Here is a 72,089-nt window from a genome sequence, read left to right as displayed (position 1 = left end):
AAAGTGGCTAATTTGAATTGAGATGCGAGAAGTGCTGTTAAATGTAAAATGCACACCAAATTTCAAAGATTTGGGCAAAAAAGATTCAATCATTTTTATATTTTCTACATGTTGACATGATAATATCTTGCATGTACTATCTTAAAAACAGGTATTATGATTAATTTCACCTGTGTCTTTTTACTTCTGAAAGTGGCTCCTGGAAAATTTTAAGTGACACAGGTACCTCACAATAGTGGCTCAGAATAAACGTTTTGGACAGTGCTGCACTAAGGAATGTCCCCACTCTACAGAGTGAAGGCTCCTTACTGCAAACACCTGTACTTTCTACCCAGGGGGCTCCTATCAGGCTGTGGGAACTCACTGAGCCTGTTTTGCAGGACAAGGTGGTCCTGTCAAATCCTTAAGGACCCTGGAAGCAGCACGGAGCCAGTGGCAGAAAGTGAGCTGAATAAATTCACCAGGTTTCTTGACTTTCCTTTGGGACAGTTCAGAGGCGCATTCTATAATGTTTCACGGAGTTCCCCAGCAGGACTGAGCCACCACTACCCACAAGGCCAGCTCCCTCAGTAACATTCCTCATTGAATTCTTTCCCTTCTCCGTCTCACCTCCCCTCACCCAGTTGTTTCCTGAAATTATTTCCCCAAGAAATTATACTCGCATTAGAATCTTTTCTCAAGGTCTGCATCAGGGAGAACCCAAATGAAGACAACAGAGAAGACAAAATAAAACAGAGAAAAACCTACCAGACACATTCCATACCTGTAAAGGCAGTTTATGAAGAGTTGAAATAAAACTAACAACCCCTTAAAGCTAAAGTAACAGCTTTCGTGACCATCACACCTATTGTTCTTGCTTTATCAAAGACAGAATAAAAATAAAACATGTGAATATAGAAAGAAAACATATGTTCAATTCCACCAAATCTAAATGTAGGGTTTTTTTTTCCTCCTAGATCTTTTATTGGATTGCACTCAACTTAGTCTTTAGGAAAATTTTTATAGCTCTGTTCTCTTCTCTGGTTCTGTCTGGCAAATTTGACTTTTTAAAGGAAACCCTGGAGTTCAGAGATTCTGATATTGAATGGAGGGTTTTGTCATCCTTCAACATGGATTTGAATCCTTAGGCCAGATGCCCCATCATTTTCTCCTGTGTAAAATGGCCTGATTTCAAGAACAGTGCAAACTTACTAAAAATAAACCTTCAACATTCTATGTCTTCCAAAAGCATCTTCATGCTGGTCTGTTTTTAAACTTTTATTTGAATTCCTTTCCTCTTCTCTCCAAATACCTTGGTAGTAATAAATAAGTTAGTTCCCCAGATAAAATACACCCCCTCTTTATTACCTTAGAGTACATAACCCATCATCACAGCATTTTAGGCTCTAAGCCCTATGGCGATAAGAATAATCAAACATTGAACTCAGGTACCAACAAAAGTAAATATGGACATTGGCTGTACTTGGTCTATAAATAACAGGATTCTTTGAGGAGGAGGAGTTTGCTTCAGAAGCTCTGTCCCGGGAGCTTCTTCATAGTCTTACTTGGTTGCAGCCTCTTTTATACTTTTCTATGAGAGCAAATGCATGCCAACAGCTTTCTGGGACAAGGAAGTGTGTCCATGCATGCCTTTTCCTCTGGGGGCAGCCTTAGGTGGGAAAAAGGGTGTTGTTGAGTCATTTATCCAACAGCCTGAGATGTGATGTCCTTCCTAGCCTCTTGCTTTGTAGTGAACTCATCATGCTATTAACAGAAACATAGAATCCAGCATCTTATAGCTTCCTAACACTGGGGCCAACTTAGCATGGAAAGGCAGAGGCTCGAACACATGAATATTTTCTCATCTACTGAAGATCACTAGATCTGTCTTGCTCCCCACACACCAAGCCTGGGCATCCGTGATTCCTCCTTGCTATCCAGGTCCACCAAGGGCAAGCTCAATTCCTATCCTCTGCAGTCTCATGAGAGTGCTGGGAAGGGAGCCTTTGAGCGGGGGTGTGCTGAGGCCAGCTGGTACAGGACAGTGACAGCCTGTGGTCCCAGCTCCACTCCAGTGACATCGCCCTGACAGTTGGAAATTGGCCCCGTGGTGGGAGTATTTACATCACAAACATCAACCTAAGTTATAATTCAGGGCCTCCTGGCCTGGAGAGTACCTTGCTAAACATTTACCAGCACACCCCTGAATTGGGGGGAACTAAAATGAACAAAGCTTATCAAAATCAAATGTGTCCTATCCACGCAGGATAAAATCACGCCCTAATAAGGACAAGACATGCCCCGGTCAGGTCCACAGGCTCCCTTCTCTATGAAGTGTTTTGTCTTTTGCCTGGAGGCCACGTCTAAGGAAAAGAAAGGCAGCAAAGCTTTTCCCAACCAAGAAATAGGTCCCAGCACTCACTGAGTTTGGGTCTAGGTCTGCTTTCCAAAAGGGACCAAACCCTTTGTGACTCCCTCCAGTCACAATACAGTCCCTTGAGGACCTACACACTAATGTCATCTTTGCTTAGAGCCTAAGAACTTTTAATGAGAAAGCAGGCGAGCATCCATTATAGGAAAAAATTCAAATGAGGAAGATTTCACTTAATACTGTGTCTTATAACAGGGAAACCTAGGGGGTGGAGGGGGGAATCTAAAGAGTATGGGAGTTACAAAAGCAGACTCTAGCTTTGCCTCTTTATTTTACTGTCTTTTCACTGCTAAACATCTGATAACACTGTGCTTTAAGGAAATTACTCTGTAGCACATTTAGGTTTGTAAGAATCTATTTCTAATCACAGTTTATAGATAAGTATTCATCCATTTGCATTTCAGGAAACAACTTCTATTCGGCAGGGTAAACAGATTATCATGATTACCTTGGAGAAGCAGTCAGCTGTAAGGCTGATTGTGGCCTCACACCTATTGGAAATCTAAGGTTGTTAGACTTCACAGAATTACCTGGAGAGCTTGTTAAAACACACATTTCTGAGCCCCACCCCCAGGGATTCTGAGTCAGTAAGTGGGACCCATGAATTAGCATCTCTAACAAGCTCCCAGGTGAAAGCGATGCTACTGGTCACAGACATCACTCTGAGTAGCCCAGCTCTACACAACACTACACCTTGAATAAGGATAGATGATGTCCGTGGTACAAGGTCCAGAAAAGAGGCACTCCTGGTCCCATACAGGGGTCTTCTGTTAAACCCATAAGTAGTGCTGTTACAATGTTTACCCAAACACAGCTGGGAGTGACTCCCTGGAGACAAGAAGATTAGTTCCCTGGTGACGGAATGTTGGGTCACAGGAGATCATCTTATAGGACACCAGGAGACTCTTTTAAGTTCTACACCCAAGGTTACATTCAGGTCATAATATATACCAACCATTTCATTCTCTATTCAATATCCACCTATGAACCATTTAGTCAAATAAAACTTTTAGGTAAGTACACAGCTTCATATCGTAATAAGTTGCTCCCCTACTGGGAAGTGTCCCTCTGCCCCCATTTTTTTCCCAGGGCTTGTATTGAAAGGTATTTAAATATTTGTAATTAAATCAAACAGTGTAGTTGCCCTTTCCATGTGGTTTTATGGACTATCTGTGGCAGCCAGAGTGTTCCAGCCATGTGAGGCATATGCACTGCAAATAATGATGGCTTTTCTTGTGTTTCAAAATGTAGAACACCCTCCAATTCAAAAAAAAAAAGAAAGAAAGAAAGAAAAGAAACAGGAAAAAAAAAGAGAGAGAGAAGCTTCAATAGCTCATTCCAGACATTTAGGGCAATGACAAAATAATAAAAATGTCTTAAAACATTATCATTTATTTATCCATGCTATACACCAGAAGTCCCAGTATTGAGGGTTGAATGATAAGTTTGATCAACAGTCCATTCTGGGAACAACCAAAAAAATGGCTTTTGTTTTCAATTCTGAGCAAAACTATCCCACACAGATCTGCTGTCCTCCCATTCGAACTTGGACTCATAAAAGCCACGTGAATAGTCAATACTGCTTCAACAATCCATCAACTGACTCTGACAGAATGGCCAGAAAGTGTCCCAGAATTTCAATTTTTTGATGGTTTAGAGAAAATGCATATTTATCAGAGTTCAGCTTCTTTTTGAAGTTCATCATCCGTATCAACTCATTTGACATTGATACTCTTCCCTCGAAATTACAGGGCCTGTTCTAAAAAGACAGCTCATTCCTTTAGCACTGCAGATTATGTTAAGTAGTTTTCCTTACAGCATGAGCATATGAAGTATCACTAGTGTCACTAAAGAATTAGACAAAGATTTCTCCCCCCAATTGTGGGTAATAATATAGGCTGATATGAACTGACAGAAATGATAAAGGGGGAAGTTATCTTCAGCTTTACTCTTCCTAATGTCACTGTTTATCGTAGGAAAACCAACATCATCTTCCAGGCATGATGCCTTATTAATCCAAATACACACAAGGTCTTCTCCGCTTCTGTGCGGCTCTTTCCCTTGATCCAGGCATCTCTTCAAGGCAGGGTGGTGATTGCTAAGAATCCCTCTTCTTAAAGTTAAATTCCTACCTGATTACTAGGCAAATATAGATTAAACAATACAGTGAAGTTGATCCCAAGAAGACTGACATTTTGCCAAAATTTTACAGAATAGAGGCATGAAACTACAGAAGAAATGGAATGCATGGTATTTTCTCACCTTTTTAATTTCAAAACATTTCAGAACCATAGAAAACTTGCCAGAGTAGAAGATTCATACCCATATAACCTTCACTTGCCTTCAAAGGTTAACATTTCGCCACATTTGCTTTCTCTGCCTCTTTCTGTATGTGTACTCTATATGTATACATAATTACACACATACTTACATGCATGCACACATACAAACATATGCATATACGTTTGGGGGAATAATTTGAAAGTTACTTGCCAAAATGACACTTCACTCACAAGTATTTAGCAGATCTCTCATAAGGCTAAAGCCGGTCTCCCACATGACCACAGTATACTGACTGCATCTGAGAAATTTAACATTGATACAATATTATCTAATATACAGTCTATAGTCAAAGTCTCCAAATTCTCCCAATAATGTTCTTTATAGCTTCATTTTCCCAGTATCCAATCCACTACCACACACTACATTTAGACATAAGGAGTCGAAACTCCTTTAATCTGGGATAGTGTGTTGGCATTCGTGACAGTGACATTTTAAGCATACTCTAAATAGACATTTCTCCAAAGAAGATATAAATATGACCAAAAAGCACATGAAAAGCAGCTCAACATCACTAATTATCGGAGAAATGCAAATCAAAACTACAGTGAGGTATCACCTCACACCAGTCAAAATGGCCACCATCAAAAAGTCTATAAAGAATAAATGCTGGAGAGGGTGTGGAGAAAAGGCAACCCTCCTACACTGTTGTTGGGAATGTAAATTGGTGCGGCCATTATGGAGAACAGTATGGAGGTTCCTTAAGAAACTAAAAATAGAGCTATCATATGATCCAGCAATCCCACTCCTGGCCATATAGCTGGAGAAAACCATAGTTTGAAAAGATACACGCACCCCATGTTCACTGCAGCACTGTTTACAATAGCCAATACATGAAGCAACCTAAATGTCCATCGACAGAGGAATGGATAAAGAAGTTGTGGTACACATATATAATGGAATATTACTCAGCCATAAAAAAGAATGAAACAATGTCATTTGCAGCAACATAGACAGACCTAGAGATTATCATACTAAGTGAAATAAGGTCAGACAGAGAAAGACAAATATCATATGATATCATTTATATGTGGAATCTAAAAAGATGATACAAATGAACTTATTTACAAAACAAACAGAGGCTCACAGACTTTGAAGACTTCTGGTTACCAAAGGGGAAAGGTGGAAAGGAGGGATAAATTAGGAGTTTGTATTAACATATACACACTACTATATATAAAATAGATAATCAACAAGGACCTACTGTATAGCACAGGGAGCTCTACTCAATATTCTCTAATAACCTATATGGGAAAAGAATCTGAAAAAGAATGGATATATGTATACGTATAACTGAATCACTTTGCTGTACACCTGAAACTAACACAACACTGTAAATCAACTATACCCCAATATAAAATAAAAATTAAATTAAAAAATAGTACTGTACAGCCAGGATTTTTCAAGAATGGTCCTCAGTTTAGTTTTCCTGATTTTTTTCCCTCATGATTGCATTCAGATTTAACAGTTTTGGCAAAACTACTGCCTAGCTGACATTACATCTTTTCCTAATGCATCTTAAGGAGCACGTGGTTTCAGGTTGCCCCGTTACTGGCAATTTTAAATTTGATCAGTTGGAAAAGGCAGTGTCTGCTAAATCTCTCCATTTTAATGGTATCTTTTCCCCTTTTTAAGTAATAGACAATCTGTGGGTGACACTTTGAAGACTATGTGAATATTCTCTTGCTCAACAACCTTTAAGCTGGTGGTTAGCATCCATTGCTGACTCTTGCCTAGATCAATTATTGCTATGGTGTTTGCAAAATAAGCATTATATATTATGGAGATAGAGTCCAATGCAAAAGCCCATTAACTCATATATAGAAAACAGTTTTCATCAGGATTGATCCTGTTACGGTTTAATAGTTTCCTCTTCAGTTTCTGAGAAAATGCAACACTATTGGATAATTCTTCGAGTACAGCTGTCAGTTATTTTTCTAGGATAATTCAGATCTATGCAAGGATGGAAATGCACAGATATGAATTGAAATAAGTCCTTTAAAAATAACAAATGGACTTCCCTGGTGATGCAGTGGTTAAGAATCCGCCTGCCAATGCAGGGGACATGGGTTCAAGCCCTGGCCCGGAAAGATCCCACATGCTGCGGAGCAACTAAGCCTGTGTGCCACAACTACTGAGCCTGCACTCTAGAGCTCATGAGCCACAACTGCTGAAGCCCGTGCACCTAGAGCCCGTGCTCCTCAACAAGAGAAGCCGCCGCAATGAGAAGCCCACGCTCCACAACAAAGAGTAGCCCCCACTCACTGCAACTAAAGAAAGCCCGAGCTCAGCAACAAAGACCCAATGCAGCCAAAAATAAAATATATAAATAAATTAATTAATTAAAAAATATAAAAATAACAAATGGCATGAATGGTCTCTGTGGCAGTGACATTTACAGTGCATCAAATATCCACATACTTTCCCACATTTACCAGTTGCCCTTGCAGTGGGGAGGGACCAAGTAACTAGTTCTGACCGATGAGCTGTGAGTAGAAGTGACAAGTCACTTCTGAGCTGAAGTTCCTACAAATTCATAACCCTCATCTCTTTCCTTTGCTTCAGCAGTGACCATGGAGATTGAGTGTCGAAATGAGGAGTCAGAACAACAGAAGCAGCCCAGGTTGCTAAATCATTGCATTGGAAACCGTTGCCCTGAAGAGTTGCCTGACCTACAGCAGACTTGGCATGAGTGGGAAATAAACCCCTATGTGCTGAGCTGCTGTGATCTGGGGTTGTTTATTACCACAGCATAGTCTAGTCTATCCTAATATCTCTAAAAGCCAATTTTTGTCAATAGTCAGAATTTTACAGAACCACCTTAGTATTAGAATGGTGGTTTATTAATTTATCCACGGTAATAACGCAATTGATGCAAAAACACTAGTTATCTACAGAACAACCTTCCCTACCCTTCCCCCTCTCCCCTTTTCCTCTGACAGCCAAACTTCAGTATAACAGATGACAATGAGAGCTAGTGGTATCCTGGAGCTGTTTTAGGAGAGCTGCTTTGCAAGCTGGTTGATGTAACATTGTTACCTTGAAATTGGCCATGAAGAGAGTATTACACCCAAAAAAATGGCAAAATGGTACACATTGGCCCCATTTCCCTCACCCTCATGCAGAGAGCTGGTTGTTGAACATTTAAACAGCACATAACTGACTATTTTCTTTTCCAGGTTCTTCTACAAATAGGAGATGGGCCTATGACCCAATATTCAACAATAAGACTTGAGGGAAAATTGGATATGGAACTTCAAGAAAGACTTCTCTCCCTATAAAAAATGAAACTGTATATATATCCAAAAGAAATGCATGTACATGATCACTAAAAGATATGTAATAGCATGTTCATTATAACACTCTTCACTGTAACCCAAAACTAGTTACCATTCAAATGCTCATCAACAGAACAGACAATGAAATACTATAAGGCAATGATAATAACTTGCAACTACACACAAAAAATGGCTGGGAATGTCACAAACATAATTAGTAAAAGAAGCCAACACAAGACATATTAGATGAGATTCCATTTAGATGAAAGTTCAAAACAGGAAAAATTAATCTGTGGTGTTAGAAATTTAAAATTATACAACTAGTTGCACTTGGAGAAGGTAGTTATGGAAAAGAAACCTATGAGAGACTTCTTGGGTCTATTTATATTGTGTTTCTTGATCTGGGTGATGGTTCCCAGATGCATTCAGTTTGTGAGAATATATCAAACGTATGTATACTTAAAATATGTACATTTTTCTGTATGTATAATATACTTCTATAAAATGTTTTTTTTTTAATAAAGAAAGATAAGAGAAAGAAGAGACGAAAGAAAAGAGAAGAGGCTGACTTTGCTTCTCCTTCCTACATTAAGACATGTCTATGTGAGACCTGGATGCCTAGACCCACGGCAGCCATCTCAGCCAACACAGAGGGGAGCAGAGCTGGATCCCTGAGGACAAAGTTGAACCACTGCACCAGTCTTGTAAGTCCTCTGGATCTCTTGTTTTGGAAATAATAAATATCATTTTTGTTTGGCCTACAGTAGTCATGTCATCAAAATTATTCATTCTGATTTTGGATGGAGGCAGCCTTTGGTATTAAATGAAGAAAAAAATCTGAATGTAAGGCTTGCAAAGCAGAATGATTAACCTATTCAATAGTTTTCAATACTGCATCAGATAATCAACAAGGTTGTCTTACTCCATCGGAACTGCTATAACAGAATACCACAGACTGGGTGGCTTATCAACAACAGGGATTTGTTGCTCACAGTTCTGGAGGCTGGGAAGCCCAAGAATAAGGTGCCGTCACGGGTGCCTTTTTTGTGAGAACCCTCTTCCCGTTCATAAGCCAGCACCTTCTTGCAGTGTCCTCACATGGAGAAGGGGCTAGGGATCTCTATGGAGGCTCTCTTATAAAGGCAGTAATTCCGTTCAGGAGGGCTCCACCCTCATGATTAAAACACCTTCCAAAGGCCCCACCTAGGATTTCAACATATGAAGTTTGGGGGGATACAAACATTCAGATTGTAGCAAAGGTTACCTTGGTCATTCTATTTATCAAATCAGGGCCCCCAAGGACTCACCTATCTGCTCAAATGTCACCTCCTCAATAACAAAACTATTTACCTTTACTACTTATATATAAATATTATTTATATTTATTCTGTAATAACAGCATTTCTTCACTCCTGTCACCTAGTTCTTCCTCTTGCCCTACTTTATTGTCATGAGCACACCTATATCTCTGGAATTATATTCTCTGACTATGTTTCTCTTCTAGGACATGAGCTGTACATCAAAACGAACAGTAGAGAGACATTTTCCACCTCATTCAACGTGGACTCTGTAGTGTCTAAAATTGCGTCTGGCAGAGTGTGGACAATCAATAAATGCTTTTTAAATAAATTAATAAAGAAGGAACGCAGATCTCCAGGCAATATTTAAGCTTTCCACCAAGTACCTATTGGCTCGGTTTGGGTTTCCTTGTTCTCCTTTGTGTCCTACAGTCATGCCATGGTTTCCCTCTTTCTTCCTGCTGGATATGGGTGCCAGGCAGGTCTGGTGGCACTGGGGGAGTTTCCTGTCCTACTGGCACTGGGATTCACCTATGTCACCTAGTTTTATTCTAAACATATTCCGTGGGTTTTCAGTCTTGCTACCTCATTGTCTTCTTTTTGTAAGAGGATTTTAAAAAGATGATAAACGATGCCTCCCTAAACTGCTGACACCTTCCCAGAAATCCCTCTGTAATTTATCAACATTTTCAAAAATAACCCAATGACAAGCCTCCCTTTTAACACAGTAAGAAAACAGAGCTACAACTTATTAGGACTGAACTTCTGACTAAGCAGAAGCACAGCAGAGCCAATCTAGCATGATTAACATTTCTTAGAGAAGTGACAATACAGGCACCCAGCAGAAACGAACAGGCGTTGAAGCAGGACACACTTCCAAGGATGTGGGGATGAGGCTTTCCTCTCTCATAATCGGAAGAGTGAATATTATCTGCAAAGTCTGTCCATGGAATAAAACATGCCATCAAAATACAAGGCAGAGTTTATGCTAGTCCCGCGACATCCCTGCCAGGCTGCATAAGCCTACAGGTGTCCCTGTGACAGGCGCTACCCCTCAGCCATCAGTACTAAAAATATTTCTTTGCTGCCACTGCGGCAGGGTAAAGACTTTGACATAGTTTACCAGATTTGGCTAAAGCTTTTCCCCTTCTTTTTTTTACTTTCAATGAGGCTCTGAACTCTTCCCCTCAAAACTGAACCTGACAATTGCAAACCAAAGAGATTTAAAAGAACAAATGGGCTCCAAGCTTTCCTTCAAGGCTGTTAAACAGACTTCATGTGCCTTGAGTTCAGCTGTGGGCCAGAGAGAGCACATCCAAGGTTCAGAGCAAATGGAAACATTTCCACAAAGGTAATGGAATGGAACAGCTTCACCTTTTCTCTAAATATTTGGCTGTGTTTCCTCTTCTTTTCATCTGTTTTAAACTCCCAAGCAGCCACTCCCCATGTGATGTGACCTCTGGTATTGAGATGAAATATTTCGAGAGGAAACAGCTTTTTTAAAAACTAAATATGGTATAAGGAAACCAGAAGTAGATGTGATCTGCAGAAATGTGTGAATCATTCTATTGAGATTTGCTCTAAAGGGGAGGAGAAAATGGGGTGATAGGTGGAGGGGCCGAAAAGTCAAGAGCATTTATTTTTTAGATGGAGAAAAATTAAGAGCATATGGATGTGATGCAGAAAGGCAACACTGATTCAGGGCAGAGGGAGGATTTGCCAGAGCAGGCAAGAAAGGATGGCGCTCCACTTCGGAAGAGGAGGGCTTGAAAGTTCCTTCTGAGCAAAAGGAATGAAGGCAGAGACCATGGGTGAAGATGCCAGGTTGGTAATGTGATGGGGAAGGCGTGAGGGTGTTCTATTCCGATGGCTTCTTTTTTCTTCATGAAACAAGAAGCAAGAATAACAACTACAAGTGGGAACGAGGGATAAGAGAGGAGAAGGTTTGAAATGGTTGCCTAAGAGAACAGGAGAGCGAATGGTCTTGGGAAAATCATCAGACTCGCCAGCAGCTCAAAGGACTCATGAGTACTTCCTGGTCTAGAATGTCAAGGGAAACCAGCTACCATGATGGGTTTTCTCCAGCTGTGTTTAGCTGGGTGAGTGCAGGCAATGAGTAAGCAAAGAGTTGAATATAATCAGGGTTAGATTTTTGACAAGTGAATACAAAGAAAAGAGAAAGGGGCAATGTGTGCAAAGTATAGGCAAGAGAGGAATTATAATTATGGCAACTAGAATCCAAGCTGGCACAGGGCAGGGGAGGGTGGAAAATGAGGACAGGAAGGGGACAAGGGCTGGTGAAGAGGTGAGAGGAGTGATGGATTTCAGGTCACAGTGGGGCTGAAGGATTGTTGAGTTGAGGTACTACTGGGCACAAGGGCCCTCGAGAAGTTATCCTCACTGCCACAGGGGGCTCCAGTAGTAGGATAAATGGAGGAGCAAGTTGTCAAGGATAGATAAACAGCAGAGACAGTCCCCCTATTGTTTAAGGCTGCTATGGGAACAGACAACTCAGACTAGAGCTGTCTTACGGAAAGATAAAACTGTCTAGTAAGGAAGAGATTAAAAAGGATTAGGAGAGGATGGAGGAGAGCTCCTAGGTATAAACATAGACCTGGGAACATCCCTTTCCTTTATGAGATTTTAGATGTAAGAAAGCAAGATATCCGCGAGAAGGGAAAACATCCTTGAACAAATTTCTGGTGGCAGCCCCAGCAATGACCCACATCCAGGAGCCTGCCTGCCTCCTTTAAGATTCATAAAATCAAAGACTGTTATTGTTGGATTTCTAGCCGAACCCATTTTACAGATGAGTAACTAAGAATCAAAGAGGTGGGAGGATTTCCCAAAAGCCACACAGCTACAATGCTGACATTCTGACTCACTTTTTAAAAGGGAAGATTACTGTCTTCATGTCAGCTGAACCATATGAAATTGACATTTTATAGGTCAAAAGTGGTTGCAGGGCTTCCCTGGTGGCGCAGTGGTTGAGAGTCCGCTTGCCGATGCAGGCGACACGGGTTAAAAAAAAAAAAAAAAAAAAAAAAAAAAAAAAAAAGTGGTTGCATATTGCCACTTTCATGTTGTCAGCTTAATGCACGCTGGCATTCTTTCCATTATAGCAGAGTGTCAAGAATGGTTTTCCTTTTTTAAAATAAAGTAGTGCTCACTTGGTTCCTTACTAACTCTCCAAATTTTATCAAGAAAATGTTTGCACAAAGCTCTGTGGAGTTAACAGTAAAGAATCTCCTAAAACTGAAGTTAAATTTAACCTCTAGTAAGAAAATGATAAAGAATCCAAAAGTAATGGGTAAGAGCAGCCATCCGGAGCTGTGACTAAGAGATTACTGTTGACCCTCAAATCTAAAGGTGACCTGGGAAAGGTATAATTGGATTATGTTTATAAATATAATGCTTATGGCTAAGGAATTACATTGTGTATTAGGAAAAGGAGAATGGTCAGCAAGGTGTCTATAAAAGGAAAAACAGAGTCAAATCCAAGAAAGAGTGTTTTGCAGGAGTCTCCACCCATCCCCATTAGAGGGATATGCCACCTCGGGGATGGATGCCATTGGTCTACAAAGCTCAATGACACCAGCCAAGAAACTCATGTCATCACCTCTGAAAGCCACAATCTCTTTGTGAAGACAACCTGGGCTTCCCCCGGGATATGACCACAAAGAGAGGCTGCCCGTGTCAGATCACACAGAGGTTGGAATTTCTGGTGGTTATGTTTCTCATCAAATATTCATAAATCAGCTTTATTACTTTTCACACATCAGTCTCTGTTCTTGCAGAATGTGGTTAATGTACATTGGTGTTTGAGACATAATGAATCAGATGCACATCCCTGGGCCCATCAGCAGACTTTCCTCACCTGCCAAAGTATTCCTGCTCCTCTTGGCCTGAGGGTGGATCATGGGGAGGTTCTCAGCCTGTGTGCAAGGCAGACTAGACAGGCCAGGGAGTTAACACCTTCATCCAAGAGCGACTCTCAACCAAGCAAACGTTGGTGGATAAATATCCTAACTTCCTCACTCCTCAGTGGGAAAACTGAGGCATACCCTGTACTGTCTCCCCAAGGGTCTTCAGGGAAAACTAAAACTGAGATAGATAAGTCAGCATGCTAAGAAATCACATTCCTCGCCCTTCAAAACCAAATGAGGGCTATAGTGAATTCAACAAGGTATTTGGAAGGTCACCCATGAGGATCTGTCTGGAAGATGATCTGGCTTTGCCCAAAGAACTACAACCTGCCCCAAAACTCATGCAAGACCACCGAACTGCACTTGAACGATAATAGAGATGCGGCTTTTCCTCACATTTTTCTCTCTAAACTCTACACGATAAGCATTAGACAGTACATGGGAGTCTGGTAAATGATTTCTTACTGTCTTCTCCCATGTGACACGTTTATAACTGGTTTCCTAGGAAAAGAGAAGCCCAAAGCCTGAATTACACATTGACTTGAAGTGGTTAGAAGTATATGAAAAGGAACATAGAAAGACAAGAACAAAGATAAAAGCAGGTAGTAAGCAAGGGCAAAGAGTGGTAAACAGCCAAGTTATCAATAGTAGACACCGGAAGTGACGAGAGACAGTGTTCTAGCAGCCACCATGGTAATAACAGACAGCAGAGTTGAGCCCTGAGCTGTCGGTGGCTAAGTGCTTTGCATACTTTAGTCTCACTATAACACTTTTTATTATTTTATTCTCACAATAACACTACTAAGTAGTTATTGTTGTTGTTCCATTTTGCAGGTGATGAAAACAAGGCTTGAGGTTAAGTCCAAGCTAAACCACTGGTAAGCAGTAGAGTTAGGATGTGTGCTGAGGCAGTCAGTCCTCAGCCCACACTCTGCAGCTACTCTGTTCTGTTGCTCTTTTCTCTGTGCTGGACAAAGCCAGGAAGAGTTATGTCTCAGAAGGTTATATTTTGAAGGAGTGAGCATAAGGAGGGAATAGGAGATCCACAAAGCAATGCAGGACATAGGGTCAGGCCTGCTTATTCTGGAAAATGCTGAGGCCACTGCAGTACAAAGAAAGTATGAGTCTGGAAGTACCCAGCAACTGGAGACCTGCCCTGGGGTGGAACCCATCACTCAGTGCAACACCTCATCCTCCCATGGGAACACTCCCCACTAGAAGAGCTTGGTGGGGAAGAGGCAACAGAGACAGTTCAACATTTCTCTTGAGAAACTAAGGCAAAAGCTGTGACTGGAGAAAATGGGAGCACGCGCATAAATGGGATACCACATCACACCTACTGAAAGTGAAATGACAATCAACATCAACTGTTAGGGAGGATGTGGAGCAACTGGACATCTCCTACATTGCTAGTGGGAGTATAAAATGGTACAACCGCTTTCAAAAATGGCCTGGCCTTTCCTTATAAGATTAAACACCAACCTTACTACCCAGCAATTACACTGCTCAGTGTTTACCCTGAAGAAACAAAAGATGCCTCAAACTGTTCACAGATGTCTTATTCACAATAGCCAAAAATCAGAAATAACCTAAATGTTCAACCGACGAATGGATAAACAAATTGTGGTATGTCCACACACTGGATACAACTCAAAGAAAAAAGGAAGGAATTACTGATAATATACAACAGTGGACCTCAGAGGCATAGTAATAGGCATGACAGTACATACTTTCCAGAACAGACTAAACTAATGATGACAGAAATCACATCAGTGGTGTGACTGGAGGGCTGGTGAATGACTAGAAAGGGACACAAAGAATATTTTCAGGTGATACAAATGTTCTATCTTGACTGGGGTGTGGGTTATATATACCTGTACATTTGTGAAAACTCATAGAACTGTAAAACTTAGATATCTGCTTTTCCTTAATGGAAATTACACCTAAAAAATTCTTTTTTGAGAGAAAAAAAAATAACTGCATCAGTACACTCATATGTTATTAAGTTTAAGGACAGCTGGAGGAAGTCTTTGTTGCAGTTTGTGATTCAAGTAACTGTTATTTCCCACAGGAATAAATGTCATAACTACAGAGGAATCCTTCGGTTTTCCTTCAAGTACAAAGTATTATCACATTCATTTCTTTTAGACAAAATACTGGGTCTAAATTGCAGTGGGTCTCCCTACACTAACAAATTGTGTTTCCATCTGACACATTTGTTAATTTTCCCCTCTATGCACATATTATAATTCTCTTGGGAGGACCTAATAGGTAGAGATTATGCATCAATGCCAAAGTTCCTCCAATCTGATATAAACTGATTTCTCTTTAAAAATTGAACAAGTAATTCATCATAAGAAGAGTTAAATTTTTGACATCACAGAGGAAAGAAATGATTATCATTGAAGGTGTTGGGAAAAGTAGAAAGAAGGGGAAAAAATCAGGTACGCTAAAATTCAAATGCTTACTTTGTGATGAACACTGGAGAAAGTGCTTTGCATATGCAATCTCATTAATCCTCAGAGCACCCCTGCCAAGCAGGTGTTACTATAACATAGGTGACATGAGGAAACTGAGCCTCCTAGAAATTAATGTGCCTGAAGTTCAGAGCTAGTATGCTATACTCTAGGTCTACATTACTCCACGGCCTACATTTTTGTTGCCTAAGAGGATATCCATCCACTTATACATTCAACAGATGTTTATCAAAGTGCCCAGTGTTCCAGGTATTAAGAACATAACTGTCAGTAGCAACCCATTCCCTGCACTGTTGGAGCTTGTATTCTCTTTGGGAATGTGGTGGTTTTAAATTATGTCTCCAGATTCTTTGAAGCTCTTTTCAATAACTGGTGCTTAATTTCCCTTCCCCTGCATGTCGACTAGACTTAGTGACTTATTAGTAACAAATAGAATAAGTTAGAAGTGGTGTGTCACTCCTGTAAGTAGGTCTTAACAGACTATGGCTGTCTCTTTTGGATCACTGGCTCTGGGGAAAGTCAGTGGCCTGTGGTGAGAACACTCAATCAGCCGTGTGGAGAGGCCCATGTTGTGAGGAACTGAGGCCTCCTGCCAACAGCCATGGGAGTGAGCTTGAAAGTAGACCCCCTAACCTCAGTCATACCCTCCAGAAGAGACTGTAGCCCTGATCAATACCCTGACTACAACCTGATGAGAGAACCTGAGCTAGAGGCATCCAGTTAAGTTTCTCCTGAATTCCTGATCCATAGAAACTGTGAGTTAAACATTTATTGTTTTTAGCCAGTAAACATAGAGGTAATTGGTCACACAGCAATATAACGTATAAAGATGTGCTGGGAAGAATCAAAGAATTAAAAGAAATAGAAAAGTGCTAGTGTTGTTTTAGGTAGGGTGGACACAGAAAGCATCTCTGTGGGTTTACTGTTTCACGTGAGACACAAAGATGGAGAAAAGAGAAGTGTTCGCTGGATTGGGGAGCATGAAGTTAGCTGGCTCCCTTGACAAGATCAGTTACAGTAAATGGTGGAAACCAAGACCCAGTTAGTATAACCCAGAGAGTAAATGGATAGAAAGAGGTAGAGGCATTATTTTTATGTGTCTTCCTAAAATCCTAGCTAGAGGAACAGAAATGCAAGGGAAGCTAGCATGGGATATGACAGGGTCATTGATGGTGATGGTGTTTTGTCATTGTTGCCCATTTGAGATGGGAGGTATTCGTATGAGCATGTATGAGAAAAATCCAGTGAAAGGAAATGACCAAGCTGAGGATGGGCAATCTGGGCATAAATACAGGGATCAGATAGGAATGATATTTCCTGCATCGGGGTAAGAAAGGCTCGGGTAGGCAGAGATGTTTATGTGAAGCTCTGTGGATATGAAGATGAGCAAGTTTCTGGCTAGATTTATTGAGGTAAAATTCCTTTTAAGATGTACGTTAATTTTTAATTATACAATTATTACCTAAAATACTAACCACAAGAACCCTAAATGTGTTAGTTTTCATTTTTAATATACTGCTTTGGGGTTTTGTATCTTAATACCTCAGGTTCATAATCATGATAAGTTAAACACAAGTTCTCCAATGTTATCTTTTCATACCTTTATATTTTTGTTGTTTTGAATTTTTCACATTTAGTTCTTTAACCTGACCAACTTATTTTAGTATACATAATGAAGCACAGATAGTCTTCTACATGGATATTCAGTTTTCCCACTTACTGGATTGTTCACTGTCTCTACATTAATTGGAAATGATACCTCTACTAAATTCTCATATAAACATGAGTCTACTTTTAGACTGACAATTCCTTCCACTGATATATTGGTCTATTTCTGTGTCTAGACCATACTCTTTTTCTATTATGAAATATAAAATACACACAAAAAGGGCATTCATTACACACATACGATTTAATGAATAGTTATAAAGTAAATTCTCAGGTAACCATTCAAGTTCAGATACGCAACATTAGGGGTCCCTGTAAGCCCTCCAAATGTCCCTTCCTATTTAAAACTTTTCTCTCCTCTACATGTAACCATTATCCTGAATACACACACACACGCACAAGTACACACGTATACACACATATATGTGTGTATGTATATATGTATACACACATACACATTCATAGATATATATCCATAAACAATACAGTTTAATTTTCTTATACCTCCCTTTTAAAATTATTATAGTAAATTTTGATATCTGCCTGTGTTAATTCTCTTCACTACTACTTTTTATCCCACATTTTTTCCCATTGTTTGGGGAATGTTCTTTTCCAGATATGTTCTGGAATCAGATTTGATAGTTCACAGAATTACATTAGCATTTCGGTTGGTATTACATTAAATTAATAAATTATAATTCTTACCATCAGTTCTAAGAACTTGACATTAGTGAAGGGAGACATTGGAAAGTCCCTACTTTATATATATTCACACCTTATAATGTTTTCTTTATATATGTGTATATATTTCATTTTTATATATTTTCTTTTAATTATATTTACACCAGATTTAATATTGCAGGTGAAATTAATAGTAGCCCCTTAAAGCCATGTCATTATTACAACTAAAAACACATAAGATTATCTACTAAAGACCTTTGTTTCCAATTAGCAGCAAAGGGCAAATGTATTCATGCATCCTTACCAAAAATAATTATTATAATAATCATATGCTCTTTACTAATAGCCTAAAGCACAGAAAAAGCACGAATTCTGAATACATAAAATAACTTGTACTCGATATCCATTCCAATACGTATATTCTACAGTAAAATGCATGTTTCCACATACTAAACTAGACTTCCAACTCTCAATAGCAACATTTGTAAGAGAATCTCTCATAGGACTACTGACATAACCAGGTACCTTTTCTGCATGGTCTGGAGATCAAGCCACTGAAATACTAACAATGACTTTTCTGGGTTTGTGGGGAAAATGTAGCTCCTAGTGAGTTTCTATTAGCATGGGGCAAAATCAGATGAAAAAATACACATTAAATAACTCTTCTAGAACCCTCTTCACCTCTGGTTCACTTTCTCCAAGCACTAAATCAGATTAGGAAAATTATATCAGAAAGAAATAGAACATATAAAGTGCAATTTAGAAAGGCCAATATTTACTCTAGAAAATAGCTCACTTGATGCTTCTTCAGCTCTGATATTCAAAGTAAAGTTAATTCATTCTGCCTCTAACTTTACTTCCAGTTTGAATCTAAAATAATATTTTCTCAATCAAAAGCAAAATGTTATCTAGGTCCTGAGGGATGCTGAGATGTTTATGCTATACACGTCATGAAATAAAATTGGGCATATGCCATCAACACATCTACATTCATTTAGAAATGCATATTTGTATTAGTGCTAATCTGTATTTTTAATATTAGAAAAACTAATTTCTGTATTTAGGTAAAAATATATGTACAACTACACATCTTGGTTATTTTCTTCCCACACCCATTATATTATTTAGTTTACACATACCTCTTTGGAGACTGATAGTCTAAGCCATACAATCACTGAATATTAGCTTTCTCTGAACAAGCCTTTTCACACGCTATTACCATTTGAACATTAAGATAGAGACTGAACTTCCTTTGAGTGTATCCCATCCATAAATCATGTACTTTAAAGGTTATAATCACACAGTATGTCATAACTTAGTCTTCTCATACATCATCAAAACCCTAACATGCTTGTTCCTTTACTTATCTGGCTATTATGATGATGATGATTTTTCTTTTATTGACAGAGGTCTCAGACTTTGTGTCTTTTTTCATGAAATGACCATGCCTAACAGTGCATCCTCAGGAATAAAGGTAAGAATTGAAATGGACAATGCAAAGTCCTCTTTTAAATTGGCAGCCATCACTGATACTTACAAATATAGCTGTATAGCACTGGGCAAATGAAATGCCTTCTGTCCAGATTATTAAATCTTAATGGACTACATTTCTAAACAGAGTACATCACTGTCTCAATTTTGGATTTTAGGGACAGAATTGGGTAAGCCTGGGAGAAAGGTGCACATCATCCTTCATGAATTTACCAGTGATAGAAAGGACAACTGTCTAAAATAAGGTATAAAAAAATGAAGGGAGAAATTTCAGAAAAGCTTGTCTGGGTCAAGTGTAAATAAGACAGCTCCCCCAAAGAAGACTCTCTTGAGAGTGGGAATTAAGAGGATGCTGTCTTTCTTGTTATGAAGACTGGAGGAGCAAGTAATTTAAAACAGGTATCACAGATACCATGTACTACATTTCCTTAAATCAGGATGCTGGAGTTAAGTAGTATCAAGGTTAGACCTCTTTCCCAACACCAAGAATCTCATGCCCAACGGCCTCCTCGGAATCATTTGGATCACTTGCCATCAGCTAACAGACAACGCAAAGTCAACATGTCTGAACCTGGACTCCTGATCTTCTCTCCCAAACTAGTTCTATCCATAGCTGTCCTCACTGAGGTGGGGGCAACTCCTTCCTTTCAGTTTCTTGTGTCAAGAACCTTGGCACTATCCTTGACCCTTTCCTTCTCTCACACCAACATCTAGTCGCTCGAGGAAGATAGAGTCCCTTGGCCCTAGCTTCAGTAGGCATCCAGATTCCAACTACTTCTCACTTCCTCCGTGTGTTCTAAGCCACCATCCTCTGCCCCCCAGATCAATGTAAAATCTCGGAACAGGTCTCTTAGTCTCTCCCTTTGTCCCTATGTAGTCTGTTATCAGTCATCAGTCAGAATAAATTGAAAACAAGAAAAAAATGCCAATCAAGTCATGCAAATTTCTGCTCAGAACCCTGCATGGGCCCCATATGTCACTCAGTGAAAGTCTAAGTCTTTACAATGACCTTCAGAACCTTCCATGACTTACTGCCCACTCCACTCCACCCCTCCCCCAATTCTCTCTCTGAGACCATCTCCTATTACTCTCCCCCCTGCTCAGCCACTGTTCCTTCCTGATGGTCTCCATAGATGTCAGATGCACTCATGCCTTTGTAATGTCTATTCCCTCTTCCTGGAAAATTCTTCCTCCAGATATTCCCTCCCTCACCTCTTTCTAGTTTTTCTCTGACCTCATCTTCTCAATGATGCCCACCCTTACCATCTTATTTAACACTGCATCTCTCCCTTCCCCCACCCTACTCCACCCCAGCTCATCTAACGCCTCTTATCCTGTTCTCATTTGCAAAGCTCTTACCACCTTCTAATACACTTCACTGAATTTCAGACACCATCAGTTGTGAATCATACCATCATCCTGATATGACACATAAAACTATGACATGCCATTGATTATAAGATACATCTTGATTTCAGGGATGTTAAAATGTGATTCTTCCCTGGGAACTCTGCGCCAGGCATTGTGGATTCAGTAATAAAAGAAATAGCATCTGCTCTCAAGTGGAACTTCCAGTCCAGTTGGAAGCGTGACTATAAATCAGAAATTGAATTACAGCGTGCTAACTGCTATGATGACTACAGAGTCTCAAAGGAGGCCCCCGGTCATCAAACACAAAGCTAAAGAGAGGGTACGCATGGTTGTCTACTTTTTTTGGCCAACCTGTGGAAATGAGACAAATAATAAATAGTACTGACATGAGAGGCACCAAGTAATATATCCAACAAAATATCATTTTATATATGTATGTGTGTGTGTGTATATATATATATGTCATACATATATGACAACCTAAATCAAGCCTAAATTTATTAACCCTGGGACTCAATTTTTAATTTACAATACAATGTTATAACTCTCTGTAAAAAAGAAAAGCTAGAAGCATTCTGTCAGCTGGGTCTCATTTAATATGATGCTCTCAAAGATCCTGAAGGCCAAAACAGCTTTCATCTCCTTGTTTAATAGGTTTAATCATGCTAAGAATCTTCCATCTGTAAAATTCTTCTAACTATGCCAACTGCCGTTCAATGCATGAATCAAACTATGATGTAAGACTTTGGCAAGTATAGGGTATATCAATCAACAACAATTCTACAATGAAATCATAATTTAAGTCCCACTAAAAGGTAAAAAATAAAATTAAATAGCAGATGCCAGTGTCCTCTATAATGACACAACCAACCACAGGAATCACAGACAAGGCCAAAAATATAGATAGTGCAGGTTTTTACTGGTTTAAACTTTAATGAAAAGGACTATTCCTGATATTCCTGTTGTATTTCTACATTATGACACAGAAGCTTGTTTAATTTTTTGCTTTGGGGCTGCCACTGCTGAGATACAGGATTGGGGATTGAAGAGTAGCTTCCAAGATGAGAGGTGGGTGGAAAATAAATCCAGTTTGGGATATATTTTTAAGCTATCACCTAGTTGGAGACATCCAGCACAAGTTGGAAATATGGCTTTGATGCTCAGGGGAGAGGTTGGAGCTGGAGACACAGATTTGGTGATCAACACTGTAGAGAGCACTGTGAGAGCCATCAGGCTGTATACAATTATAGAGGGAGAGAGTAACCTATCTCAAAAAGAGTGAAGAAAACCACAAAGTGATGGTGAGGGGAAAGAGAGTTAAGAAGGAAGGCAGTGATGGAGAACCTTGAGTGGTCAGGTAGATTGAGGATTAAAATGATTTTGTTGGATTTTTAGGTTATTTTTTCACATTTGCTAAGAACTCTGACATTGGGCTTGCAGATGGAGTTCTGGAAGGAAGAATGAGAAAAAAAGCCTTGTCCTAGGCTGGAGAGAGAATGTGAGAAAACAGGATCATATTAAGATATTTGGAAGAAAAGGGGTAGAGAGGGCAGTTGCTGGAGGAGAAAGGCAAGTAGTACTTGATAGAGTTTGTGGGTTGAGGACAAGAAGGTAAGAAAGAGAAACACTGAATACACCAGCAAAATATAGGGCTCATCTGGAGCTGCCAAATCCTAGATCAGGTGAAGTATATCACATCAAAGGCTCATGGTTTGCAGGAGGTTGATGTTATTAATAGATGAGCCTCAGGGAGCAGAGAAGTCAATCACAGATGGGCTGCCTTCTCTGTGAAGTAGAGGGCAGGACCACATGGAAGAAGCAAGAAGGAACCTAACAGACATGCAGTCACCACTGATTAGAGTTTCCCAGTCCTCCTTACCTAAACTCTCTTACACTTACAAATGAATAAAGGAATAGATTGATCAAATGCATGTTAAATTGAACTAAATGTAGTTCAGCTTCAAATGAACATTTTCTTTAATTTCAGTAAGTCTTCATATTATGCTAGATTCACTTTAACTTTCATTGTATCTTCTGGCTTTCACATAAACTTATACCTTTAACTAAATATAATAATCCCTAGATATTTCTGCAGTCTGTTTCCTATGATCATTATGAGCATTCCTGACATTAATAAAGTGTTCTAGGAAAGGATGTAAAAAATTCTTCCATAATTAAACAGATTGAATCCATTTTTCTCCTCCAAGTTGGCAAATTAACATATAACCATATTTATATTATTTAAATTATCACTGTGCCTTAGGATACTCACATACCATTTCTATGAATACAACAATAAATGCAAACCAACAGAAGTTTGGTGATGAGTGACAGTGAGCAAAGAATTTCAATGTTACAGCTTCAAAGTGGCTGTGATAAAATGTGCTTGTTCAGCTGAATCACAGCATCTGTTTTGTCAACTTCTCAAGTTTATCAAATCCTTTTCTAGCCTCTCCATTTCCCTCTGAGTATATCTCCTTGGAAAAGTATCAAGTCTCCGAGTAAAAAAGACTGTTCTCTCCAGATATGGAAATGCTGAAAATGTTTCATTTTATAAAGAATTGCTCCAAGACTAAGATGACATAAAATTAATATCTTAACAGGAAAAAAAAGAAGTCCAAGGAGTAGCAGAGGAAAGTGTTTGAATCAGCAAAAACTTTCTGATAGTAACTTTGAAAAAGCTGGCCATCAAGAAAACTCTGGTTAATACGGTCACGTGTTGCTGCTTGCAAGCGTTATGTCCAGTAGGGCAACACAACACCAAAATAATTACTGGAGAAAGTAGCACAGCTGTAGATCATGGCAAAATGTCCAAAGGGCAACTCATGGGGCAGTCTACAGGTCAGAAAGAATGGTGTCCTGAAATGGACTGACCCACCCAGCCTGCCTCTCAGTCACAGCGGTCCAGAGAACTTCGCCCCGCCCATCTGTCCATCCTCCATTCTTAGCGCACAGGCCTTTGTCATGATGCTTGTCATGTCATGATTGAAAGATCGCTGACCATGGGACCATGGCCCCATTCCAGCAGGATGAAGAAAAGAGACAGCAAAAGACAGAAAGACTAGGGGGTAAGCCCAGTGAGTCTACCCATTTATAAAAGGCTTTTCCAGAAATCCATTCAACATACAGATGACTGTGCCTCACTGGATGGGAAGCTGAAAAGTTGGATCTTTCCAACTTTGATGGAAAAGGAAGGCAAGGGAGAAGTATCAATAGATTGTGACTGACTTAGAGTACCTAGCCCACAGTACCTTCCAGATGGGACACAGTAAGTGCTCGATGAATGTTTACTATTGTGCAATAATCCATACCCTCCATATGACACAAACATGCCATGTCCGTCCTAACTCTAGCCTCATCTCATTTTGCGTCTTGCTTCCATGGTCCAGTGGAGCAAACTTTCCCCTCTGTTGAAACCCTACTCCTTTTTTAAGAAAAAATCTTAAAATTGCAATGTCACACACACATAGAGAAGGACACAAAATGTTAAGTGTACAACCTGTTTAATTTTGATAAACTAGGCACAATCCTGTAAGAAGAAACAGAACATTGCCAAAGCCACAGAAGCTCATTACTTTTATATTATACCGTTAACTATACTCCAAGATATGCCTATATAATCAAAATGTGGATAAGAGGACTTAGTAATCTATTTTATGAATAAGAAATGCCTGGTAGAAATCAGAGAGACCTGGATTTTCAAAATACAGAATATGCTTCTTTTTCTTTTCTTTTTTTTTTTTTTTGTCTTATAGGATCCATACTGGCCATTTGGAAAGTGCCACAAAAGAGTGTCCTGTTGGGAGTCCACCATACTGCCAGTAAGACAGCTAAAGACAGGTTCTAGCAATCCCAAATGAATTTAAGCTGCACTGCTCTGTGGATTTTACACAGGTTTAAATATGGGTGTACTTAAGTGCTTCCAAATAACACATGGTACAGCTGCTAAAAATAGCAAGAATAAATTATTCTTCCCTAAATTTATATTTAAGTCAAAAGAAGAGCACTGATGGAGCCACAGTGTTGGCTTAGCTTTATTAACAATGACTTACATAACACATCAAATTCACACACATCACCATCCTTTATTCTCACCTTAAGCATGACGTGACCCATTCTACAGATAGGAAAAAAAAGGCAGAGAGAAGAAAGGTACTTGCCTGGTTTCATAAACAGCAAGCATGATCCCACCTCCAGGCCCTTGCACTGGCTGTACCCTCTGCCTGGAATGCTGGTCCCCTAGATTTCCACAGGGTGCTCCCTTGCCCTTCAAATCTCTGCTCTTTACTTCTAATCCAAAGTACAGCTTCCATTTTCCCTAATCATTCCCTAGGCTTACTGATTTTCAATTTTGGAGAGGTAGGAGAATTGAAGGATGAGAATGGTCCCTTGGGCAAGTTACTTAATCTCTCTAAGTCTCAATTTCTTATTTATGAAATAGAAGAACTGATACCTACTCTGCATGGTTATGAAAAGGATCTGGATATATATGAAAGAGAAAGATTATGTTTGTGTGTGTACATTTAAAGTGGTGTGCTGGTAAATGTTTAACAACTGGCTCTCAAAAAAAAGTTCCTGATGTTGCTACACGCAGATTTGGGAATGGATGGGCAGAAAACACACCATTATATAGTATTTCCCCCATACATACAATAGAGGTAACTAACCACAAGAGCATAGATAATAGTAAAATGTAGTAAGTAATGAGTAAGCGGTGGGTTTTGAGTGTTTATTACTTTTTCAAATAAAATGTGTTTAATTGTACATTTACATAATGTAATTTTTAATAATGGCTGAAAGTGAGTTCACTCTAAAACACTGCTCTGCGTGGGGGGTGGGAGTGGAGTGGGAGGAATAATACACAAACCAAAGCCAGTGCTATTTACAGGAAAGAAAAACTAAAATATTTGTTTTCTCTAAGCAGACATAAATTAAAGGAAGCACTGACTTCATCAAATGTGATCTTATATCACTGATGCCTCACAGCAGGTTTAATCATGGGGAAGTGGCAGCTACTTCCGTGCTAATGCACAGCAACTCTGAGACATATTAAACTGAGAATTACAGGGAAACTCAACCAAGGAACCGCAGAAAATGTGTCCCCAACCAAAAGGCAGCGATCTATCCCTGATGAGCATTTTGTCACAATAGATGCCGGTTTCTAGACTGAAACAGATTTCCATAAAGTTTGTCAGGGCACATCCTCAAGTCATTACAGACCCAGACAAGCTTTAAATCGGGCTCAGGGTGAATTCCCTCTAGCACCACCACCCAAATTCTAAATGTCAACCAACTTCAGCTGTGGTAAAATCCCCGTTCCGTTGGGGGATGTGATCAAAGCAGGGGAGAGAAACACCGTAGAGTTGGCCTCAACATGAGATTTAAAAGAAGAAGTTTCCATCCACTATTAAAGGTACTGCTGCACAGGTGCAGCACAGAAATAAACCTGGTTCCCACTTTGCAAAAAACATAAAAGGCATCACAGGAAGTGCCCTGCCCGTTCCTGTGCTCTGCTCCTATCCAATCCACTGTCATGCTTTCACCCATGCTGAAATTAGATACAGTCAGCCTTCCACATGTGCGGTTCTGTATCTGCAAATTCAACCAACCATGGATCAAAACTATTCAGAAAAAAATTCCAGAAAGTTCCAAAAAGCAAATCTTGTATTTGCCACATGTTGGCAACTATTTACACATTATTTACATTGTGTTAGGTATTCTAACTATCTAGTGATGATTTAAAGTAAGCAGGAAGATGTGTGTAGGTTATAGGAAAATACTACACTGTTCTATATGCGACTTGAGCATCCTCGATTTTGGTATCTGCAGGAGGTCCTGGAACCAATCCCCCATGGATACTGAAGGATGACTATATTGGGGCCAATTTATGCCTAACCCCATCCATCACTGAAAGTCCTTCCTGATATGTTACATATTAAAGAGGTTCCAAGATCCGGCTTAATCCCAGCATTATCCTATCATCACAAGGCAGAGAGAAGACAGTTAAACCCAAGGGGTAAAACTTACCTTGAGCCAGGTAGCAAGGGAACACACACAGCCATGCAGGTAAACCCCAGGTCTTAGAGCTTTCAACAACCAATCACAAAGTAAGGATGCAGAAGGATATACAGGTGAACAAAGATCCAGGCCCCGTCTTCAGATCTCTCGGTCTACTCACTGAGATGCCCCTAATACAATGTGGCCTCTGGAATTGAACCTACTACAATAAGGCCCCTGGAAGGCCTTGAGAGCATTAGTAGTTGAGCTGCAGTAGAGTTCACAGTATGCAGTTTGGGCTGAATGAATCAATTATTTGTAGAAGTATGTTCCAGTTTGCCTGCAGTCGCACCCTGGGTACTTCTGAACATCTCTATACGATGTCTTCTGCTGTCTTTCTTCTTTATGGAACACTCTATGTGACGGCAGTTCTGCCTTATGCACAACCCTTAGTCCAAGCAGGTGTCATTTTTGCTTCATCTTGCTGCCAGGCTTCATTTCTCGGGGAACAGATGGCTATCAAACTGCTCTTGCCTTCAGAATACACACCAGATGCCCTCACAGATCAAAAAGAAAAACTAGGCTCTTCAAGGTGTGAGCACTTAAACTCTAAGCTTAAAACTCACTTAACTTTCAAGTCTTCCAATAGGAAGAAAAAAGTTTCCATTAAGCCATTCCATTGTTTTTCCTAAAGCCTGGCTCATATAAAGATTTTACTTTTGCCATCATTAGGAAGTAGTATTAAAGGTGACTTCAAAAACACCACAAGCTAGACCCTGCACAGACTATGAAGGGTTCACTGCATTCAGTAGATGCTGCTGGCACTGTGCCTGAATCCTCTTTTCCTGGTGCCATATACAGTGGTACGGCAAATACAGGGAAGGCCAGGATTTCTTGGGGAGAGCCAAGCAACTGTCTTCTGAATTTCTTACTGAGGCTCCAGGAGAGGCTGAAATAAAGCAACACCTCTCCCTTAATCTCCAGAGACTGTTACAAAGTCACTCTGGAGGACTTTAGGGGCTAGCATCAGCCCAAAATTGTCCCAGGAAAAATACCAGCAAGACTGAATGGCTCGTTTCCCCATAACCCTAACCACATGAATTCGCAAAAAGATACTGGTGCAAATGGGTGGGGGGAGGTCTCTCCATACCTAAGATACAAGCAAATGAATACACATCAGCTTGAATAAGTTTAGGAAGGAGCTGTCAGAGAATTTAAATTAAGGAACTTCCTCCTCAGCATAGCTCTCTACTGGAGCTTCCAGATGGCTTGCCCATGACAGCTAAAAGAGCCTGCCTCATGCTAAAGCAAAGTAAACTGTACCCCGAAACTTCCTCTACCGCTTATGTTGTGGGGTTTGAAATTCCTGCAACCAACTGCTTTGGCTCAAGGCTTTGGGGACCAAGGTGAAGATACAAACCATGCCACACCATTAAGCTGTGGCATCTTATACAGAACCAATGTGTTTGCCTATCACAGAGCAAATAGTGCAAAAGGGGCCCCAGGAAACAGAGGCTTTTATTATTTATTTTATTTATTTATTTATTTATTTTGTGGTACGTGGGCGTCTCACTGCTGTGGTCTCTCCCGTTGCAGAGCACAGGCTCCAGACGCGTAGGCTCAGCGGCCATGGCTCACGGGCCCAGCCACTCCGTGGCATGTGGGATCCTCCCGGGCCAGGGCATGAACCTGTGTCCCCTGCATCGGCAGGTGGACTCTCAACCACTGCACCACCAGGAAAGCCCCGAGGCTTTTATTTTGAGATGAAGCGTGGGCAGAGGAAGAAAGGGGAGAGACAAACCATTTCCAAGACACGAGGGAGTAGGAGGCAGAAGGCTCGGGTTGGAGTGTTACCTAAGGGAGAATGGTCACTACAATAAGCCACTGATGAAGACTTCTAGTATCGTATAGTCTGATCTTGGAACAAGGACGAGGAAAGGGGGAGAGAGTACCTCTCCGAATTTAGAGCTGGTCTCAAGTCCAATCAAGGCTAAGAGAAAAGTGGAAAACATTAATGTGTGAATGCTTAACAGAATAGAGTTAAGAATAGAGTCACTATCTATGACTACCGCTGAGCGGCAGCTTCTGATTGGACGCACATTGCTGCAGAGGTAAAGTGATGAGCCAGAGGCACTAACATGGTCCATTTCTTTTTTGTTTGTTTTGTTTTGTTTGTTTTTGCGATACGCGGGCCTCTCACTGCTGTGGCCTCTCCCGCTGCGGAGCACAGGCTCCGGACGCGCGGGCCCAGCCGCTCTGCAGCACGTAGGATCCTCCCGGACGGGGGCACAAACCCACACCCCCCACATCGGCAGGCGGACTCCCAACCACTGTGCCACCAGGGAAGCCTGGTCCATTTCTTTTTATCAACTGAGTTCTTGGTTCTCTCCAAAATCCCATCTGGTCATCACTCCACTTATCCTCCCCCTTATCATCAAGCTCCATGGGAGCACAGCTTTCTCTGGGGATAACTCATTCTATATCATCCACTCCCACTGCCCTTTGATACTTCTCGTCCAGTAGGGGCGATTTTGATTCCCTATTTACCACAAGCAGTGGGATCTGGTCTTCATCTTTCCTGGCCTCTCAGCAGCACTGGGAACCGCGGGATGCATTTGCTGTCTCCCACACCCTACCTTCTCCAGAGTTTTTCTCCTCCCTCATAGACATCAATTTTCAGGCATGTTACAAGACGGTGGAGTCCAATATTCAGCATCATTCTCTCTACTTTTTCTCACTGTATTGTGTCTACCCGCCGCTGTTAGCCACAACTCCTTTGAAGATGACTTTAAAACCTTAACTGTTAGGCCAGACCTCACCAAGCCCTAGACAGATACCACAAATTCCCTGCTTGCATGTCGACCTGAACCACTGAGAGCAGCAAGGCATTTGGGGGGTGGGCTGAACAGGTGCACACAACCCACCGATCCGTTTTTAAAAAGTATTTTAAGGGCTTCCCTGGTGGCGCAGTGGTTGAGGGTCCACCTGCCGACGCAGGGGACACGGGTTTGTGCCCCGGTCCGGGAAGATCCCACATGCCATGGAGCAGCTGGGCCCGTGAGCCATGGCCGCTGAGCCTGTGCGTCCGGAGCCTGTGCGCCACAACGGGAGAGGCCACGACAGTGAGAGGCCCATGTACAGCAAAAAAAAAAGTATTTTAAAAAGTACAATGTCAAATAAGACACTGGGGCCTAAACCAAAAAGACTTACAATCACTTTGCAGAAACTGGCTTTCTATCTAAAGCCTGTGGGCTGCTGATAAAGCAAACTCCTTTAAAAAGGCATTTGGGGGGTGAGCCACGGGCCTCATAAAAGCAATTTTCCTGGGGACCCCTCCCTCTTGACTCCATGACTTTGCTTAAGCTGCTGGCTCCCCTGGGTCTGGCCCCCTCCCAGGTCGGTCTTTGGAAGGCTTTGTCTTGAAGGACTTGATCCAAGTGAAACCCTCTTTATGAAGCTTCTTCGGCCTGCATACCCCTCACAGTGAAGAGTGTCAGAAACATTCTGGAGGGAGGAGTCTTTTCTACCTCAGAACCTCTATCATACTATTGCCTTTATTTATTCATTGGCCCATCTCCCTTGCTAGACTAGAAGCACCTTGAGGGACAGGACTGGGCTTGATGACCATTTTGGATCCCCCCCCATTGTATACTGTACATATTTTACTTATTTATTAGATGGATAAATAAATGAGTAAATGATTTATGAAAAGAAAATATTTCTGACAGCTTTACATTAGCAGGGAAAATAAATGAGGATGTGTTGAGTATTTAAAGGATCCATTCCAAGTAACAAGAAAGTCACAGAATCCAAGACACCATGTCTAAGGGGGAGAAGTAGCTTGGTAATCATGGCGAACAAAATCCCTGGTCCTGGCCCCCGGATTGCGACAACATATTGTGTCAAGAAGTCACAACTGTTCTACAGCAGAGCCATGGATCAAGTGCTTTTCAGCAGTGCTGTTTGTAGGAATTATACTCCTGAGCCCATGAATAGTTCAGGGAGTCATTTTCACCTGAAGATGTTTCCAAAAATTGCCAGGCATCTTTTAAGTGGGCTGGTAATTTATGGCAGACACGTCTTTGAAAACGTCTCAAATTTAATTTTCAAGAAACATAAGTGGAGGCAATTCTTTTGAGAATACCTAATAACAGATCTCAAAGAAACAAGCCCAAAGAAACATATTTGAATAGAAGGATGGAGAACATATTACCATTTCAGAGATGACTGACAACTCATTTATATTTTACTACATGTTCTATTAGTAATCCCAGCAATGCAGTGTTTTCAGAAAGCAAGACTACGTGAGAGATTCTAGGTTACAGAAGACATCATTAACCTCGGATCAAGTGGAAGTTGGCACCTGAAATCCTTCTAGGAATCAAGCAGGGTATGACTCAATCAATCAAGTATGCTGGCAGAAAGCTAACAGGCAGGTAACTGAGATGTTGCTTGCTTAGAGAAAAAGGACTAAATCAAGCTTGCTCTACTGCATCACCAGAGTGCTTTGAAAACTCAGGAGGGAACACTTTTTAAATAACTGTGACAGTGCCTCATCAATTTCTCAGCACAATAAGGATGTCGTTTTGTCCTACCCAGACAGAAGAGTTTAAGAAATCATATCACAGTAACTAGAGTTACTCCCTCTAGTTCTCCATGCTTTCATTGGGGCTAATTTCATTCATTTACTCAATAATTCAGTATTAATTCTGCAGTACATGGGGCTACCTTCCTGGGGATATGGAATATATTCTTAACCTTGTGAATATCACTCCTTGGTAGCAAAAGCACAAAACAAATGCGTAAACACATAAATGTTTTTAAAAGATATGATTTTAACAGAACATCCACGTGTGCTCGTACAAAATAACATGTGGATCAGGCTATCTACACCAATAGGTTACCTAGAATTACCTACAGGTTAGTCCGTGAAGGTGGTAAGAGAGCTGACTCAGAGTGTTCTAGAATTCTGAGACTAGTTTCAGAGGGAGAAAGAGGCACAAGATTTGATGGAGGTAGCAAGGATGTGGATGTAAATCACTGAATCTCTGCATAAGTAATGAAGACAAATAGGACATGGCTACATAATAAGAAAAATGTGGATGCACAGACTGGTGGCCCTGATGAAGGAGACATAGCAGGTGAATGAGGATAGAAGGTTCGGTCAGAGTGCAGGATGTAGACAACCGGGATGCTGAAGGTGGTAGTGTTTCTCATCAGGGCAGGATCCAAACTGTGACCTTGGGAGAGTGTGGTTAAGGTCAAGTGCACAAAATATTCACTGGCAAAGAGAAGAGCAAGGAACTGGAGAAGAAACGTGGACACCATGTGCTTCCCCATCTTTGGAAAGTTGGTCATAAAGATATTTGCTGTAAGTCAGCACTTCATCTTTCCTTAAAGCAACAGCTCCCAAATCTCTATGGTCCTTTGTATTTCTGTGGTGTCCATTGTAACTTCTTTTTCATTTCTAATTTTATTGATTTGGGCCCTCTCCCTTTTTTTCTGGATGAGTCTTGCTTGCTAAAGCTTTATTAATTTTGTCTATCTTTTCAAAGAACCGGCTTTTAGTTTCATTGATCTTTTCTACTGTTTTCTTAGTCTCTATTTCATTTATTTCTGCTCTGATCTTTATGATTTCTTTCCTTCTACTAACTTTGGGTTTTGTTTGCTCTTCTTTCTCCAGTTGAACAACTCCCAAATCTGACAGATGTCTTTCTTTTCTCTTCCAAGTTTCACACTCTCAATAAAAGAAGAATCACGACTTCAGTAAATGAGATTCCCTGATGGCTTTTCCTCTCACTCCCACTCTTCCAGGTCTTCCCTTTCCTACTGCATATTTTTACCTTCTTTCCCTGTGAGACTATGACATTCCCTCCATTCCCCAGACGCTCAATGGACACACTCCACTAAAAATTCAGCTTCTATCACCTCGAGAGCTTTGCTCTTCTGGATTCAAAATGGTTTCCATAAGTACCCTCAGAGGTGTGTTACAAATATTAACTAATTATCAGGAGACCCTGAATCTCCTCGGGCACTCATTTTCCAGGATGAACGTGTCATTAAGGCCATGTTAAATAAATCAGTCTCTAAGCAAAGAAAAGCAAGATTGAGTTTCGTGTTTCCTACAGAGAATTGTCGCATATTTATAAACTTTCTGAGTTATAAGTACTACACATTTGTATAACCGCCTCTATACCAAAGGTATTTACACAATTAATGATTTTTCCATCAAAGTGAAAAGTGTGCACCTGGCCAAGTAAACCGTTCTACAATGATTAATGAGTATTTTTGCCATAGAAGTATTTAAGTGTCTTTTAAAATAATTACAACATTGATCATGTTTACCATCAAAAGTTTAGAAATAAGAAGGCACAATGAAATCCAACCATAATTCCACCACCCTAGGAGAAAAACCCTCATAATATTTACTTTTTTTTTTTTTTTTTTAGTTACCCAATTATGAGGAAAAGATGGATCCTTCTGTATATGAAGCCTCTAGCAGTGCCTGGTACATAGATGATGAATAAATATTTGTAGGCAATGAATATAGTGTATACACTATTTTGTAATCCACTTCTAAATGTCTTTGTTTTCAAATAGGATGTTATAGAAGGAATATTTGCAAATTATAAAAACTTAAAATTCCAATAGTTCAGAAAGGGATGAGATAAGAAAGGGATGAGATATTGCCATTCCCCGGAAGAAATCCCTGTAGAAATCCTGGAAATTGACATAGGAAGACAGAAAGACAGAGAGACACAGATATAAATATGAAGATGCATTTAAGAAAATTTGGTATTAGTCTATATCATATTTAGCAATGGGATTTTTCCACTTACTATTTCTTAAATATGTTGCCCATATCAGCATATATAAATTTACTTCTCTCTTTACAAAGAGATTGGCTTGTCCTATAACTTAATCGTAAACTGATGGAACTTTACCTTGTGGCCAGCTTTTTTGCTGTTAAAAGCAATGCTCCAATAAACATTATTCAGTCTCCCAACAAATACTTATTGAGCACCCGTGTACCATACAATGAGCTAGATTCTGGGGATTTAGACGTTAACAAAACAGCTAAGATCTCTAGCCTCAGCGTTCATGAAGTACTAGAGGAGATTATAAGCAATAAAGCAAAAATGAACATATCCTTCCAAATTTTAATTTGTATTATGAGGGAGAAGGAGGAGAAGGAAAAGAGAAGGAAGTGACTTACATCAGATGGGCAGGAAGGTCTCTCTGAGGACATAAGCAATCAGTTGGGACCTAAAGGATGACAAGGAGGCAGGTTGCAAAGGTTTAGGGAACATCTAAGTAGAGGGGACAGCTAATGTAAAGGTGCCAGTGAGCGATCTTGTTTTTAGGAAACTGAAGAACAATGAATGTACGGAGAACATAGACCAGGACCTGGCTGCAGGGTAAGAGATGAGTGAATCTTGTAGGATGCTAGATGAAAACTTTAAATTTTATTCCAAATGTAGTAGGAAACTACCGAAAGGTGGTAAGTGAGGGAGTGACATGATCTGATTTGCATTTTTAAAAGATCCCTCTAACTGCTATGGGGGAAATGGACTGGAGAGAGGCAAGCAAGGAGACTTGCTGTGGAGTAAAGTCAAAATCTGGTGATGGGTTAACTATGGCTGATAAGATGGGGAATTGTCAAAGGACTCCTGCTGAACTGTGAGCAACTGGGATTACCTTTTTCTCAAATAGGGGAAAGATGGGAAAGAAACTGGGCTGGGGAAAAAAACCTAGAGTTCTACTTTGAAAATGTCAGTTTTGAGCTTCTTATTAGACAATGAAGTGGAGATGCCAATTAGGTAAGTGTGAATGTGACAGTCCAGATTTCAGCATAAAGGTCTGTGCTACATATAAAATAAAAGCTTCGTCAACTTATGGATGGTTGGATATCATCCAAGGAGAGATGTGTAATGTTGCTGAACTCAGGTTCAGCTGCTCGCCACTGGAAAGCCAATACTCCAGAGACAAGTGCTAGCAGGAATGGACCTGGGGAGAAGACCGAAACCAACTCCAAAGATTCTGCTCTACCGTGAAAGATTTTAAAGGGAGAATCATTTGGAGAGGGGGTCAGAGTCTTCGCTATCTTCCACTGTACGCAGACCTTCTTCTGATTGTTTGGTGGTGAGGTAACAGGGTGGCTCCAGAAATTCTTCTCAGGCTGAAGCTACCATCCTCTACCAGGGTGGGAGCCTTAGTTCCTACAGAAGAACTCACAGGTATTTTGTTCTGTATATTCCTTGAGGGGGAACCAGGACCCTGCCCCAGGGCTGCTCAATTATTTCTTTTTTTGTTTTTTTAATTAATTTATATTTATTGAGGTATAGTTAATTTACAATGTTGTGTTAGTTGCAGGTATACAGCAAAGTGATTCAGTTATACATACACCATATATATAAATTCTTTTTCAGATTATTTTCTTTTATTATACTTTAATACAAGATATTGAGTATAGTTCCCTGTGCTATACAGTAGGTCCTTGTTGTTTATCTATTTTGTATATAGTAATGTATATGTGTTAATCCCAAATTCCTAATTTATCCCCCCCCAAACCTATTTGGTAACTATAAGTTTGTTTCCTATGTCTGTGAGTCTATTTCTGTTTTGTAAATAAGTTCATTTGTATCATTTTTCAGATTCCACATTCTCCTCCTTTTGTTTCTGCATCCCCTCCCTTCCCTGATTAGCAACTGTTTGAATCTGCCCTTTGGAACTCAGGGAAGATCTAGGAGGCTGAATGAAGCCTATTTCCTACAAACAAGAAACGGGACATAGAAAGGATTTGTACCCAGGAGGGCTCCACAGGGTCCTGCTCCGTTTCAGTAAGACTACATAGGAAAAGAAGGTTGAGAGAAGAGAAGAACACAACCTGTAGAGAACACTGAACGAAGGTTGTTCTGGCACAGGGGTCAGTGGGGAGAATAACTGGGTCAAATGTTACAAGAAGAGGATTAAAAACTGAGAGGTCAGGAGAGGACAGGGAAATCCATTTCAGAGGCATTTGGGGGGCAAAACAAGATTGGAATGTTCTAACCAGTTACTGGAAAGTAGGAGGAGATATATCCATACAATTCTTTAGAGAAGTCTCACTTTAAAAGTCTGCAGAAAAAAGTAGGGTAACTGTAGGAGTTGTAGGGTCAAAACAGTTCATGGTTGTTGCTATGAGTATAATTTTAATGGACAATCCTAGTAGACTTTTGCGTATTAATGGGAATAATCCAATAAAGTGAGAGGAGATAACCAAGCAAATAAATGAATCTGGAGAAGGTTAGAAAGTATGGGATTCAAAGTACAGTTTGTCTTTTACTCCCTTCAGGGAACAGGAAAGATGAAGAAGAAACAGAACTCGACACCAGCTGGTTTGTAGATTTGTGATAAGATGTCAGCAATCTTCCCGATGGTGTTTTCTCTCCCCTCAAGAAAGCATGAGGCAAGTTATCAGCCTACGGGGTTTGCACTCATGTGCCTGTGAGAAGAAGAGATAAGTTTGAAGGGGAAAAGCTAGATGTCAAATTCTTTGTAGACAATGGAAAAGGAAGCTTGCTAGAATTGCCTGGTAGTGTTTTACTTGGCATATATCCAGAGAAAACTCTAAAAGATATATGCACCCCAATGTTCATAGCAGCACTGTTTACAATAGCCAAGACATGGAAGCAACCTAATGTCCACTGACAGATGAATGGATAAAGAAGATGTGGGATAGATAAACAATGGAATATTACTCAGCCACAAGAAAGAATGAAATAGTGATATTTGCAGCAACATGGATGGACCTAGAGATTATCATACTAAGAGAAGTCAGTCAGACAGAGAAAGACAAAAATCATGTGATATCACTTATACATGGAATCTAAAAAGGTAGTACAAATAAACTTATTTACAAAACAGGAATAGACTCACAGACATAGAAAACAAACTCATGGTTACCAAAGGGGAAAGGGGGGAGGGAGGGGTAAATTAGGAGTTTGGGATTAACAGATACACACTACTATATACAAAGTAGATAAACACCAAGGACCTACTGTACAGCACAGGTAACTATATTCAATATCTTATAATAACCTATAATGGAAAAGAACCTGAAAAAGAATATATATTACTTTGCTGTTCATCTGAAACTAACACTACATTGTAAATCAACTATAGTTCAATTAAAAAAAAAAAAGTTGGGGCTCATGAATTTGTAAGCGACACCAACCTGCCAGCTGTGATTCTCTCAAGTAACACTCATGAAGAGCTAGGTTCATCCAGGGCAGTGGTCCTCAATGTGTGTTACCCAGACCACCACCATCAACCAGATAACTCATTAAAATGCATATTATTGGGTTCCACCCCAGAATTACTTATCTTGCAATGCCTGGGGTAGGACCCACCAATCTGGTCTTACCTGCCCTCCAGATGATTCTGATACACTGGAAAGTCTGAGAACCACTAAACTAGGGAGACCCTGTTTTGCCTTGTAAATACAAAGGAGCGAGGAAAAAAAAAAAGAAAGCATATCTGCGAGGGTGAATATACTGATGATCCACGGAATAAAAACTGGATAAGCAGCAGAGACATCCTTTATATACACCTTGGCCCCTTTTAGAAAAAATATATTTTAAAAAGTATTGTTCTTAAAGGAAAGGTGTGTATGTTTTAAATTGTGATACATATTACACTATGGCCCTCTAAAAACTTCACCTACCCATTCACAGGTCCACAGAGAAAAGAATGCCCACAGCACTGTATGGTTACCCAACAATTTTCTTCATTGTTGTCCATTTGATGGGTGAAAATGGTATCTCATTTGTTTTTATGTTAGTTTTACGTTGTGCTTGCTTATCTTTTATTGCACTTACGTCCCTAAAACGAACTGTGTAAGAACAGTGTGGGGGCACCTCACAACTGTAGGAGACAAGGGAGTTTTAGGGACATTAGAACATGCAATAAATTCATAGTATGCTGTGGCTCTATTAATAGGAATGTGTGTCCCGTGCTACTGCAGTGATATTCCCATTCAATTCTGTCCTGGGAAGATTCACATGGGTCTTCTCTTCAGTCCTGGATATCACACTTTGAGAAAGAGATTTATAATCTAGAGTACAAATGTAATGATAAAGTGCCTTCCTGAGATCAAACATGAAATATAGTTGAACATTTTGGGAATACCTGGGCTAAAATGGAGACGTCTGTGGAGGGAAGAAGAGATGCTAGGAAAGAGACTAGCATGACACCCATAATGAAATATGTGAATAACTGACAAATGAAAGACAGTGTAGACTTAATCGCTGCAAATCTTTAAAAAAGATTCAAGGGTAGAATTTATAAGGAGATAACATCTCTAAGAATACATCCTAATAAAATAGAACTTTCTTCTCCACTGCTCTAGGATTTCAAAGCCGAGGTTATATGGCATTAGCTAACGGCTAGAACAAGAATCTTTACCTTCTTCTCTAACTTTGAGATTCAGGATGCCCTGAGGGTTCCAAACTCACTTTGTTTCTGTTATTTACATTTCTAACATAGCCTGGTTTCCAACCAAAGGATTAGAACTCATTTAGTGTAGAGTTAAAGGTCGTTTTTGTTCTTTCAACGTTGAGTGTGTTATCCAACCACTATCAAAAAACTTATATTGAAATTCACAACTGTTTTTCGTGTCACTTAACATTAATTTGAACTTTGTGCCTATGGGATGACAAGAAAAATGTACCCAGAGACCTTTTACTTCCCAATATTCTTGAGGTAGAACTAGTTTTGATAGAATGATAAATATGACCAGTAAGTAAGAAATGAATGTGTAATACCAGACCTAGAGTTTTAATTTATATTGATGCAGGTCACTGTGGCTCTTTTGGTAGATTTACTTCAAACATCTTTGTGGCTGATGAAATGACGGATTATGGCCTAACCACCTTTGCTGTCTCCACAATCTACTTTCTAAGAAGTAAATCTGGTACTGGCACAAAATAGATCAATGGAACAGGATAGAAAGCCCAGAGATAAACCCACCCACCTATGGTCACCTAATCCATGACAAAGGAGGCAAGAATACATAATGGAGAAAAGACAGCTTCTTCAATAAGTGGTGCTGGGAAAACTGGACAGCTACATGTAAAAGAATGAAATTAGAACACTCCCTAACACCATACATGAAAATAAACTCAAAATGGATTAAAGAACTAAATGTAAGGCCAGACACTATAAAACTCTTAGAGGAAAACATAGGCAGAACACTCTGACAAAAATTGCTGCAAGATCTTTTATGACCCACCTCCTAGAGTAACGAAAATAAAAACAAAAATAAACAAATAGGACCTAATTAAACCTAAGAGCTTTTGCACAGCAAAGGAAACCATAAACAAGACGAAAAGACAACCCTTAGAATAGGAGAAAACATTTGCAAATGAAGCAACTGACAAGGGATTAATCTCCAAAATATACAAACAGCTCATGCAGCTCAATATCAAAAAAAACAAACAACCCAATCAAAAAATGGGCAGAAGACCTAAATAGACATTTCTCTGAAGAAGACATACAGATGGTCAACAAACGCATGAAAAATGCTCAACATCACTAATTATTGGAGAAATGCAAATCAAAGCTACAATGAGGTATCACCTCATACCAGTTAGAATGGCCATCGTCAAAATATCTACAAACAACAAATGCTGGAGAGTGTGTGGAGAAAAGGGAACCTTCTTACACTGTTGGTGGGAATGTAAATTGGTTCAGCCACTATGGAGAACAGTATGGAGGTTCTTTAAAAGGAACTAAAAATAGAACTACCATATGATCCAGCAATACCACTCCTGGGCATATACTGGGAGGAAACCATAATTCAAAAAGATACATGTACACCAATGTTCATAGCAGCACTATTTACAATAGCCAGGACACAGAAGCAACCTAAATGTCCATCAACAGAGGAATGGATAGAGAAGATGTGGTACATATATACAATGGAATATTACTCAGTCATAAAAAGGAACAAAATCATGCCATTCGCAGAGACGCTGATGGACCTAGAGACTGTCATACAGAGTGAAGTAAGTCAGAAAGAGAAAACCAAGTATCGTATATTAACACATACATGTGGAATCTAGAAAAATGGTATATATTAACTTATTTGCAAAGCAGAAGTAGAGTCATAGAGAACAAACATATGGACATCAAGCAGGGAAGAGAGGGTGGGATGGACTGGGAGACTGGGATTGACATATATACAGTACTATGTATAAAACAGATAACTAATGAGAACCAACTGTATAGCACAGGGGATTCTACTCAATGCTTTGTGGTGACTTAAATGGGAAGGAAATCAAAAAAAGAGGGTGTATATGTATACATATAGCTGATTCACTTTCCTGTACAGTGGAAACTAACACAACATTGTAAAACAACTATACTGCAATTTAAAAAAAAAAAAAAAAGGAAGAAGAAATCTCTCTACTTCTCTCCACAAGCACATACCAAGGAAAGTTAACACAAGCACACAGTGAGAAGGCAAGAAATCTGCAAGCTTGGAAGAGGGTGCTCATCAGAACCCAACCATGCTTGTACTCTGACCTTGACCTTCTAGCTTCCAGAACTGGAAGAAAATAAATTTCTATTAAGTCAAGAAAAAAAAAAAAAAAGAAGTAAATCTAAGTCACAAATGTCAACCTACTGCCAACCTGCTCTTTTCCTAAAAAGATTAAACTAACATCACAAACAGAACTGGGCTCTGTCATCAATACACCTCCCTCCACTAAGGAGTTGGAGATTTTATATCATGCTTCCAACTCTGTAAGGACAGAGCCCACTGGGAGAAGCAAAAGGCACTGCAGATACTAAAGAGTGAAAGAAATGACTATAAAGACAAATTCTGAAAATTCAAAGACTGGAGAAGAGTGTGAAGTCTTCTAACATTAGAACATTTAGATAAGAGGGGGATGTCTAATTATGCAGTTTATACTTATAAACTTATTTTTCCAATAAGGTAGTAAATGGAATGGCATTAGTAAAGAAAAAGGATATGGGTAGAGATTTCAACATTACTATTGACTCTATGGGAAAACAAATCATGAAAACCTTATATATAACCTCTGTCAAGAAGGGTCATGGCTGAGAATAATTTAGTAGGTCACTCTTTCCTTCACTGTCACCCACAAGGAGAAAAGGGCCACTAACTAGAAACACTGATACATTGTGGGGGACAACACAGCACACCCAGCTAATTCTTCCTCTTCTTGTCCACAAAAAGTCTCAAATTTTCAAACTCAGCTAAGCGTATATGCTAATGTCAATTTCAGAAACGTTGAATTTTCATTTGACAAAAATAATGAGCTAGTACATCCTACATACCTCACAACAGTATCCTGCTATGTTCTAAATGAAGGTTTTCCTATTCTGTACTTAAGTAGTAAAATTTTAGACAAAGAATTTAAAAAAAAATTTATTGGAGTATAGTTGATGTACAATGTTGTGTTAGTTTCAGGTGTACGCAAAGTGAATCAGTTATACATATACATACATCTGCTCTTTTTTAGATTCTTTTCCCATATAGGTCATTACAGAGTACTGAGTAGAGTTCCCTGGGTTATACAGGTCCTTGTTGATTATCTATTTTATATATAGTAGTGTGTATATATCAATCCCAATCTCCCAATTTATCCCTCCCCGCCCTTTTCCCCCTGTAACCATAAGTTTGTTTTCTATATCTGATGACTCTATTTCTGATTTGTAAATAAGTTCGTTTGTACCATATTTTTAGATTCCACATATAGGCAATATCATGTGATATTTGTCTTTCTCTGACAAAGATTTTTAAAGAGTTTCTTAATGACTTTAAAAAAATCTCTCTGCTACTCAGCTCCCTAACAGAAGATAGATTTTTTAAAAAGTGTGTGTGTATGTGTGTGTGTGACACATAACTGGGTAAACCTTGTCTGCCAGATAGAAAAATAAAATTTCTTCCCTTCATCCCCATCATAATTTCGGATTCATTTTAATTAAATGTGATGTGGGCAAGCTTTGTAATTCAACATTTGAGAATACTAAAGCCTTATTAATTCAGGCTAGTTGTAGGAAAGGCCAGTATGAATTAAAGTATTTCAATTTTGAATAGCTTAAGGTAAAATTAATTAATTCCACCTATAAAAGTAACTCCAACCGAAGGCCACCAAAATACCCTGGAGGAGGAGGGCCCGAGGCCAAGGTCTATGTGTTGCTGCTTGATCAGGGAGTGCAATCTCAGGAAGCAAGGGTGAACAACATGGGAACTAAAGCAGAAAAGCAACAAGGGCCAATACAAAAACGCTTTACGGTATGGGCCACCACTAAGGGTAAATGATTTCTCCTGATTGTGTGGGACCATCCTCTGAGAAGCCATAATGCTTCTTAGGACAGTCTGTCTGGGGAAGAATTTAACTGGCTCATGTTTCTTAATGGTCAAAGATTAGTCCTTTGGGGCATTAATTTCCCCTATTTCTGGGTATGCATTTCTGTGCAATAAGTAGGATCTCCTGGAGTCCCAATGTTTTGGACACAAACGAAGGAGGCAAAAGGCATATGGCTCCAGCATAACAGATGAAGCCAGGCTGAATTTGTGAGATGGTGGCTGGAGGCCATAAGGAGCTGGTGGCAATGCAGTGACCAGAAGAAGAGACAGGTGAGGCCAAGAGGATCTGCATATAAACAAAGCTCAATGTGGACATCACCAAATACGGGAGAACATGGCGTGTACATGTACCTGTTTTTACATGCATTAAAGCATCTGGAAGGGAATCCCAAAAATTATTGTTGGAGAAGAATAAATTTTTAAGTCAGGTAGGGAGGGAAGGAGTCTCAATGGAAGATATTTTTATGTTTTGATTTTTAAAGTACATGAAGGTTTCCTATTCAAAAATTAGATAATTTTTTAAAAATTTAACTCTGAAAAAGAAATAGGATTTAAGTATTTATTCTAAAATCATCATGAAGAAATATACAAATTTGGGAAGTGGAGAAACTGGGAGTTGGAGCAGGTAGGAAAGTTAGGAGATAATATAATTGCTCGAAATTCCCCATTTTTTCAGATCAGGGATTGAAGAGATTCTGCAACAATCAAGAAACAAAAGTGTCAAAATATCCAAGATATCATTTAAAGCAGTGGTCCCCAACCTTTCTGGCACCAGGGACTGGTTTCGTGGAAGACAATTTTTCCATGGGCCGGGGTGGGGGAGGGGATGGTTTAGGAATGATTCAAGTGCATTACATTTACTGCGCACTTTATTTCTATTATTACATTGTAATCGCTAATGAAATAATTATACAACTCACCATAATGCTGACAGGAGGCAGATCTCAGGCAGTAATGCGAGCAATGGAGAGCAGCTGTAAATACAGATAAAGCTTCACTCACTCCCCCGGTGCTTCCCCCTGCTGTGCGGCCCGGTTCCTAACAGGCCACAGACCTGTAGCGGTCCGTGGCCCGGGGGTTGGGGGCCCCTGATTTAAAGTATAGTGGTGACCAACAGAAGAGATGGGGCTAGAACGTGGGGGTTAATTTTCATTTTATCCCCTCCTGTATCATTTGATATTTTAAACATGTGTGTGCAGCACTTATATTAAAAACACTATTTAGCAAAAATGAAAGAAAATAGAAGTTCCAATCCGTGCCTCATCTACAGGCTAAATACAGAGCTGCTAAGATACTGTATCAAAAAGATTTCAAATCAGAAATCTAACCCTAACCACAAACCCTAAGTCACTATTATTTGAAGAGCACCAAAGCTTCCTGAAACATTTAGAAAGCAATGAAGGACAAACAAACAAAAAATCGAATGCTCCTAACTCAGAACATTGCCACTGTTATGAAAGCAAACACTGCACACGAAGAGCTCATTTTTAAAATGTGGGTTCACTAGAAAATGACATCCAGAATTAACGGTGGCAATTGCCTGAAACTACAAAACCCCTTTACCAGGAAATCCATGGCCACTTACTACACCAAGCCCAGAGAGCATGAAATGATACGCAAGAGCACAGCTGAGCACACATTTGAGAACTGCAAAGTGCAAGCCTCACCAAAGTACTTGAGAAACAGGTTTCCTGCAAAAGGAAAAAGACAAATGCTCCTTATGTGAAAATGGAGACATTCTACATCCAAACAATTAGGATGACTTGCTAAAGGCAAACATAAAAAAAAAAAATTTAGGAAGGTTCTAAGGATAACAGAACAGCTTCAAAACACATCATCTCTAAAATAAAGGCAGATCAAGTGGATGTTGGAAAAGGTGGTATCATCTAGCACCTGTGATTTATCTAAACCCATTTTTCAGGCAAACATGATGCAATTATATCTGCATTAAAGTATCAGCTGTAAGACAAAAACGACCTGCCAACAGACACCTTCTGGGGAAAAGTAGGATTAAAATAAATAGGAACATTATAGTCAGTATGTTGTTCAGAAACCAATAAATCCCTTTCTCAATTAAGCATTCCTAACTCCACATGACTTTTTCTGTAAGCCCAGGAATAAAGTCCTGAAGGCTTTTCAAAAACTACTCCCCGGGCTTCCCTGGTGGCGCAGTGGTCGAGAGTCCGCCTGCCAATGCAGGGGACACGGGTTCGTGCCCCGGTCCGGGAAGATCCCACATGCCGCGGAGCGCCTGGGCCCGTGAGCCATGGCCGCTGAGCCTGCGCGTCCGGAGCCCGTGCTCTGCAATGGGAGAGGCCACGGCAGTGAGAGGCCCGCATACGGAAAAAAAAAAAAAAAAAAACCTACTCCCCAAAATCTGACATGGAAGGCATCACATATCAGCTGGAGAAGTACATTATCTCAGTTGCCTTAAAATAAAGACAAAGACTAATATGGGAAAAAGTCACATATCCAATTAAGCCTAAACATGCTTCAAGAGGCCCACCTGGAAAGCCTGGGTCATGTCTATTGTGCGAGACCTACTAGGCTCCAGCCACTAACAGTGTGGTCTGTGGGCCAGCATCATCCTCACTACCTGGGAACTTGGTAGAAATGCAAATCTCAGACCCCTACTCAGACTTACTGAATCAGAATCTACATTTAATAAGAGCCCTAGGAAGTCATATGTTCATTAAAGTTTGAGAAGCACTATCATGATTTCTTAATCCCCATCCCAGTGTCACCTGATGGTGCTTATATAAAATGCAGATTTCCAAGAACCTTCTCAGACTTTCTGAATGTCCAGGGATCAACCGTGTAGATGTGTGAACAAAGCACTTCCCAGTAATCTTTCAAATCACCAGGGGACAGATATATGCAGTCTGCCCTCCATATCTGCAGATTCCACCAACAGAAGATCACAAATATTTGGGGAAAAAGTTCCAGAAAGTTCTGAAAAGCAAAACTTGAATTTGCCATGTGCTGATAACTATTTACATAGCATTTATGTTGTATTAGGTGTTTTAAGTATTCTAGAGAGGATTTAAAGTACACGGGAAGACATGTATAGGTTATATGCAAATACTATTCCATTTTATATAAGGGACTTGAGTATCCATGGATTTGGGTATCCCTGGGAGGTTCCTGGAACCAATCCCCCACAGACACTGAGGGATGATTGTACATCAGTGGAAAAAAAATGAGTCCAGAAAAATAATACATCTATGGTCAATTCTTTTTTTTTCTTAAAAATTTTATCTTTTGACATGTCTTTAATTTTTTTATTGAGGCATGATTGACATACAAAAAGGCAGTACGTATTTAATGTATACATCTTGATGATTCTGAAGTTAAGTATACACCCATGAAACCACCATCACATACTATGCCATAACCTTAACCATCACCTCAAGTTTCTTTTTCAAAAATAGCATTTAATATAACATGTAGCCTCTTAAATTCTTAAGTATACAATACAGTAGTGTTAAGTAGATCCCTAGGACTCACCTTGCATAGGTGAAACTATGTACTCTTAGACCAAAACCTCCCTGAGCCCCCAGTTTCCCTAGCCCCTGGTAACTACCTACTCTACTCTCTACCTCTGAGTTTGACAATTTTAGATTCCTGATATAAGTGGGATCATGTAGTATTTGTTCATCTGTGTCTGGATTATTTTACTTAGCATAATGTCTTCCAAGTTCATTTATGTTATAACAAAAGACAGAATTTCCTCTTTTTCAAAGTAAAATAAAGCTTCTTTATCCATTCATCTGTTGATGGACATTTAGGTTGTTTCCATGTCTTTGCTATTGTAAATAATGCTAAAATGAACATGGGAATGCAGATATCTCTTTGAGACCCTGATTTCAATTCTTGGGTATATACCCAGAAAAGTGCCAAGACAGTTCAATGGGAGAAAGAATAGTATTCTCAACAAATGGTGATGGGACAACTAGATATCCACACAGAAAAGAATGCATTTGACCATCATCACTTCACAGCATACACAAAATTTAACTAACAATGTACCAAAGACCTAAATGTAAAAAAAAAAAAAAAAGACCTAAAGAGCTACCATAAAACTTTAAAACTCCTCAAAGAAGAAACTACATGGTAAATCTGCACAACCTCAGATTTGGCAACAGTTTCTTAGATATAACACCTAAAACAATCAAAGGAAAAACAGATAAATCTGACCTCATCAAAAACTTTTATGCAAAGGACACTATCAAGAGAGTGAAAAAGAAATCTACAGAATGAAAGAAAATATTTGCAAATCATATATCTGATAATGGTATATTGGTCTAGTATCCAGAGTATAAAAAGAACTCTTACAACTCAAAAAATATTGAGTTGTAAGAGTTCCTAAATAATCCAATTTAAAAATAAATAGACATTTTTCTGAGTACGACATATAAATTGCCAATAACCATGTGAAAAGATGCTCCATAAATCAATAATCATCGGTGAAATTAAAATCAAAAACACAATGAGATCCCACTGTATACCCACTAGGATGGCTAGAATTAAACAGTAAGATCATAAAAAGTGATGAGGATGTGGAGAAATTGGAACTCTGTTGGGAATGTAAAATGGTGCAGCAAGTTGGAAAACAGTTTGGCAATTCTTCAAAAAGTTAAACATAGAGTAACCTTATGACCTGGCAATTCCGCTCCTAGGTATATACCCAAGAGAACTGAAAACATATGTCCACACAAAAATTTGTACTAACATGTTCATAAAAGAAGCATTATTCACTGTAGCCAAAAGTGGAAATAATCCAAATGCCAGTCAAATGATGAATGGATAAACAAAATGTGGTATATCCATACAATGGAATATTTTTCAATCATTTACTAACAGGTAGATGCTATAACATGGATGAACCTTAAAAACATTATGCTAAGTGAAAAAAGCCAATTACAAAGGACCACAGATTGTACATTTCATATAAGTAGGATCAATACAAAACAGGTAAATCCATAGAGAGAGAAAGTAGACTGATGGTTGCCTAGAGCTGAGAGTTTGGTAGGGTGAGAGGAAAAGGAGAATGAATGCTAATGATTTCTAGGTTTCTTTCTGGGGTGATGAGAGTGTTCTAAAACTGATTGTGGTGATGGTTGCACAACTCTGAACATTAAATTGAATAACTCAATTGTATAGAATATTAATTATATCTCAATAAAGCTGCTAATTAAAAAAACAGAGGAGTGATTATCTCTGTGGGGAAAGAAGGAAATGCAATTTGGGGACAACACATAGAAGGACTTCAATTATTTAGTAATATATTATTTCTTATGTTGGGTGGTGGGTATATGGATGTTCATTATATTGTTCTTTCTACCGTGCAAGTGATCCCAGAAGAGAGATCTGTGCCTTGACCAGTGAGAGAAACCTCATCCCCTTCACCTCCAAGCTCTTAACCAACATTAGAATGATATGCACCAGATACATCTATGGTGCTTATATAACACTATAGGTGTCAGAGCCTCACACCAGATCTCTCAAATCAGAGACTTTGGGAAGGTAAACTGACCATGAAAAATAGATAATTTTGCTGAACAATTCAGTCAAAGAAAAACTGATGCTATTTTTCTGCTGAGGCAATCCAAAATTGTGTTATGCTTTCTGGCAGCCTCATAATGATGACTCAGATTCAGGGTTTGGGGGATAATTATGTTTAAAAAAATTAAAAAAAGAGGAAAGAAGAACATAACATGGGGCCACAAATACCTACTTTTAAAAAGTCAAGTAACAGCCAAGGCAACTGAATGGTAGATGACTTCATTTTTTCCTCCCATCAGGGATTTAACTGAATAATCCAATTATATAGTTGGATCCTACCTTTGTCTAATCTAAGTTGGGCTTTAATTTGGTTCCAGTTCACTCTACTTGATGGAAAAGTCAGACGTGGGAATAGTTTTGATTTGAATGGTTTTGATTTCTCCTATTCTCTACGCTCTACCATTTGCCTCTTCAGAAGTAGGCTCATCTGTTCCCTAGTTTTCTTCTCACTGAGCACAGCATTTCTTCGAGTTTTTTCATTGTCTTCTTCGTATTTTTGAAAACAAGTCTTTAGAAAAGCTGTTCTTGAAGTTCCATGGCATGATCTTGTCATTGTTTCCTGGGCCCTTCACATTGGTGAGCACCATTCCTTCAAAACTCTGAGCTCTGGAACTTTTATGCTGTCATCTTATTCTTTTAAGATGCATTGTCTTTACTGGCTCAACGTTTCTCACATTTTTAAATTGATTCATATCCTATCTTCCTTATATTTCTGTCCTAGAGCACCTGTATATTTATTTATTTATAATGTTAGTTAAACCAATTTAAAATTTACTCACTTTTAAATTGCAAGTAGATTCATGAACACAGATTTGATGTGCCTCTTATAGGTTTAGTGCATATTAAATAAATGCATGGTTGTTAACGATTTTGAAAGGTTTGGCTACGGAACTACCTAACATCTTTGTGCATAACTTACACACCAGGTACGAGAACTACCTTTGGAGAATCCTGCTTGAAAGGTCGCAAGGTCAGAATTTTATTCTGAGGAAGCCTCCTCATGCTAAATTGTCAAACTTTAGGAAGCCCCTGGCCACAGAATCCTATTTATCCCCCGACTCTATATTCTGTAAGCAATTTCATGACACTAAACGTCTGTCTTATAATGCTAAAATGACAGCCACTTCCTCCCAAGATTCACTGGTTTCATTTCCCCACCTTACCCTTGCTGGTCAGAGTATATGGTCACAGATGTCCCTCACTGCTTCCCCTACCTTTTGGTCAGTGATTCTTGACCTCCTCTGCACCTGGTGGGCTTTCACAAATCTTTATGTCCTAACCACAACTCAGCTCAGTTCAACCAGAATCACCTGGAATGGGGCGCAGACATCATTTTTTTAAATTTTTTTATTGAGGTATAGTTGATTTATTATATACACACATTTTTTTCAGATTATTTTCCCTTATAGGTTATTACAAAATATTGAGTATCGTTCCCTGTGCTACACAGTAGGTTCTTGCTGGTTATCTATTTTATATACAGTAGTGTGTATATGTTAATCCCAAACTCCTAATTTATCTCTCCCCCTCCACTTTTTCCCTTTGGTAACTGTAAGTTTGTTTCCTGTGTCTGTGACTCTATAAAGCTTCCCTGGTGACTCCAACACGTAGCCAAAGTTGACGGCTACTCCTTTAAAAAGACACAAATATCAGCAAGGCAAACCGAGTCTATGAAAAGACAGTATTTACTAGACTTAATTTTCCAGATATTTTCTTTTTTGACATCTCCAGACACTACAATTTCTCATTCTAAGTCTTGATACCAAATTTGAAATAATACTATTGACTAGTAGCTAGTCAATTTATTTAACTAGTTGCTGTTAAAATTATCTCCTTGTAAAATGTACTCTACCTGCTATTAATATCCCAATGGAAAATCATTTTAACACAGACTAACAAAAATTTGTAAAGTCAGGTTTCTCCATTTCTTGACATAGACAAAAGATCTGCAAAGTTAAGTTACACTGTATATGCACTCACATACATATACACATACACACATATAAAGAGTTGGAGACATTCAGGAAGTAAGTCTTCAAATAACTCTAGTGATATGGAAAACACTACCAAAAGCAGCTCACGAAAGACATCTGGTATCCACATCAGCAATGAAAGCGGTATAACGGTTTATAGAGCTAGCATGATTTGCTGCACATTTTCATACATTCTGTGCTCCCTAACACTACTTGAATATCTTCTTAATGACTGTGGAATATTTAAATTGAGCAAATCAGCACTAGATTGTTTACAAAGTGCTGGCCAATGATCCCCTCCTTACAAATTCATCTGCCCCCAAATCCGATCAAATTTGATTTCTTGAAATGTACTTATTCGGTTTTCTATAAGACTTACCAAAGACCACCCAGTAACCCTTAAAAGCTACTAAAAGTCCTATACACTCCCTCTCTACCATCCCCTCCAAAAGAAATGTGTTCCAAAAATTTAGAGAAAAGCGAAGAGACAGAGACAGACAGAAACTGAGGGACAGAGACTGAGAGACAGAGAAGCTTTTTCTTTGTTTTATTAATAAAGAATGGTATAGTAAAGTGCTGGAACAATGAAAACCATTTGTAATCTTCAGGTCTAACAACATGGAGACAAGAAAGGGGGAGGAGCCACTATGACAAGAGGCTGATTCCCTCCACCCAGGTGTGGGGTACAGACCCTGTGAGGCCGAATGGCCCAGAGAACCAAATGACCATGGCTGCAGTCAACCAAGCTGGCCTCTACAGCTGGAAACTCAGCCATTCCTGTAGCTACATGTCTATCTAGGGCCTTAAATTATGTAGTCAAAACCTAAATACATGTATCTCTTTTAAAATATTATCTTTAAGTACCCTTCGAAAATATAATAGTATCATATGCTTATACAGCCAGTGAAGCAATGTGAAGATGGGTAATGAAAAAAGTTACCATGCTCCCTCTAGCCCTCTGCATCCCCTCCGCACATCCCACCCTCCATGGGCCTGTGGAGTCAGAATGTCTTGTTCAAACACTGGCTGCACCAGTTTCCCTCTTAGTGACTCTGGACAATGTAATTTCATCTCCATCAGCACCAGTTTCTTATTTTTATAATAGGGATATATTATAGCAATTACAGCACCTATCTCAAATATATGTATATATATTTTTAATGAACAAAAAGTGCTTAAACCAGGGCCTGGCACATAGTAACCACTCAAAACATTTTAGCTGTTATTTCTCTTTTACGTCAAAAATTCCTTCAAGTAAATATATGTTACATAATATACTTCATTATATTATACATGCCTATATATAAGATGCACTGATTAAGATGAAAGGTTCTGGGGTTTGTCAAACCTGGTTCAGAATCTAAGATACTTGCTAGGGGTCCACCTCTCATTAAACCTGCTTTTCAACAAAAATCCTGAGCGTGATCTGTGCTAACCATTGCTCTTCCTGGTGACACAGTATTAAAACAAAATATACTGAGAATAAAAAGTAAAACTACAGTCTGGGAGAAAATATTTGTAAGATATACATATCTAAGAAAGGCCTTTTATTTGGAATATATATATATTTTTTTAACATCTTTATTGGAGTATAATTGCTTTACAATGGTGTGTTAGTTTCTGCTTTATAACAAAGTGAATCAGCTAGACATATACATATATCCCCATATCTCCTCCCTCTTGCGTCTCCCTCCCTCCCATCCTCCTTATTCCACCCCTCTAGGTGGTCACAAGCACTGAGCTGATCTCCCTGTGCTATGTGGCTGCTTTGAAGAGGAAACATTTAAGCTAAGATCTGTATGAAAAGAAGAGCTTCCCAGGCAAAGATCAGCATGTAGAGCACATCAAGAAGGTCCATTAGTGTAAGAGGCATAAAAGTGCAAGGAATCCTGAGATTCTGGAGAAACCACAAGAAGCTCTGTGAGGCAGAGATACAGGGTATGTAAAAGAGTGTGGGCTGAGTAGTTTGGAGCAGTACGTAGATACCAGGGTATGTAGAACTTTGGAAACCACAGTCGAACTCTGAGTTTCATGCAAAGAACAAAGAGACACATAGTAGCATATTTACAGATAATAATATGTATATATTTATACAGATTATATCTGTATAACAATTATATCTCAATAAAGCTGAAAAATAAACACAAGCAAGACAAAAATATAAACAGGTCTTTACCTACGTAAGACTATATTTTAACGGAAGTAGAGTTAGAAAAAGTTTAAATAAATGCATACCACATAGTTCATGCCATGTAGTTCTAGCAAAATTAAAATCAGTTCCCATGGCGTAATGTTCATCCCAGCATCGTTTTTAATAGCCCCAAACTGAAAACCAGTCAATGCCCATCGACAACAGACTAGATTAAATAAATTTTGGTATATGCACACAGAACACTATACAGTTCTGAGAATAAGTGAACTAGTTCTACATATAAAAACATGAGAGAATCTCACAAATGAAACAGTGAAGGAAAGAAGCCAGGCCCAAATAAGGACTTGCTCTGTGATTCCAATTGCAGTCACTGCTGATAGAGATCAGGCTGGCAGTTACCCTGAGCACATAGTGGCTACAAGGGAACACCAGGAGGGCTTCTGGGTGCTGGTGACATTCTCCGTCTTGATCTGGGGCTAGAACATAGATGTATTCTCTTTGCAAAAATTCAAGTTATATTCTTTAGATTTGTGTACTTATGTATATATGTTAAGCTTCAATCATTTTTTTTTATTTTATTGAAGTACAGTTGATTTCCAATGTTGTGTTAATTTCTGCTGTACAGCAAAGTGATTCAGTTATACGTATATATTCTTATTCTTATCCATTATGGTGTATCACAGGATATTGACTATAGTTCCCTGGGCTATACAGTAGGACCTTGCTGTTTACCCATCCTATATACACTAGTTCGCATCTGCTAACCCCAAACTCCCAATCCTTCCCTCCTCCACCCCCACAACCACAGGTCTGTTCTCTATGTCTGTGAGTCTGTTTCTATTTGGTACATATGTTCACTTGTGCTGTACTTTAGATTCCACATATAAGTGACACCATAAGGTATTTGCCTTTCTGACTTACTTAGCTTAGTATGATAATCTCTAGGTCCATCCATGTTGCCGCAAACGGCATTATTTCATTCTTAACAAAAAAAACATTTTAAATAAAATTAAAACAAAGCCACACGATGTGATAGGGATTACCTGGCTATTTGAGGCTTGACATCAGAAACACCTTTCTGAGCAGGTAGAACTGACGCTGAGCCCTGAACAATAAGAATGAGCCAGATAAGTCAAGTTCTTGGGTGAGCACGTTCCAGGCGGAGAGAAGAGCAAGTGTAACCACGTGAGCACAGACAGGGGAGCCAGGCAGAGGAAGGCATGGGATGACGGGGAGAAGTAGACAGGGGCCATGTCACAGAAGGGCACCACTGGCTAGGTAGACAGTTTCTATTTTATTCAGATCCATCTCGAAGCCACTGAAAAGTTCTACATAGGAAATGTTATGAAATGATTTGTACATTTGTGAGTTTTCTTACCTGTTTCAGCCATAGTTTCATCATCAGTGAAATGGGAATAAGAAAATAAATGATCTAATGTATATAAAGGATTTAACACAGTGCTTAGCATGTCTTCAAAAATTGTTTGTTGTTAATATCTCATTCCTATTTCATAGAATTTAAGATACCAGGAATTGCAAGGTGCACCATTAGTCTGCAGATCTTTGAGAAAGGAAAAAGTGTTGCCAATTAAACTATCACAACACTATTATTTTATCAATTAGAATTTTTAGTTTACCTTGTCAAAGAATTCCTTTGGGCTTCTTGTTATCTATGTCACTCTTTCAGCTCATATAAAAAGTAAAAATATAGGTTCTTACTAAAATGCCTTCCCAATCAGAACCTCCCTGTTCTGAATCACTTTTGGACTCAATCCCCCAACTCCATGTGTGAGCACCTGTAGACAACAGCAACGACATGATGGTGGTCACCTGGTAGTCCTGTGATACTTTTGCTATCTATACTATTTGCCATATAAATCTGGTTTAACATCTGCATGGAAAACAATATCAATACCTGCCACCATTCCTTGTGAACACAGGGAGTGAAAACTGGAATGCATCTGTGGAGTGTTTGGGGTTTCTTGGGAAGAAAGGCACCGTTAGGGTCCAGGTGATGCTATGGGGCCACTCCATCCTCCCAGAGCAGCTCTCCAAATTCTCACAATGAGGTTTTGACCTTACTCACTGCTCCACCCTCTAAGCCAGACCGCCCCGCCCAAAACGCCTTCAAGGGAAAGGAGTTATTTTCATATGTCAAACCATTGTTCAGGTATAATTTTTTTCAGGTGATGGTCCCACCTCTATTCTAATTCTTTGTGTCCTGAATTATCTGGCCTTCCTGAGGGTCCTAGTGATTCAAAAATAAGTCCTTATGACCATGAAAGGTAGCAATCCTTTTTGTCTCTACTATTTGAAAAGTTTCCTTTCTTCTGCCTACTAAACTGGTAATTAAACTTTTTTAATTTTTATTGATGTATAGTTGATTTACAATGTTGTGTTAGTTTCGGGTATACAGCAAAGTGATTCAGTTATACGTATACATATATATGTATATATAGATCTATATATTCTTTTTCAGATTCTTTTCCATTATCCGTTATTACAAGATATTGTGTAGAGTTCCCTGTGCTACACAGTAGGTCCTTGTTGGTTATCTATTTTATGTATAGTAGTGTGTATATATTAATCACAAACTCCTAATTATCCCTCCCCACTCCTTTAGTAACCATAAGTTTGTTTTCTACATCTGTGAGTCTATTTCTGTTTTGTAAATAAGTTCATTTGTATCACTTTTTAGATTCTAAATATAAGTGATATCATATGATATTTGTTTTCCTCTGTTGGCTTACTTCACTTAGTATGATGATATCAAGGTCCATCCATGTTGTTGCAAAATATGGTAATTAAATTTAATCCCACCAACCGACTCCAGGGAAAATAAGATCCAACACACTTCTATTTCACCTGACAGATGACAGCTCCTGCTTGCCTCTCAAACAACCCAAACCAACAAGACGCTTCCTGGGGTTTCCCCTCCGTGATGCCAGACACACAGCCTCTCATGCCAGACATACTCTGTGAAGACTGCTCTTATGAAGCCAAAAGTATGCGCACCATTCAGGGACCTCAAAGTCACACTTCAGTGGAACACCTTGGTTGAGTCATTGCAGTGTGAAGGTCAGTCTGATTTAATGGAAGTTCTGAATTACAGGAGATTGGTACTCTGGGGTCAGTGGTGCTTTGTGGTTAGGAGGGCAGACTCTGGAGAGAGATCTCACTGGGTTCAGAAGTGGCAGCATGACCTTAGGTAAATAACTTCTCTAGAGCCTCAGTTGCATCATCTGAAATATGGAGATTACAACAGCACTCATCCCGTGGGGTTACTGTGAGCATAATATCTGCCACATTAAGAATGAAATAAAGGTTAGCCACCATTACCATTACTACTATTGGTTTTATTATTTTACTATAACTCACTCCACAGACGTGCAGTATGGGGAGAAGAGCAGGTAGGACAACCTGAACCCTCATCTTGTATCTGCTACTAACTGCTCCTGACTGAACAAATCTCTTGATTTCTCTGGCATTTCTTTTATTGACACAAAGTCATGGTTTAATATGACCTTAAAAATATACAAGTAAGGGCATTCAACATAACAGCTTGTGGTAGAAAGGGAAGCTCAAAACCACTACAACTTCGAACCAAGTTTCCATGACTGTAAATCTGGACAATAAAAAAGTCATATCCAAATGGAAAACTTTCAAGTCTACACATAGAAGAGCCTCAGGTATCAGCAAATGAAAATGTGCATTTATAAAGTGCCTACTAAGTGCACTGTTCTGTGCTAAGCATGACTGATTCATTCATTCCTTCATTTAACACATAGTTACTGATCCCTTCTTCCAGGCCCTGATGGAGACAGAAAATAAAAACAAACAGGCGAAAAATATTTTAAAAAATAAACAGATGAACAAGGTAATCTCAGATGGTGAAAAAAATGTGTAGAAAGTAAACCAGAGTCACATTTAGGGTCAGGGATACTGGTTGCCCACAGTGACCCTAATGAGGTCCCTAATAGTACTATTACTTTTTTTTAATGCTCAGGTAATCAATGCTCAGAGTAACTTATAAATCTGATAAATTTGCACAGCTATTAACAGTCTGGACAGGGACTAGAACCCGTGTCTGCCAATTTCAGAATCCAATGTCTTACCCACGACACAAATTGTCTTTGTTATATGAGAGTTTGCTTAGTTAACTGTGGTGGCTAGTACAGAGTTATATACTAGGTTGGTCCCTGCGCTTTATATCAGATTCCAAAGCTGTTAATTCTGAGTTAAAGTGGTCGAACCAGGTGAGGCCAGACACAACCAGACTCTAGTAGTAGAATCTTCCCTACAGGGTCACAGAGCAGCTGGGGTCATCAGCTACCTTTGTCACATAAAATTCAGTTGGCACTTCTTTCTTTTTTGTGGGGGGCATGTCCACAGCATGTGGGATCTTTGTTCCCTGACCAGGGATCAAACCCCCGTGCGCCCTACAGTGGAAGCACAGAGTCTAACCACTGGACTGCTAGGGAAGTCCCCAGCTGGCATTTCTAAAACAAATATGCAACTGCTTCTGTTGTGAAAATTAAAACAAGGCTGAGTTTCTTTTTAAAAGAAAAGCAAAGAAAAACATAAATCCAGAATGAACACTCCCTTCAAATATATTTCTACTCACTGTTCTTTATATGCCTTTTGGTCTGGAAGAAAATTATCTCAGAAAATTTTTTTTTCTGGAAAGAGAGGAGAACTTAAGTCTTCTCTTTACTGAAGGAGAAAGTGGTGGAATATATGTCTTTTCAAGAAGGCAACCCAACAGGAGGTAAAAGGAAGAGAAAGAGGGGGATCTGAACTGTCAATCCATCAGCATGGGACCAGCAGCTCACAGGGCCAAGTTTTACAGGCGACTAGGGGTCTACAAGAACCAACAACGCAAACCATGTCAGGGAAAGCAAATACACCTGAACAGATTCACATAGACCCTGATGTCCTTAAGACCACTAATATTTAATCTCTGAATGGACAGATGAAATTATCATAAAGTACATATCTGATAAAATTCCATGAAAAAGACTGAAAACATTATGGTTTCAGAGGGGCTGGAATGAGACAGAATTCCAAGTCTGTCACTTTCTCAAGAATTCATGAACATCCCAAACCAAACAAAATGGTAGGTGTACAATGTTGAAACAGAACCCAGGCTGGCAGATAGGACTGTAGAAAAAATACAAAAAAGGGACTGGACATCATTTCAACTAAATAGTAACAGCCAAAATAACAGTAGTTGCCAAAGGTGCTTCACAATTGGTCTTGTTCAAAAGTTGAACCTAATTAAACATGAAGCTATACAGGGCAACACAATAGCAAATCACAGAGAGGAAAATATACTCTGCATGAGAAAGCCAAAGAAAGAATCAGGGGAAGTTGAGGGCTTGGGTATATATACTTCGAGTTATTTCCTATGACAGTCAATATGCCCCCGCTAACCCACATAAGTTCATTTCCCTGAGAAACATTTAGGTTGCAATTGTCACTGATTTTCCTCCCATTAAGTTAGGTTCTGAATATGCAAATGACTTTTTATTATAATTTCATACTAAATCAGTATATCCACACAAATCTATTTCTTACCAAGGTTCCAAAATAGAAGCAGCTGTACAATGGCAAAATTAGGACACCAAGATGAAAAGCAAAGATTACCAGAGGATGAGGGAAAAGGATGTATAGTATCTTTGGAAGCTGCTATTTCCAGGAAAAACAGATATTTTCCAATACAATCAGTCCAATCAATCAGGGCTGCCAAAACTATGTGACCAGAGACATTTCACTGGGCCAGAAAACTTTGAGAGAATATAATTACATTGGGAAATTTTACTTTTATTCACGCTAAGAAACAAAAATTTTTTCATGACCACATCCACTGTTCCTGCTTCTGATAAAGGCATCCTGATAACCCTTATGGGTCTTCTCTATCTCTACTCTTCGTCCAGGTCGTTGGGGAAAAAGAAACTCTACCCCTGACTTCTGACTCCAGGGATGGGTTTGGATTCCCTCTCAAGGGGGTCAATGAAAAACAAACGCATTCCCTCAGGTGACATGAATTAGACTAGGAATGGGCACTCTCATGTGACCTACAAAAGCAACACCAGAACTACTGAAATTCAATCCTGAGATGTGGAATTCTCGGGCTAGTAAGCATTTTCTGGATTTTGAAATTAGTAGGAACTAAACCTAGAGCGGTAGGGGTGTGGGTGGGGGTTAGGAGAGGGGTTATCTTGCCAGCAGAATGGGAGAACCTGCCTGAGAATGCAGCCCACAAAGAAAAATGCAGAGCTGAGACATGGGGAAAAACTGGCACCATAATAATATTTTTGAGCTCCTGATCCAGCTGTATTTCTGGACTCCTCAGCTATACAGATGAATAACTTCCTAGTTTGCTTGGTACCCTCTGACTTGGATCTTTGAGTTGAGTCTCTTTCAAGCAAAAGAATCCTGTTGAAGATACTCATTCTCTACTTCCCATAGCATCTGGCTGCAAATACAACTTTAGCCTATAGGGAATACACCCGGAATCCCTCCTGATAATTTCAACTTTCATGAAAATGAATCAAGAGGTAGAGATCAGGAGAAGGAAATCTTATTTTCTTAAAATGCATTTGATAAAATTCAAACCTCTCCTATGTACAGAAGGCCACTCTTACATTAGGTTCTAATTAAATTGGGCCAAACTTCTTTTTTCTGGTAGATACAAAGAAAATGCACACTTAGAGTTTTAATTTGCAGCCACAGTTTCATTAATATGAATTGACGGAAGTACATGAAGATGCTAGGGTCTCTGGATCGACTGACTCAGTCTCTGGATTTCTGCAGAGAACATTTCATACACTCTCTACTCTCCTGAAGACTACTGTCACCCTTGCCTTGGCCACCACAACCTTCTTCCTCAAACTGAATAGATAACTTTGTCTCCTTCAAAGATAAAAAGAAAAACCTTCAGACAGGAACTTTCAGCTTCCCACCACCAAGTTTCCCAGAATCTATCCCATCCTCTCTTTTATTCCTCTTCCAGGAGAACAAACGTCTTTGTCTATTTCTCCATGTATCTGTCCTCTGGGTTCATCTCTAAATATTATCAATGATCAGGTCTCTCAACTGCATGTTCCATCTCCAACTCACAACTGAATCCATCCTATCAACATTTAAACATGCTCCAGTCGATCGATTTTTATATAAAATGCTCTCTCTCAATCCAACATCCTATTTCAGCTACACCTTCTAGAACTGTCTTCACTCACTGTCTCCTTATACACCTGCTCACCATCTCAGTGTCCTCAAAGGAGAAATGAAGGCAATGTCCACCCCCATGGGGCTCACTGTTTTAATTAAGGGACATGAACAGGTAAAATATTTTACACAGAGCCCAACAAGTAGTCAAGTCTCAACAAGTCACAGCATTACCATTCATTCATGTACAGCTGACCCTTGAACAACATGAGTTACTTACAAGCTGGGTTTTTTCCAACAGCAAATACTACAGTCCTAGTATTAGCTGGTTGAATCCAGGGATGCAGAACCTCGGATACAACCAACTCATATAAAAAGGGCTGATTAGGGAATTCCCTGGCGGTCCAGTGGTTAGGACTCCGTGCTCTCACTGCCGAGGGCCCGGGTTCAATCTCTGGTTGGGGAACTAAGATCCCACAAGTCACGCACTGCAGCCAAAAAAAAAAAAAAAGGCTAACTATAAGTTATACATAGAGTTTTGACTGTGTGGAGGGTCAGCACCCCTAACCCCTCTGTTGCTCAAGGGTCAACTGTATTTAGCAAAGATTTATTGAGCAAGTCTATGTGAACAGTGTCACGTGAAATGCTTTACTATAAACACATAAAATCTAGCTTCTTCTCTCAAGCATCTCACAGTCCAGAGGGAGAGGAAGAAAGAGAACAGAAAACACACGATTACAAGCCATGCTGATCCATTCTACAAAGTCTGGACCAAATCAATGGCAATACAAGAAGAACCACTGCAGAATGCCATGCAGGCTGTGGACTACAGCAATCCAGGAGGCTGCGTTCACATGGACCAGATGGGAATGACGTACCCTGAAGTTTTACAACACGGAGGTCCTGAATATAAAGGAACTGGATGGTGAGCCTTGAAGTTCTGACTAGGAAGGGCAAGTTCAGGTTCAACAATTTGAGCCACCAAAGATGATAAATAAGGGCTCAATACTGATGATCCAAAGCCTATTCAGGACCACTCTTCTTCTGGCTCTGACAGCTCTCCCCAAATTTCTTCTCTTCATTCCTTTAGGAACACCAGAAATTATGAAAGGATTATCTACAGGTTTCTCTGCTCCAGGTGACAAAACTTCAGCATCCACGGCGTTGTCTGGCGTGAGAAAAATCTAGAAGGCTCGTTGATATACCAATGAGGATGAGTTTCTTAAAAACCATATCTCAAATCCAAGGATTAACAGCTATTCTTTTAAGAGTACAATGATCTGGGGCCTGCTAAGGCCTGAATATCCTACTGGCAATCACTGATAAGACCTTGTCAATTTTGGATCCCCTTGTTGCCCCACAATTGTTTGAAGCAGAAGGCTGATTTGAAAATACTTTCCCAACCATCCTAAACCACCTCAACTAATACATTCTCATCAAGGGAACCATCTGGGTTATTTTTGAAATCCCCCTACAGCCTGCTAACTGCCTTCCCAACGTCCATTCCTCACTTCCTGTTGATCAAGTACATTTCAACACCCAGTTAAAATTCACCAACATTTATTGTGTACCCACATATAAAGATGACCAAGAATTGTCTCTCTGCCCTCAGCATACCTGTTACACACTTCTTTCTCCATGCAAAACTATTTTTAGTCTGGGATTTCTAGCAAGACCTAGACTCAAAATCACGTTTATTATCCATGCCAATAGATATAACTTTTATTTATATTTTGTCCAACTTTCCCTACTTTCACGATATCTGTTCCCTTAAAAATGATCATGGCATGAGCCACATTATTTGGGACACAGAGTTCCATTAATGCGTGGGAGGAGATGACTTACCAACTGGTTCACCAGTGCCCTAAAAGAATGCAATTGCATTACATGGGTAAATGATTTACTCCTGGGGAATACTTTATCCTTTCTGATTCAGCACAAGGTCAATTGTAGCCTTACTTCTGTCCCGTTTTTCAACATTAGATGCATTTATCAGCTGCATGCTTAATTATCTAAGCCTCCAATTCAGCACCTATAATTATATTATCTCATCCGTTTGGAAATGACGTTGAGTGCAACTTACTCTGGCTCCATGCCCTTTTACCCATCGTACATGTGCTATCCTTGTCTACACCAATTGATGGTCCAATCGATACACTCTCATTTGGCTAACAAAGGATAGGGTCTTTGACCACAACTTCTGAAAGATCTCTGAAGTTTTGCAGGAACAGGCTAAGGGGACAACAGGTATGGATACAGTGAGCGCTTTTAGTCCATATGCCTATGACTTCCAACTGCCAGTACACAGATACTCACATCACCATCCCAGTGGATGTCTCATGTCCAAAACTAAAATGATTTCTCCCCAAGAAACATACTTCTCCCAGTCTTCCCTTTCTTAACTGAAGACAATTCCATTCTTAGAGTTGTTCAGGCCAAAAACCTTGGCATCATCCTTGACACCTCTCTTTGTCTCCTAACTCATACCCGATCCTGAGGAAACACCGCCTTCAAGATATGTAAGAACTGGGTCACTCCTCACCATTTTCACTGCAACAAGCCTGGTCAGCTCATCATCATTTCTCACCTGAATTTACCGCAGCATCTCTCCGCATTCACACTTTACCCCTCTCAAGAGAGGCTAAAGTGACTCCTATAAACTATGTCAGATCCTGACCTCTGCTGAGATATCTCACCAGTGGTTCCCATCATTGTCAGAGAAAAGCCCAAGGTGTCTACTTCTGCCTCTAAGGCCCTACTGGCTCTGACCCCTCACCTCCCTGACCTCATCTTCTTCTGTTCCCGCCCTCATTCACTCTGTCCCAACCATACTGCCCTCCCTGCACTTTCTCAACCAGCCAGGCATCCCACCTGGGAGCCTTTGCCTGGGGCTCCCTCTGCCAGTGATGCTCTTCCAGATGAATCACAGGGTAGTTTACACACGTACTTCCCTCCCCTCCTTCAAATGTCACCTTCTCAATGTGGTCTATCCCAACTCCACCTATTTAAAACTGCACCCCTTCCTGCGGCATCTCAGCACTTCTGATCCCCCTTATCAGCTACTTTTTTCAAAGCACAGATCCCCTTCTGACATTCTATGCATATACTTATGATGTTTATTATTTACTGTCCGTCTCTCCCTGCACAGGAGGAACTTTCATCTCTGTTCACTGATGTGCCCCCACGTGCTTAAGGGCCACCCCAAATAAACACACTAGTGCACAATGAATGCCTGTTGAATGGATGAATAACTAGCTGGGGATGGTCACTGTAATATCTGTTTCCTATTTTTTATCTAGCCTGACAAAAGACAAAGCAGAAGCAAGACACCATCCTAATAGAGAGATCCAATTATTTTTCATTTTAATCCTACCAGTTAAGTGATTAACTTAGGCCTAAGGTTTTCTGTTTTATAGTGACATCTACAGTCATTGCATACCCTGGTCTATGTAGAAAACTGCCCTAAATGAGAGGCAATGTCTGTGCTCTGTGCTTAAAATAAAATTGAGGTCTGGGGAAAAAAAAATGGAGGGGGAACCACTTTCTAAAGTCTTCTCTCACTCTTCTAGCTCAAGCAAATAAGAACTCTAGGAACGACTCTGGAATTTTCTATCTCGTTTGTTTTTCATTACTTTTTAGTAAGGTATAGGGATATCATTATTCTCAGTTGCCCGAGGTGATTCCAATATTGATTTTGAGATTTTTCCAGCCATTCTATAGAATGCATATCATTTATAAGGTTCTACTTTACTTCTGTGGGTATATTTGCATTCTGAATGTTTCAGATTCTCCAGATGATACTATCCTATGAAATATGATAGCATCCCTTTGAGTTTTGATAATCCCAGCTCCAGCGCAAGCTCAAGACCATATGATTTCTTTTTCCATTTTGGTTTAATTCAAACGAAACAGGATTTTTTTTTTTTTTTACAGTCATCCAGTGTTGATAAAACATTGAAAAAGTTAGTTGTTGAAGCCTATTTACCTATGCAAATATTCCCACCAAATACCCCCAAATTCTATACTCTTGAATAAATTTCATACCAGCACAGGAGGCTTAACTCTAGACTCCTTTTCTAGGATGAAATTTTTTAAATGCGTGTTTCTATATAGATAGATTTCTTTTTTGGCCGCACCGCGGCTTGTGGGATCTTAGTTGCCTGACCAGGGATCAAAGCTGGGCTCTAGGCATTGAGAACGCAGAGTCCTAACCACTGGACCACCAGGTAATTCCCAAATGCATCTTTCTAAAATGTCATTCACCTTATAGTTTAAAAAACTGGCTCATATTTTCAGGAAATGGGATGAAGAAGGAACAATATATAAGGCTAAAATGATCCCAAAACATAGAGCAATCCTCTCCTCTAATCCAAAGATTACAAATTCAAAAGGCTTCAAGGACCAAAAGGGTAACACAAACAAGTAAAATGGCCTGATAATACACAGTAGGGAGTGGCAGGGACTGTGGCAAAGTGAAGACTCCAAACATGGTCAGTGTTGCCAAATTTTGTATTTGTGTATGATTTTGTTGTAAGAGAAGACAGAAATCTGGATTTTTCAGACCAATTTCACACTATGTATGCCTAACATAACACGTCTAGCCCACAAGACTAGAAACTCTGCTCTAAATTGGCATTGTCAAATGTTTAGTACCTAATAGAATTCACAGTGCTCTCCTATACCTTCCAGTTTTTAAAGGACAGCTCAACTATATTTCACAGATAGTAAAAGTCTCCAGTTGCTGTTCCCTGATTCCTAGTTGTTAGTGGGCTCTTGGCAGTAAGTGTTTCTTTCAACCAGTGTAGACTGCTAATATGCCAACATAGGTACTGCGGCAGGAACCCAAGCAAAAGTAAACACAAACTGCTATCATAGAGACTATCTATACGCTGCCTTTAAAATCCTTGCAGTTATCACCCTAGAATCTTCTATCTCTGGGAATCCTGTCACAAATACATTTGACCAGAAGCCTGAAGAGACCCTGGATCCCACTTTAGGGAACCCCTTGCTTGGACCACTAGCTTTGATTAATTTCCATCCCAAGCCTTCCTGGTTTTTCTCACTTCATAGCACATCTGTCACTATGGAAACAAGTACCAAAGACTAGGGCATAACTGAATGAAACCCCAGCTTTCAGAATAAAAATCAATTGATGTTCAAGCAGGGGTCACATCACCAACCGAGAATATCTATACCAGGTTTGAGACAATGGAACAATAGTGTAAGTTGCATCTAGTAATCAGGTAATTATTCTTAATGTTTTTCAAGAAGCTCAGTTTATTTACACTATTGTTGGAAAGCTGGCTCCTAGCTTATGGTTTGCTTCATTACTTTATTCAGAATGTCTACTTTATATCCATAACCAATATTAGAATTTGTCTCTATCCAGAAACAGAGAGCATTAATCCTTCCTTCCATGTGTCTTTCTTTTACAGAAAGTAGAAAACAATTACTAGCATACAACTTTTTCTTTTCTTTTTTTTTTTTTTTTAAGGAAATGTATTAGATCAGATCATTGCTAGGTTCCATTCCAGAATTTTAAATCATGGACTTACTCTTTTGCATTTGGATTCATTTTTTAGCCTACGTAACATCCATTCATCCACAAACTAAAAAAGACCTGACCTATGTATGTATGCATAAAGCTAGGTGCTAGGGACACAAAGTCAAAGAAACAAGGTATCTTCTTTGGAGTTCTCAGTCTAGTACAAGAAAGGAATAAAGTTAGAAAACATCTGCAAAAACATTCTAATGAGTGCTTTGAGAGGTTTCCCAGAACCATGTGGAAGAATCTGGAAGGGGAGGGGGGGTAGCTGGTAGGAAATTTTCAATGAGAAGCTGATCACCAGATGATAAGATGTTCATTTTGGGGTGGGAATGAAGACAAAGACCAGATCAGAAGCTGACACCATGTCTAACTGAGAGATGATATGGGGAGTGACAGTGGGGCCAGAAAAGGGCACGTTCAAGAAAGTTAAGTTGATGAGATTTAGGGACTCCTTGGGTGTGAGGAGAAGGGAGAATAGAGCCAGCTTGGAGCAGTAAGACAGGACACAATTTGGAGGTAGCTGTTATCTTCAAAACTCTCAAAAAGGGTAAAACAAACTACTTTAACTCAAGTTATAAATAATTGTTCTTCAAATATTACTGGAAAAATCTTTTTGTTTCCATATCTCTAAAATCTAGAGAAAAAGAACATTGTCCTAAAAACCACACAGGAAGAAAGCCCTATATTCAGTTTCTGTAAGATTTTCTTCCCTTTAACTCCCCTCCTCCATCAGTGTTTACATTTTTAGAGGTTAAATTATACCCAGGTAGCAACTGCTCCTACTTTGGAGGAAGAAGCTTTCTTTGAAACAAATGAAGTATAAGTTTTCTACTCTCTCCTTCCAAGAAGCTCTTTTCCTGGGTCAGTAAACTGCAGTGGGGCTAAATTTGGTAAAGGGGCAATTCAGTTGACAGTAAAGAACAATTAGCTGGGAAGTACATCTGCATGACACAAATGACCATCCTTAAAAGCAAAGGTATCATGTTCCATCTAGAAAACAGCTAAAGAGTTTCTTAAATAGCATGTCAAGCTTGAATGTGAATTTGAATTGAGAAGTGAAGCTAACAACTGCTGACGCTATCACAGATCTATTTGCGATTGAAGGTGTGAGTGACGGAGCTCTCCCCCATCCTCCCTCCATCTGTAATTTATTAAAAGAGTGATGGAAGCAAAAATGTTGGGATAAAGTCATCTTGATTCAGTGGGACAGTGATATAATGGAGGCTTAGGGATATGAACTGTGCTTTATAGGAAAGACAAAGTGACTCTTCATTGACAATTTACCTTCATCACCAATGACACAAATGGCAATTTCCTTGAAAACTGTTAAGAGGGAATCCCATAACTGACATCTATTTTAAAATGTAAATTAAATTTGCTTTTTATACACGCAACCAAAGATTGATTTCTGGTTTTGATCATACGGTTAATCATAATACTGAACATCAAGGCAGTGAATGCCTTTCCCTTTTCTTTTCCTGAGGAAATTTACAAGAACCGAAATGCAAAATCAGAGGATTTGAGAGTCAAAGAGGGTTGATTAATCCAGCGATTCTTAAATTACTGAAGGTTCAAGGACTCCAAACAAAACTTCTTAACTACTGAGTTGCCGTATGCAACAGTCTATAAGGACACTGGATTCAGATGAGGCAGGTTTTGACTCCTCTGCACGACGTTTTGCCTTGAGTAACCTACTTTATAGAACTCTTATGATGATTAATTAAGATACACAGGTAGGGACTTCCCTGACGGTCCAGTGGTTAAGACTTCGCCTTTCAGTGCAGGGGTTACGGGTGTGATCTCTGGTCAGGGAGCTAAGATCCCATGTGCCTCATGGCCAAAAAACCCCCAAAAACCAAAAACATTAAAAAAAAAAAACAGAAGCAATATTGTAACAAATTCAATAAAGACTTTAAAAATTGCCCACATCAAAAAAAAAAATCTTAAAAGATACACAGGTAAAATACTTGGATGAGGGCTTAACCCATCTTGCTCAACATGTTAGCTATAATCACAGGAGTGCAAGCTACTTTTCTTATAATCTACATTGCTGCTGCATGAGTAGCAAATTTTGTGTGTGTCTGTGTACGTGAGTGCATAACTGAGTGTGACCTTTTTAAAACAGTTACCCAAGCAGGCCCAGTCCTAACATTTGAGAGGGCAACAGCACCAATGGACTCTCAATGGCTATATATCTAAATATTTAAATATGATAAATCAAGCTAAAAATTGTTAAATAGGTTCTATCCGCCTAGCCTGATAAATATGTCTCCAAAACAACCTAGAAGCCAGGTTTAAACTTAGAAGACTGAAGTGTCTTCAGTCTTCAATTGGGAGATTGGGATTGACATATATACACTAATATGTATAAAATAGATAACTAATAAGAACCTGCTGTATAAAAAAATAAAGTTAAAAAAATTAAAAACTTAGAAGACTGGAATCCCAGGACGTGGCTAAGTAAGTGGATCCAGTCTCCCACCCTGCAGCCTTGCTCTTTCTGCCCTGGACTTGAGGTCCTGGGTGTGGACCACGAGCTCCATCCACACCTCCCACTAATAAACAGTCTTTCCTTGACCCACTTGGGGCCCCGGAGCCTCATGAGAGGGAAAGTCCAAGGTCCCAGCTATGCAAAGCAGGGCACAGTGGGGGCCAAGGTAGCACATGGGCTCTGAGTGGTGCAGGAAGGCTTGGCTGGAAAGGTACCCAGAGGCTGAAGAACACATCAGGTGAGCTCTTTACTAGGCAGTATCCAGGGGCCCCTCTTGGTAATTTAAGATTTCCTCTGTCCTGTTTTTAGTGCAATTAAAGAATAATTACCTTTTTCTTTGCTTTCCATTTGCAAGTCTTCTTTCCTAAGGGAAAAGTTTATAAACAGTTATAAAAGAACGTGAGAATAACCTGAACAACCACAGACATTTCCTATTTATGATGAGACTGATCTATGGGTGATTTTTTAATATTACAAGTCAAAAGTTACTTGAGCCCAGAGCCCAGTATTCACAGTGGACTAAACTCAAACATGACTATAGGACTTGCTCAGTGTAGTATAATTCAGAATAAAAAGAAGCCTGGACTTGTGCTGGGGTCCCATCCATTTCCAAACTATATCTCTTGCTTCCCCTAAACTGTTTCTTTCGGGTCATCCTTTCACTGGCTCTGGTCTTACCTGAGAATGGTGTCTTCCCTTCAAAAATCCAGCCCATACATGAAGATCAAGTCTGAAAAGCCAGCTTCTTCAGGACATGTCCTGCTAACTCCAGGAGAAAATAGCATCTCCTGTGTGGGGCACCATCGTGCACACTGTACCACAAACCTTGTGTTCCTTGTGATTCTACATTTCAGCAGATGTTCCCTCTGAGGCGGGGAGGTGGGGATGCCTGCTATTCAACCCTGTTTGTCCCCAAGTCCCGGGCTAATGAACATTTTTATTCTTTGTGTTTGGTCTGGCTTGGGTTTGGTTGTTTAGCACCCATACCATCTTTTTTGATTCTCTCATTGGAAAAAGGGTCATGGGACTGCGAGTCAAGGTGCCTTCCTCTCCCTGATGCCAAGTGAACTGGGGGATGGGGGGGCGGGGAAGTTCCAAGTACAAAAAATGGTGGGCTGGGGCCAAGCCTGGGCAAACTGTTCTTGTTTGGAGACTGTTTCTCTAGTCCGTGATATCTAGACTCTAGAGCTGGCTAGGCTCTGATTTGCTTCCAAGCCTGTTTTTTGCTGCTGGTGGTGGTGGTTTTTGGAGACACCCCCATTCCTGGCAATTCTTTTAGCTATCTGATAGCCTTCTAGTAACTTCTTTTTGCTCCAGTTACAGAGTTTCTTTCACTTGCATGCAAACTAAGAGTCATTGCTGACACACTTGGCAGAGCCCCTGACATAAGACATAATCAATGGATGTCACATAAATGAATCCTTATAACCTAAATGTGTATCATTGCCATATTTGTAAAACAGTGTTTTTTTCTAACTCACAATATGTTATCATTGACTAAATTTTGAAAAATTCAGAAAGGTATAAAAAATATAAGCCATCCATATTTCTACTGCCCAGACAATGCCTAACTTTGTTTTTTTTCCAGTTTTCTTTTTTTTTTTTTTGTGATACGCGGGCCTATCACTGTTGTGGCCTCTTCCGTTGCGGAGCACAGGCTCCGGACGCGCAGGCTCAGCTGCCATGGCTTACAGGCCCAGCCGCTCCGCGGCATGTGGGATCTTCCCAGACTGGGGCACGAACCCGTGTCCCCTGCATCGGCAGGCGGACTCTCAACCACTGCACCACCAGGGAAGCCCTTTTTCCAAATTTTATACGCCTATCTGTGATATTTCTGAAACACATATCATCTGCATTTGGTTAATTCCAGCTAAAATTGTTGTGAAGGTTGTTCCTTGTTATTACATAATCTTTGCAAGGATCACTTTTAATATGTGTCATAGTCTATCACTTGGGGGACTTTGAAATACCTTTAACCCACCCCCAATTTTTTTTTAATAAATTTTATTTATTTATTTATTTTTGGCTGCATTGGGTCTTTGTTGCTGTGCACAGGCTTTCTCTAGTTGCAGCGAGCGGGGGCTACTCTTCATTATGGTGTGTGGGCTTCTCATTACGGTGGCTTCTCTTGTTGTGGAGCACAGGCTCTAGGTGCACGGGCTTCAGTAGTTGTGGCACATGGGCTCAGGAGTTGTGGCTCGCAGGCTCTAGAGCGCAGGCTCAGTAGTTGTGGTGCACGGGCTTAGTTGCTCTGCGTCATGTGGGAATCTTCCTGGACCAGGGCTCGAATCCGTGTCCCCTGCATTGGCATGTGAATTCTTAACCACTGCGCCACTAGGAAAGTCCCCACCCCCAATTTTCATATAGATTGTTTTCAATTTTTTTATTATTTTAGAATATTATAACAAACAATCCTCCATGTAAGTTTTTGTCTGCATCTACTTCCTTAGCAAAAACTAAAAGAAGAAACCAGAGAAACAGTGTGTCAAATAATCTGAACTTTTAAAAGCTTTTGACATATATTTTCAAATTGTTCTCCAAAAAGTTTGTATCATGTAATTCTTCCACCAGTAGTAATGTGAATGTCCTTCTCACTGTGTCCTTGCCAGTACTAAGTATTTTATTTATTTTTATTTATATATACGTATATACATTTTGCTGGTTTAATCCATGAAACATGGCATCGCATTTTTGTTTTAATTTCCATTTCTGTGATTAATTGTAAGGATATTTATTAAATATGTATATTAGCATTTTTCTTTCTTTTTAATTATTCAGATATTTGGGCAATTCTACTTTCTACTTACTGATATCTAAGAGTTCTTCACTGTGATTATTATATTAACTGTTCTGTCATGCTCAGAGACAGAAAATATTTTTCTCCATGATTACTTTTTGCTTTAAACTGTGTTTTTTTGCATGCAAAAGTTTAAAATATATTCAAATCTATCTTTTGCTTTATGATTCGTTCCATTAATTTTATATTAAAAAGTCACTGCCCTAAAATTAATACATATTTTCTTCTGGCTTTCTCACCTGGCAGATAAACCTTCCAATTTGGAAAGCTAGTCTAGTGAGTCATGTAAACAGAGGTTCTTAGTTGAATGTTTTCTACATACTTAGCCAATTTCCTTGACTCTTTGGTCAAATATTCCTGTTTCAAAATGCTTTATCCATCACAGTTCTGTTTCCAAAAACTACCTGAGTCTATTTCCAGACTATTCTATTCCACTGAGCTATCTATTGATTTTTACACCAGTACTATTCTGCTATAATGATTGTAGTTCAATGATCAGATTTATTTTTATTTCTGGAAGGGCAACCCACCCCAACCTCCATATATATTCTTTTGCAAAATTTTCTTGACTAATGTCATACAATTATTCTTCCAGATGAATGTTAGAATCATTTTGACAAAGTTTCCCAAATCCCAATGCAATAAAAACTATACAATTATGCTGGAAAAATAACCATATCATAATATCTATCTTTCTATCCAAGAATAAGGCATGTTTTCATTTGTTTGTTTCTTATTTTATGTGTCTGAGTAAAATTTTATAGCTTTCCTACGTGAGTCCTTAGATTTTTTTTTCCAAGTATTGATATTTTATGTACATTTCCTATTCTTCTTAGATAATATATATTTTTGTGGATTCATGAACAGAGTCATTTTCTACTGTATTTTTTAGTTGGTAAATACTGGCATTGGAGGTAATCCTTGATTTCTGAACATGTATTTTATAACAAACCACTTTACTGACCTCTCTTATTAGTTTCTTTAGGTTTTAATTGACTCAACTGTATATCCATTGCTTTTAAACAAAATCAAGATACAGTGTCTGATTTCTTCCTTGTGTAGGTAAAAAGTAATACATAAGCATATTCATTAAATGATACTTTTATTTATTTTTACAAATCACCTATTATGCAACTACTAAAATGACATGAAATTGAGGCCACCCTAGAAATACAAAATATAACCTGTGTTCCCATGTTGAACCACCTTCATTTCCCTCAGGTACTCAGTCTTGCTACTCAAAACTACCAAAAAGGGCTCTAAATGAGAGAGATTAAGTCAATTCTCACTTGGATTAAACAGGACAGATAAAACAATTCAGCTGGTGATTAAGAATTTTGACAACTGTGGAAGACAAAGAAACACACCAGGAACCTGTTTTCACATAAAGAGCAATTTGTCTCTTATTTTTAATCCCAGAGACAATAGGCAGGATAATTTTTAAAGTAGAACAGAGTCCACCTAGATATATTCAGAAAGCAACTGCATGCACTTCTATATATGACCAGATTCTTTTTTACCCAGAGAAGCATAAGTTTCCTATTTTGAAAGATCAGGATAATAGTATTTAATTATTAATTCATCAAATATTTGTTGTGCATCTAATTCGGGTTCTGTATTACTGGGAAAGACTGGAGAGCCATCTGTAGTAATGAGTAAGAATAGGGATGAAAGAGAACCTGGCATACAACAAAAGCTCAATATATAATATTATTAATTATTATTATTACACATCAGGATTATTTTTTGTTACTATTAATCTCTAGAAGGCTAAAAGTCTGGTTCACCACTGTCTTCCTAGGGCCTAGCATGGAAAATGTAAATGTCCAACAAATATTTGGGAAATTCTGTTGACTGACATTTTTACAAAAGCCTCAGTTGCCAGAAAATATTTTGACTCAATTCTTAACTTCCTACTTAAAATCAATTCTTCGAAGATGCATTTGTTAAAGCCAAGAAAAAGTCAGAATGAGGTTCTAAATTGCTCTTTTTATATAAGTAGTAAAGAAAAAGTTTCTAAAAAATCATATCTTTAAATTGGCACAGAAAAATGCTGTGAGGAGGAGTATTCATTCCT

The sequence above is a fragment of the Neophocaena asiaeorientalis genome, unplaced genomic scaffold, assembly GCF_003031525.2.
Source record: "Neophocaena asiaeorientalis asiaeorientalis breed wild unplaced genomic scaffold, Neophocaena_asiaeorientalis_V1.1 scaffold64, whole genome shotgun sequence".
In the NCBI taxonomy this organism is placed as follows: domain Eukaryota; kingdom Metazoa; phylum Chordata; class Mammalia; order Artiodactyla; family Phocoenidae; genus Neophocaena; species Neophocaena asiaeorientalis.
The sequence above is the reverse complement of the archived record's forward strand: the minus strand, read 5'-3'. Positions refer to the sequence as shown.